Source organism: Syngnathoides biaculeatus, chromosome 11 (assembly GCF_019802595.1).
Source record: "Syngnathoides biaculeatus isolate LvHL_M chromosome 11, ASM1980259v1, whole genome shotgun sequence".
In the NCBI taxonomy this organism is placed as follows: domain Eukaryota; kingdom Metazoa; phylum Chordata; class Actinopteri; order Syngnathiformes; family Syngnathidae; genus Syngnathoides; species Syngnathoides biaculeatus.
In genome coordinates, this window is record NC_084650.1 from 10,463,903 (window position 1) to 10,534,212 (window position 70,310).

General features: G+C 47.4%; 3 protein-coding genes across 10 annotated transcripts in view; 2 read left to right on the top strand and 1 right to left on the bottom strand.

Moving 5' to 3' along the window:
- Positions 1 to 1,049: 1,049 nt before the first annotated feature.
- On the top strand, positions 1,050 to 9,482 carry dele1 (DAP3 binding cell death enhancer 1). 3 transcript variants are annotated; one of them, XM_061835665.1, is made up of 12 exons: positions 1,050 to 1,242; positions 1,981 to 2,098; positions 2,426 to 2,531; positions 2,812 to 2,932; positions 3,029 to 3,217; positions 4,929 to 5,017; positions 5,085 to 5,178; positions 5,329 to 5,471; positions 5,713 to 5,871; positions 5,963 to 6,055; positions 7,576 to 7,729; positions 7,794 to 9,482. In XM_061835665.1, exons 1-12 carry the CDS (start codon positions 1,212 to 1,214, stop codon positions 8,027 to 8,029), a joined length of 1,533 nt encoding a protein of 510 aa, XP_061691649.1. In that variant the 5' UTR covers positions 1,050 to 1,211; the 3' UTR covers positions 8,030 to 9,482. The 3 variants fall into 3 exon arrangements, with proteins under 3 accessions (XP_061691649.1, XP_061691648.1, XP_061691650.1); XM_061835664.1 differs by having other exon boundaries at positions 2,785 to 2,932; positions 7,794 to 9,481; XM_061835666.1 differs by lacking the exon at positions 5,963 to 6,055 and having other exon boundaries at positions 2,785 to 2,932; positions 7,794 to 9,481.
- Positions 9,483 to 10,174: 692 nt separating this feature from the next.
- LOC133508491 (amyloid beta precursor protein binding family B member 2) lies at positions 10,175 to 47,714 on the top strand. Of its 6 annotated transcripts, none has more exons than XM_061834624.1 (15): positions 12,994 to 13,431; positions 14,810 to 14,863; positions 15,851 to 17,082; positions 18,513 to 18,688; positions 19,370 to 19,483; positions 19,905 to 19,990; positions 20,875 to 20,935; positions 21,604 to 21,750; positions 22,351 to 22,478; positions 39,249 to 39,363; positions 42,025 to 42,100; positions 45,002 to 45,082; positions 45,165 to 45,280; positions 46,289 to 46,477; positions 47,110 to 47,714. In XM_061834624.1, the coding sequence occupies exons 1-15, from the start codon at positions 13,229 to 13,231 to the stop codon at positions 47,287 to 47,289; spliced, it is 2,958 nt and encodes a 985-aa protein (XP_061690608.1). In that variant the 5' UTR covers positions 12,994 to 13,228; the 3' UTR covers positions 47,290 to 47,714. The 6 variants fall into 6 exon arrangements, with proteins under 6 accessions (XP_061690612.1, XP_061690613.1, XP_061690608.1 ...); XM_061834625.1 differs by having other exon boundaries at positions 12,995 to 13,431; positions 46,292 to 46,477; XM_061834628.1 differs by lacking the exons at positions 12,994 to 13,431; positions 14,810 to 14,863 and adding an exon at positions 10,175 to 10,389.
- Positions 47,715 to 67,368: 19,654 nt separating this feature from the next.
- The window catches only part of LOC133508711 (neuronal acetylcholine receptor subunit alpha-9-II), a 4,836-nt gene continuing 1,894 nt past the window's right edge, over positions 67,369 to 70,310 (bottom strand). The window contains exons 4-6 of the mRNA XM_061835040.1: positions 70,027 to 70,310; positions 67,826 to 68,205; positions 67,369 to 67,597 (exon numbers count right to left, since the gene is read on the bottom strand). The exon at positions 70,027 to 70,310 is cut by the window's right edge and continues 68 nt beyond it. Coding sequence (XP_061691024.1) covers positions 67,427 to 67,597; positions 67,826 to 68,205; positions 70,027 to 70,310 — 835 coding nt within the window. The 3' untranslated portion in view covers positions 67,369 to 67,426. The remainder of the gene's footprint in view (positions 67,598 to 67,825; positions 68,206 to 70,026) is intronic.

Genomic DNA, 70,310 nt, shown 5'->3' on the forward strand with positions numbered 1-70,310 from the left:
CTTTTCCCCGCCTCTCGTTCTATCGCCGCTGGCACTCGGAAATCGCTCCGGCAACCCGTCTAATGATGGATGCGCCTTCGAGACATCACGGTGCTTACATTTGAGAAATGTCCAATTGGGGAGCGACGCCAAGAGGGCAAACGGCCACTTCGTCGATGCGGCCTTCCGTCGGTGCTCCACGCCACGCCCCGCTCAGTGCGGTGGGAAAAGGCCTTCACGTGTCACGTTATATTCTTCACGGGTGTATTTCATAGCACTGATGATTATTTTGATCAATAGAAGCAGGGAAGTTATCGACTTCTGCAACAAGTGGAGGTGGCTGGAAAGTTATCAATACTCACACACTAATTAAAGGTCACGCTACAGGTGAAGGAACTACTTTCTCTCTCATCAAAGAAGTTTGCTGTATGAGGAAACTTCGTTTGTCGCCAAACTTTTTATTGATTTATTCTTTTTGCCTCAAGAAGAGGCTGAGGCGAGAGACCCGAAGACTGCGCATCACCACGGCAACCAGTCAAGAAGCCATTCAAAGTTTGCCCTGGACTCACAACGACAGACACACAATCAGCTCAGCTCCAAATGTCTGCAAGTGCGAGTGTGACTCTGTGTGTGACATTCCCGTCACTTCTTTGACGCTTGAGCACTCAAAACAAATGGAAAGATGTCCGGAGCCGAGATCTGAGCTGACGAGAAACAGAAAGAGGCGGAGAGAGAGAGAGAGAGAGAGATGTTGCTGTTTGGCACTTGTAATAAGAATATTTTGAAAATTATTAAGAATGACCTGAGATGAAAAAACGTTTTTTTTTTTTTTTTTTTTTGGTTTTTTTGCGCGTGAAGCAATGCGCAGTTTAGCGTCATACTGTCAATTGAAGTAATGAGGAAAAAGCGCCTATTTGTCCTTCCGGTATCCTCAGACAAAAAGTGGACACGGCGAATCTCGGTTGGGCGGCACTCGCCGCATCAAGCGTCCTCGTTTGGCATCCATTTTCTTGACCACTGGGTGGCGCTGTTTAGTATCCCCCCCCCCCCCTCCACGCAGAGACCTCGATTGCGTCATGACAAGCACTTCCGGGTCACACAGTCCCAGTCACGCGACTTCGGCGTCGATTTTATTTCTGAGCTCATTTTTGTTTTCGTTGACACTTCGGCTGGGTGTCAATGTGTAAACTCGTCGTTTGGTGGGACCTCCCGTGAACAAAACTTGACGGAGAATGTGGAGGGTCAAGGGACTCGTTTTGAGAGGTAAAGCCGGCCGACGTTAACGGCACCGTCCGAGGGAAATTCCCAATTGACCTCCATGTTATTGATGCGATGTACATGTTGGCCTCTTGTTTATGTTGCTTCCCGCAAGCTCACTGAAGTCTCTTCTGACGTCTTCCGGCAAATGTTTAGCCCTCCATTAATTACATAAAATTTAGTGTTTGTGTTGTTGCTGTCGTACATGACATCCTTGATCTAAATTATGAACTTGTTCGACGTCATCTATGGCGTTTTTGTCCGAAGTGTATCGTTGATTAAAACAAAAAAAAAATGCTTGAATTTCATTGCAGCAACGTGCCTAGTTGTGCTTGTCCTTTCATTTTTATAATCTTAAGTTATGTCAGACACACTACCATGTACGGTTTTCTAAACAATACCCGTGCTGCAAATCCTTAAAGTTGATTAATTCCGGCGTTCATTTAATTCGGATCTACTCCAGTGTAAGTTCACATCATCTTGCTCAGTTCCAATTATGAATGTGATGTCAGCTGTTGGAAACCTCAGTCAAAGTCACCCCACAAACGAATATTAATTTTCCTTTTCTGGTGCTGAGATTTCGGAACATGCAATGTACCGGACGCGAGAAACGATTTTCCTATTAAATCTCTCACAACTTCCCGAATGTTTCACCGGCAAAGCGGAAACCTTTTTTCCCCGCTGTGCTCGTGATTGATTGTTGTTTGTGTTTGGGGTTTTTTTTTTTTTTTTTGGTCCTTGCAGTGCTGCACCGATGCCACAGCAGCACCCCGCTGCGTCTTCCCCAAAACCACCACGTGGAAGACGAGGTCATCACCACCTCCAGTGTCCTCTCCACCTCCAGAAACTCCTCAGACAGCAGGTAGTTACGTGGCCACGTTGGGCCCGAACGCGTTCGCTTTTGGTTCAGCGTGCAGATTAAAACCATGCTCGGTTTAATCATGATTGTGCGAAGGTTGTTTGATCCGCCGGGTAATATTATGGTCAATCGACACAGCAAAATCTTTTTCGTGAGAGATGTTTTTCATGAATATTTCCACGCTTTTGCACGTTTCACCTTAATTAACAATATCTTTGCCCTGATGACAAAAGTGATGTAGAGGCGGAAGCTGCTCCTTCTGTTTTGAGCGTTTTACGTTGCAGAGCGCACGTTTGCTTCTGTAACGTTTTGTTTTGTGACGGCTGTCAGCTCCCACAAGGACGAGGACGATGGCCAGAGCAGGAAGAAGCAGAAGGCCTTTTACTTCGCTTCCAGCGAGCGGACTCGCTACACGGGCCTCGACGCCGTGGGATGGGTACGTCGGATTTTGGATCAGAACCTCTCGGTGTAGTAGCCGTAAAATACGCCTCCTGTTCTTATTGTGTTCTCATGAAGGCCTTTGTAATTTGTGATGCAAATGGAAAAGATATTTTGATTACTCAGACATCCCAATGGAGTTTGATTCATCGCTGAAATGTAGAAACCAGCTTTGATTTGCTTCATTCGTCATTTGTAGCACGTGTAGTAATCCGTCTTCACTAATGAAAATGCCAAATGTCCGTGCAAAGGGTGCCACGGCGGTGCTGTTCATGCAGATCTGCCGCAGGATTCACTCCAGTTTCTCTTCACTCTTCGAGCCCGGTCCGACTGCGGGGGTCCGGACCCCTCAGCCGAGCGCTTTGCAGAAGTGTGCTTCCCGCCTCCTGCTGGATATCCGTGAGCACGACAACTTTTTAAACGCCCCCCCCCCCCCCTCCCCCCCCTTTCCGAACGCCTCGTGACTCATCTTCTTTTGTCGTCGTCGTTCCTCAGTGTTGAGCAATGATACGGTCCTGAGAGGACGGAGCGTGTTGTGTCTGCACAATCAGTCCTTGAGCAGCGGCGGTGGCGGCGGTGGTGGAAGTGATGTCGCCTCAAACAGCGGCGAACGCAACTTCGTGACGACCAACGCATCCGTCTCAGACTGTGAGGGGGCGCTGGGCCAGGATTCATCTTTCCGAGGTGCATCCACTACTCCATAAAGTCGCGTATTTTCCGCACTATAAGGCGCACCTTCATCGAATGGCATCAAATTTTAAAACTTTTTTCATATATCGGGCGCGCCGCATTATAAGGCTACAGTAAAGGCTGGGGTTACATTACGCATCCATTAGATGGCGCTGCGCTAAAGGGAATGTCAATCAAACTTTATTAATAGATTACAAACCAGCGTTCTGACATCTCTGTTCACTCTCAAAATGAGTAAACAGTTTTCCTGATGTAAAGTCAGTGATGTAGTAGTAGTATCAGAGTCAGAGGCCCCGTAGCTCAGTGGTTAGCGCACTGATTTGGTAAACCAGGGGTTGTGGGTTCGTATCCCGCTGGGGCCTCCGCTTCCTGAGAAAGGTTGCGTCAGGAAGGGCATCCGGCGTAAAAATTGTGCCAAACATATACGTGCGTTCATCTCAGATGACACGCTGTGGCGACCCCGAAAGGGACAAGCCGAAAGAAACACAGTAGTAGTAGTAGTATTATCTGAGTCATTTTGGGGTCTTAACACAAACATCCATTCATTTTCTTCATCGCTTATCCTCACGAGGGTCGCGGGGAGTGCTGCAGCCTATCCCAGGTGTCATCGGGCAGGAGGCGGGGCGCACCCTGAACTGATCGCAGGGCACATGGAAAACAAATAGCCGCACTCACAATCACACCTAGGGGCAATTTAGAGTGTCCAATTAATGTCGCATGTTTTTGGGATGTGGGAGGAAACCGGAGTGAAAACCCAGTCAAACTCCACACAGGCCGGTCCGGGATTGAACCCAACGCTTTACCAGCTGAGCCACCGTGCCACACTTTACACAAACACACAAATGGAAATGAAATGTCATACATCCCAGCATGCACCGCGCGCTACTTCTTCTACAGGGGAAAATGGAGTCGGCGGCTGCTTACCGAGACCAGTTGCGGCCCAGTATTGATCCATACAGAAGGCGCACTCTCGGTTTTGGGGAAAATTAAAGGCTTTTAGGTGTGCCTTACAGTGCGGAAAATACAGTACGTGAATCTGTCTTGTGTTATTTGGTCAAAAGGTTGGCACTGTCTAATTTTGAAAAAAAAAATAAAATAAAAGTAGTACCTTTTTTTTTTTTTTTTTTTTTTTGCTTCGTAATGTCAAACGTTACAAAGTATTGCATTACATTGGAATGAACGTGAATCTTTTTCAGAACCTCTTGATCCATACAGAAGGCGCACTCTCGGTTTTGGGGAAAATTAAAGGCTTTTAGGTGTGCCTTACGGTGCGGAAAATACAGTACTTGAATCTGTCTTGTGTTATTTGGTCAAAAGGTTGGCACTGTCTAATTTTGAAAAAAAAAAATAAATAAATAAAAGTAGTACCTTTTTTTTTTTTTTATTGCTTCGTATTGTCAAACGTTACAAAGTATTGCATTACATTGGAATGAACGTGAATCTTTTTCAGAACCTCTTGCTACTTTTTCCCATTTGCCTTCCGCTCCATGCACAGTACACATGAAAAATGATGGTAGACAAAGCTTTGGCCCGAGCACAAAGATAGCAAAAAGTTTTGGAAGTTAGGTTCCAAAACCAAACGGGGAAAATTCAGATGATGCAGAGAACTATCATCTCTCATCACACAAATGAGTTTAAGAGTTGTCTCTAGCTGCAAACATCCCTGAATTGTGGTCATCTGAACTTTTTTTTTTTGTTTTCTCAGCTACAGATGACTCATCATTGACTTCTTCATCCTGGTCAGAAGGGAAAGTGGACGCTGAAACGGACCACGCTCGTGACACGGTTCACAATGTACGTATTTAATTTTTTTTGCCTTTGTATGTGCGTCCCTGACTGAATGAGATTGTTTTGCTTTCAGTGTCCGTCGGTCGGGAAGGAGAAACTGGCAGAACCAACGCAGAACTTGGAAAAAGTTTCCCACAGCAGCGTCCCAGTCATTCTGAACATGATCGGTATTATAGAACTACATTTTCGAATTGTGCCTCACTGAGCCAGTTTTCTTTCAGTCGCAATGTATTTTTGTATTTTGACAGAAAATTCCCCCACGGTAGTTTTTGGCACTGCGTTTTGTTGCATTTGTCCCGTCTCACTTGCCGCCGCAGGCCTCCGACGAGCCGAGATCGGCGACAACGAGGAAGCTTTCTCGTGTTTCCTGGCCGCGGCTCAGCGGGGCTACGGCAAGGCTCTGTTTAACGTTGGCGTCTGTTACGAGAAGGGCAGAGGCGTCGCCGAGGATCGGGCGAAGGTGAGACGCCGCCTGCGCTTCCACCATTCGAGTCTTTCCCGGCTGACTTCGCGCAAAAAGGCAGATTTGATATACAAACGGTGCATCAACGTGTCGACTGGCGATGATATGCATCTATTCTTTGTCCTCTGCATAAAATGACAAATATTACTACAGTTAGGGTTAGTCGTTCGTAGTAGCTGTACTGCCAAAATGTGTCAATTCTTTAATTCTTGGTTGTCCTTCTTTTTGCTACATGAAGGCGTCCCATTACTATTGGCGGGCAGCAATGGCAGGTCACCAGCAGGCTCAGTACCGGTGCGCAAAGCTTCTCCTGACCAGCAGAGGGCACCAAAGTGAGGAAGACCTGAAGACGGCCATCAGCCTGCTAGAGAAGGCTGCAGCAGCCGGTCTGACAAAGGTGACGAACCTCACCGCATCTTTTTCTTTTTCGTGTGTCCCGTATTGTGACGCCTCCCCCCGCGCGCCCCCCTCTCCATGCTCCCGTTCAGGCTCAGTTATGCCTGGCGTCGGTGTACTCCCGAGAGCCGTCGAGAGACAGCAGCAAGTCTCTGCGCTACCTGCAGGTGGCGGCACAGAACAACGTGAGTGCCCTTCTTGATAGTTACAGTCGGAATAATAACAACGTTGGAGGGATTTTGCGTTGGTAGCAAAATGGGTGGGAATCGAGACAATCAATATTTACATATTTTGTAGGACTCGTAGCCATTTTGTGCAGAGCATCTTTTTTCAGGAGCTCTTAACAACTTTAGGGACAGAGACCAAGTGAAGAACTGCATGTGATTGTGTGCCGCCCCCCCAAAAAATGATAGTGTATATAGTCATACTTTAAATATATATGTATGATCGCTTCCTCTTATTGCAGTATCCATAAAAATCAATACTCTCTGATTTGATATCAAACAAAAATCCTCCGAATGCGCAAGGGCGGTGGGGTGTACGTTGACTTATCTGGGTCCCGTACGAATACCAAGTTGCAAGCGATCTCGAGATGTTTGTGGTTTCAGCTTTTTAAGAGTCACTGAGCGGACCGAAAACTTAATGCAAAGCAGCGAGTGGCTGTACTGTATTTGGACAAAGTGACATAGTTGTGAACATAAACTTTTTTTTTTTTTTATATATACTTGGTAAACTATTTGAAAAGTTGGGGAAAGTGTTCAGGCCATTTGTAAATGCTTGGATTTTTACTTTTGTCTGTGTTTGAGTGTGAATTGTGTTTTGTTTTATTTTTAGACCCATTTTTTTCCTCTTTAATGTTTCTTCTGGTGTTATTGAACAAATATTTTGGCACCCAAAGTACAGATACGCGAGTGCCTTGACTTCCTCGTTCAGTGTCCACATTCGTTTGTCAAAACAACATATCTCAGATTGTCTTTCCTGAATAAAAATATATCAATATTCCGTTCCAGCACAGTGTAACACGCCAACAAAAATAAGTTTGTTAAACATTAAGAATACAGCGTTTTTCATTATAAAAGCATACAGTAAAAATGAAAAGAATTAAACAGATTGTGCGTCGTGATTGATTGGGCGTTGTGCTACTCCTTCTGGGATGGCCAGTAAAATTAATGTCTACAGATGTGCTACGTGTACATTTTATGACGTAACAGAAGAAGACTGTCGGAGCTTAACTCCAATAATGTTCGTTGTCTTATTGCAGAGGATAAAGAATATATGCATGCGTCCTTGTAAGCAGTATCTGCATGTATTGCATGTTGTTGAATTCTAAATTGTTTCAAGGTTTTTAATTTCAGGTTTATAATTACTGCAATATCGATGCTTGTTCCGTTACCTCGACGACGGTCTGGCAGCATTAAGCGAGCGGACAAAGTGAATTCGATTTGATTTGTTGAAGTACACGTGTAATTCTTTTGGTTCGTGGGACTGTTCCCTACCTGTCAAATGCTTTTTGGTGCCTCGTAATCTCGAGCCAGTCACTTGTAGGCACCGCTGACTGTAGATTCGTTCTGAAAAAATAAAATATACGTTTCTTTTTTTTTTTTTTTTTTTTTTATTAATTCATTCATTTTCATATAGCGTAAATATGTAAGTAACCTCGGAAATGGACGACGACAGTGCTTTTGAATATCTTGCCTGTGTTTAGGATCCCACCGCTCTGCTGCTGTTGGCTCAGTGCTACGAGAGCGGCTTCGGGGTCCGGCAGAACCTGACGACGGCGCTCGGACTGTACACACGAGCCGCTCGGGCGGGCGACGAGCGGCCTCGGCTGTCGCTGACGCCTCCCGGCCGGACAGGCGGTGAGCCAAAGCGCATCCCGAGTGTCGCGCGAGTAAGCGACTGACTCGCGTGCATTTCTTGCAGTCTTGCGCTCCATCCGTTCTTCCCCGTGTTTCTCCGCGGCCGACCGGAACCCGCCGCGGCCGCCGCCGGCCTCTCTGCCCGACCTTGTGGGCGCTGACGTCGACCTTCCCTTCCTCCCTCGCTCCTGGAGCACCGGGAGCGTGGCCGCGACCTCGGGGATCACCTCCGCCCCTCGCGACCTTCGCCCCCTAAGCTTGGAGGGCAGATCCTGCCAGTGGATTGTTGGGGTTGGATAACTTGCGGTGCCGGAACTGCACAAACGGCCGTGTTGACTGTTGGGATGCGTTACTGTAAGGTTTGAGACATTTGGGCAATTTTTCCAAGTTGAGAATTTGATTAATCAGTCGATCGAAGCCTTTGTCCCCCCCCCCCCCCCCCCGGGCAGAAGACAATTCAATTAATTCAAGACAATCCAATTTATACATAGAAAAAGGCCGTTTTCATGAAAAGAACATCGTCCGGTTACAAATGGAAATCTCGGCTCCGTCCACACTGATGCGAGAGCACTAAAGAAATACTGATCAAATGTACAAACCGCAAGCACAGCAAGATAACAGTGAGGAAGGTCAACAAAGTCAAGATGCAGCGTGGTGCAGGATTTGGAATTTGGGAGCATGAACTCGAAAGGCTCTTATGAGGGAATTTAAATAGAAGCAATGAATGTGTGACGTCCTCACGTGGGACAAGGAAAGTTCTTTTCCATTCTTGGAGACGTCTGCTTATGACGAGAAAAAAAAAAGTTGTTTGAATATGATACTGTCCGTCCATGACCTGAGCCAGCCGCTTATCCTCACAAGGGTCGAGGGAGTGCCGGAGGGAGCCTATATCCCAGCTGGCAGGAAGCACATAAGGACAAGCAACCATTTGCACTTCACGGGCAATTCAGAATGTTCGGTTCACGCTTGTTTTGGGGATCTGAAAGGAAAGAGAAGTGCCTGGAGAAAAGCCACGCAGGCACGCGGCTGGGTTTGAATCCCGGTCCTCAGAACTGTGAGGCAAATGCTCTGACCAGTGAGCACACCCATTCCCCTCCCTGTAGAAATTTCCCGAGAATGTTCTTCCCATCTGCAACCATTTATTGCAGAAATTAGAATATCTCCTCCGTGGCGGAATGCGCGCAGCTGTTTGTTCCAAAAACAACAAATCCGGTATTTGCTATTCATATTTTCCAATTAAAGTGAAGGCCGTCTTCTGCATAGATTCCGAGTCGACTTGGTGACGCGAATCCACTCAAGTTGAAACGGGCGTTGGTGGAAGAGCTTTTCGTCTGAATCCAAAAGGTTTCTTCGGTTCTCCTTTTTGACATCTGTGGTGTGCATTTCGCGAGAGGCTTGTTGCCGATCGTGGCCGCAGGTGAACGGCCGTCCTGCGTGCCGACCGGCCGTTCGCATTTGCGCTCTGTAAAAACAAAAATTGACGATTTTTGTTTTCGCCCGGGTGGATCATCGTGTGAGTAATATTCATATTTGTGTGCTTGTTTGAAATACATTATATAGAGAGTGTATTATTCTGGAGTGGAGACAATATTTCTCCCACATTTTACAGAAATTTTCACAGCATTACATGTAATGGCATGCATCCAGAAATATATTCGTTTATGAACAAGAAGGCATTATACAATTACTGTACTAGTGTGCACATGTACAATAAAATGACCGAAATAAAACAACTGTGCTTGGTCTCAAGATTCAAATAAGTGCACTTTTTCGCTCTTCTGCATTGGTGGTTGTTAGTCATACTGCACGTGTACTTGTGGAAGAGTAAAATAGCTCATTTGCAAGAATTTTGAACTGGAGAAAAAAAGTGAATCACTTTTGAGTACTTTTAAATATTAACTTTAATTATTATTGTTATGTCTTGTATGGGCATCAAGTAAGTTGTCAGCTTCAATAAAAAAAAAAAACCTAATTAACAAGGTCAAATTTATTGCAGTAAAATAGACACAAGATGACATTTCAATTAAAAGTGACAAGTGAGCCCTAGCGGAAGGATGAAAGAGCCACTTGCAGCCCCGGAGCCCCAGTTTGCAGAGCGGTGACGGATGTGATGCGCAGGTGTTCCTAATGATGTGGCCCCAAGTCTTGACTCGCCCCTACCGGAAATTGTTGCTCAATTATCGGAGCAAATCCTGCGGAAATGGAAACGTAGGCGTCCCCAATTCTTCCGGTTGTGACGTAAGACCCGGATGACGTTAGACTTGATTACCTGCCTCTCCGGCTGTGCCGTGGCGTCTGCCCCCCCCCCCCTCCTCATCGTTCTCGGTCTGCTGTGATTGGTCGCCCCCCCCCCCTTTTTTTTTTTTTTTTTTTTGCTGGGCCAAGGAGCTCCACAGCGCCGCTCTCGCCCCCCCCCCCCCCCCCCCCCCCGCCCCCCCCCCCGGAACGTCGTGGCGCAGACGGAAAGCTCCGCAACCTCGGTCCACCCACCCATCCGAGCGGGGATCCGCGATCTGGAAGCTGGAGACTCGTGATCGGATGCGGATTGGGGCGGGCACCGGCTCTTGGAGCTCACTCGTGCCGCGTCTGTCGTGGGAGCGGAAGACGCCAAAAGTCCGCACCCCCCCCCCCCCCCCACACGGTCGAGGCTGAGCTGAGAGGTGAGGACTGAGTAAATAAGGCGGGTTGATGGATGCACCGGACGGAGGAAGAGCGACTGAGTCCGTGCGTTCGGATCCCGACATCAGTGCGTCCTCCTCGCTTTGTTTGGATCGGAACAGATGACGAGATTTCGCATTCTTGCCGGTTTTGTTTCCGTCCGCCGTTGACGATGAGAGTTTATGTCGCCGAGGATTCATTTCGGGCGGCGTGAGGCGAGGGGACAGAAAACACTCCACCCATGACATCATCCCTGACTTACTTTCCCCAAGTTGATTTTTATTTTTTTTTTGGGGGGCCCGTCATCTGTTGCATTTGCAACATGTGAAGGAAAAGCCTTCTGCGCGTTCCCCAAAAGACGTTCAAATGCGTTTTCCCACGTAAACAGGCAAGTAAGAGTGATGCTCAGATCGGAAGAAATGCTCATTTGGCTCATTCCACTTATTGGACGACATTTATTTGACATTTCTTTCCGTATATTCAAGAAAGTGGAAAACAACATAACTGATGAGCCGTCCTATAATTTGATTAGCTCAGCTCATCCGTCAGTGGTATACTTTCTATGAAACATTTCAGATATGTAACTGCGGATGGCAGAGATGCTCTGTCGCCTGAGAAACAAAAAAACATAGCTATAAAGAAATCCTTTTCATTTCAAGAAAATTACATTTTTTTTTTTTTATGGACTGAAACATACAAGACGGGAATCTCCGTCCGGCCGTTGTCGAAGCTGCTGAGTCATGTCACTCACTTTTATTATTTTTTTTTTAATCTTCTTCTAGTTGACTAAAGGGCAGCACGGTGGATCCGCTGGTAAAGCATTGGCTTCACAGTTCTGAGGTCCCGGGTTCGATCCCGGACCTGCCTTAGTGGAGTTAGCATCTTCTCCCCGTACCTGTGTGGGTTTTCTCCGGGTGGGCACTCCGGTTTCCTCCCACATCCCAAAAACACGCAACATTAACTGGACGCACTAAATTGCCCCGAGGTGTGATTGAGAGCGCGGCCGTTTGTCTCTATGCGCCCTGCGATTGGCTGGCGACCAGTTCAGGGTGTAAATCCCGCCGACAGCTGCGATAGGCTCCACCACTCCGCGCAACCCTCGTTAGGATAGGCGGCAAAGAAAATGGATGGCTGGATGGATGGTTGCCTAAAAAGGTTTTCGTGAAATGCTTGCGTATACGTCGAGAGACACAACTTTGAGCATAATTGACGTTGTTTTCACTTTGTCTGTCACCAAATTAACAAGTATAAATCAAACCAGAATCCAACTTATTTGAGGCTATATTTCATTTGCAAGCCAGCAAGTGGGTGGGGCGCGATTATCAAACGCAATTTTATTTCAAACGATCCCTTTTAGTACGGCAAAAGTTACAATCAGTCTCTTGTTGCTTCACGAAATCTGTACCGTATTATCTGAAGTTTCACTCGCTTGCTGCAAAAAGACAAAAACTTATGGAAGTAAATATGTGCCGCCGGTGTAACTTTTGAATGTTAATAATTCTTGGCTTGCAATCACGTGATCATCGCCGCCATTACCACAGACAAGCTCGGCGTTGCAGACGACACCACCGTGGCGACATCCACAGATCCATGTGCAAGCGGCGAGCGGCGGATCTTTTCTGACTATTTCAATTCACTGGATGACGTCGCCAAAGCTAGATATGTACAGAAGATCAAACTCTGCGAAGATGTCGATCCGTATCCTCTCCACGACGACGTACTTTCAAAGGATCTGAAAGACTTCCCTGACACTAGAAATGCACGTTTACACGGGAAAATCGCGTCCCAACGTCTCCGTTTCCGCGATTTCCACATCCGTAGACGCCACAAAAAATCTGGCATGATGACGACGGACGGCTGACTGGTTGTCTGCGACAGTGGCGGTCAAGTCCCCGGATGAACGAGCGTGACGTCACGCGCAAGCCGGCCATTCAAGCGGCTACAATTCGCTGTCTAAAATTCGCCGTCTGCGCCGCCAGGCAGGGTTACTTCAGGTCAGAACCGAACAGCCAGCCAATCGCAGTGACGCTTTCTTAGTATGTGACGTCACGTGACGAAGAAAGCGTCACTGCGATTGGCTGGCTGTTCGGTTCTGACCTGAAGTAACCCTGCCTGGCGGCGCAGACGTCGAATTTCAGACGGCGAATTACAGCCGGTTAAATTGTCATCATTGAAAAGTTCCACCGAAACACAACAATTGAAAATGTCATCGCTTTACATTTCAAATTCAAATCCCGGCGTCACACGTTTACTTCCGTAGAAACTGTTTTGAACGCACGTCCAATGAAATCCCTCCGAGTTGAAATTGTTTTCGGTCGAGTGAGTCATCAGCACGGTGTTGCGTTTGCGGCGCAAAGGAAAAGGAGCCGCCGAACGGCGCTTTTGTGGTGGTACTTGTTGCTTTCTTGTTGCCTGCACGCGTGACCTCCCCATCCCTCCCCCTCCCCCTCCCACTCCGGCTGTGTCTTTTTCTCTCGGGGGGGGGGGGGGCAGCAGCTGAGCTATCAACTGCCCGTCGTCCAGCAAAGTGCCTCGTCACGCTCTCGGCTTCCTCCCCGCCGTAAGCGTCCTTCCTCCCCCTTCTCCGCTGCACTTTGTTGCACTTGATGAAGGCCGCTTTGTTTCGGGGAAATGGAGAGAGAGAGGAGACCGGCGCGGCGGCGGTCAACGGAGCGTTACAAAATGGCAGCCGTTTACGAATGCGACCGGGCAAGAAATAAAACGGGACCATAGATTAGCGACGATATCTTTTATGATCATTTACATTTAATTGGGGGGGGGGGGGGATAAAAAGTAATGGAACGTGTGTGAGGTGAGAACTGCTGGTGGGCGGACTCCCGAATGATGTCGACCAGGGACCGTGTGTCGGGGGCCCAATGCGACGCCATTGTTTTGTCATTGCTACGGGCCAAGGGCAGGCGTCCGTCGGGACCCGAGGCCGCGTTGCGACCGGTTTGTTGTCACATGAACGAGGGAGGACGGATGAAAGACAAGCGGGTGCCCTCATCCCAGCAGACCCGAGGCTGCGGGTACCTGTCGTGCGTGTAAGTGCGCAGTCAGCGCAAATGGAGTGCAGCCGTCTGCTTCCATGATGATGGGGGGGGGGGGGGGGGGGGACAAAATGCAAGGGTTCGAGATTCTCAGCTACGAACGTCCGGGTTGGTCCGATTCCCACGATCTTGTCTGGCTTTCAAATCTGCTACGCGTTGTGTTTTCCGTGCTTTTTGTTTTTGTTTTTTTCACATGAGCGTCGTGTGAATATTGTCAGCTTTCCTCAGGCGTAACGTCGTCAACAGAGATTTGGTACGCAGCGGTTGCTTGATTTACAAATTTAATCGCGTAATTTAATTTCATTGCATACCAAACAAAAAGCTTCTCAATCCATTCCAGCCTCCCAAAAAAAAAAACAAATAACCCGGTTCGTGTCATTAAGCCCAAAGTTTCTCTGGCGCGTACTGAAGTGTTGCATTCGTGTTTTTGTGTGCCTTTAAGGGGCGTGGCCTAATGACTGACATCTTTAACTGCAGTGATGGGATTAGTTTGGTGCTAGCGTCTGCTCCTTGCGAGTGTTTTCATTTTGTAAATATGTGTTGTCGGTTGACGTGCTCTTTCTTTTTCGTGTTTGTTTTTTGTTTGAATGTCCGTTTTAGCTCGAGGGATGCATTTCTGAAAGCTTTGTCATCGCCCAAAATAAAAAGTCAATAGTCGCTCAAGCGATGGCTCATAACTGGAAAAACACTCGTAAGTCAAGGTACGAGCTCGTCACGCTATCAGAAACTTTACCAGAAACCGACCTATCTTCTGTTATTGCGCCATCTGGTGGCTTTTTGGAGTCAAGGAAACAATTCGAAGTGAGTTGAACAGCTTCATTTAGAGCAAAGTAGTCCTTTGGTGCCATCTACAGGCCCTTTTGTGGCTTTTCGGGGTTGTTTGGCTCTGCGGTGCGGATTCTTCTTTTGCCAAGACTCGAACACTTTGAGGGTCAGCAAGTGTGAGCTGAGCTGCAGCCTCGCGCCGGATTGACGGTCAGTGGGAGCAAATGCAAGAAATGCAAAGCCGGTCGATCGTTGGCGACGCTTTTTAAGCCCGACGACGTCACGTTCAGTCAGCACAACCGTTTCCCGGAAAGGCATCCGACGGACGCCCGCATCCTCGCACTTCGGCACCCGAAAATTCACATCGGCGTGGATTTACCTTTTAGGGTTTTTTTTTTCCTTTCTTTAGGGGGTTTTTTTCCCCCTTTTTTTTGTGGTGATTTATCAATAACTTGGGGGGGGGGGGGGGTTTAATATCTCTATGTATACGTGTGTGTGTGTGTATTTTCTCTCAGTATCTAACTAACCTCTTAATCATTCCAAAGGTACTTTTTAATGCTTAATCCAAGACATTTTGGATGATTTCAACTTTGTGATTCTGTTCCAGGATGACTTTGGCCACGGATACATTGCAATCATGTTCGCAGAGCTCAGTTGTAAGGTTGGGGGTTTGAATCCACTCTCTCGCCAGACGGCCACTATTGCAGCAAGTGATATGAATTTCATGACATTTTTCTGTTTCTTCTCAAGTTAAAAAGAAAGTAAACTAATTCATCAGTGCTCAATGAGCTTCAGCTGGTAAAGCGTCGGCCTCACGGTTCTGAGGTCCCGGGTTGGACACCATCCCCGTGCCTGCGTGGCTTTTCTCCGGGTGGGCACTCCGGTGTCCTCCCGCATCCCAAAAACACGCAACATTAATTGGACACACTCAATTAACCGTAGGTGTGATTGTGAGTGCGACTGTCTGTCTCTATGTGCCCTGCAAATCGCTGGCAACCAGTTCAGGGTGTGCCCCGCCTCCTGCCCGTCGACAGCTTGGGATAGGCTCCGGCGCTCGCCGCCGACCCTGGTGAGGATAAGCGGCAAAAGAAATGGATAGATGGATGGATGAATGAGCTTTAGCAGCCATCCTGTGCACGATGCTGCTTTTCCCGGTCCCGCCGCTCTGCCGAAGTCTGTTGCGGTTTGCTTTGCCGACTGTTCGGCGGCAGATCGTGTCGGAAGTTCTCCTGTGATTGATAAACACGGGCCGGAAAATAATTGGCCTTGCTCGCCCTCTGGCTGGTCGGCGCCGTCCGATCACGCTGCCTCCGCTGAGTTAGGAATATTGCAAAGGATGCCGCTCGCCGCGCACCAGCCGGCGTGAGTCCAACGGTGGGCAGCGCGATCTGAAATCTTGAAATTGTGTTTATGTCCATTAATTTCTTCAGTTCGTAACATTTCTCTTGGACGTCGGCACTAATCTGCGCGGAGCATTCCGAAACACTACGTCCGGCGCAAATGGTCTCGCGAAGATTTGAAATTCACTTCACCGCGTCGGCTAGCTGGCTAACATTTTCACTTGAGTCCAGCTCAAGTTTGTTGTTTTCTTTGCCGACGTTCCTTCTGTGTGATGATTCGTTGGCGTTCGCGTGTCCTCTTCCAACAGGTCACTCTGTGACGCCTTTTTCCATCCGGCCATGATGTCGGTACAAACCCCTCCCCTCTCCCGCTCTGGCTCCACCCCCTCCAACGTGGGCGCGGCCAACCGCGTCGGCCCCTCGGCCGCGCCCCCCACCTCGCTCAGCCTGCGCTCCTCTTACAACCAGCTGCTCGGGCGGGACGTCATCAAGGAGTCGGTCGGCACGGACGGCGCAGGTTCGGCCACCTTGCCCAAGAGCCGTCAGAGGTACGCGATGACCAGCGTGCGCAGCGTGATGGGCATCGGCGATAACTTGTCATCCAAGAATCAGACGGCTAGCAGGGGCAGGGGCCTTCCCACCAAGTCCTCATCCAGTTCCGCCCTCTACTCCTCTTCCTTTTCCTCCTCTTCGGCACTCTCCAACGCGACGAACCCGAAACTGGCCAAGAATGGAGCCAATATGCAGAGACGCGCCGAGAGTCAGCAGCTGGAGCTGAGCAGAGCCAACACCGAGGGCAAAACCCAGGACGACCCCGCCGATAACTCCAACTGGCCCCAGTTGGAGAAGGACAACTCCCAGCTGCCCCCCTTCCGAAGACGGACAAAGAGCTTCTTGGAGTACCACGACAAGGGCTGGGACCTGGGCTGGGGCAACAAGGAGAACGAGGAAGAGACCGAGCGGCTGTCGTTCCCGGAGAAAGAGCAGGCCAGCCCGGTCAAAGAGAGGGAGAGCCAGAAGGAAGACAAAGAAGAAGAAGAAGAAGAGAGGGAGGAGGAACGGGAAGACCAAATCCCAAGTGCAAGACAGCCTCTGTTGCCCGTCGTGGTGGAAGCCCCGCTTTGCTCGTCCTCTTCCTCGTCCTCCAACAGCCCCGAGTGGGTCCCCGAAAACCACCAGGCTGCAGCCCACACCAGAGAGCAGCACAGCACCCAAGTTCAGGGAAGTCCCAGAAGTCCCGCGAAGCCTCCTCGGAGCTCCCAGCCCAGAGTCATCAAGGTGGAACTGCACCCCAACAACGAGAACCAGTTCCTGCAGCAGTACCCGCCGTCCTCCCCGAAGCAGCCGAGGGCCGGCGAGAGGAACGCCCCGACGAGGACCCGGGAAGCGCCCGCCGTGCTCGATCCCCAACCCGGGCGGGGGCTCCCCAAAGTCACTTTAAGGATGGATCTGACTCCTGACACGCCGTCGGAGGACGAAGACTCCAGCTGGACCACTTTGTCCCAGGAGTCGCCTTCTCCGCAGAGTCCACAGGAGACAGGTTGGTCCCTCTCACAATGATTTATTTTAGCTCTTTTGAAGAAGAAAAATTGCAAAATCAGAATTTCTGGCAGTAGTTTGGGAAGTTCCCCGGCCGTGCGTTCCACTAGAATTGAAGAGCGACCTTCGATGAGATGTTCCGTGTTTCAAGCCGTTTCCTCAGCGTCATTCATGCGATATGGTCACAAGTCCTTCCTTGACACACAAAAGGAAGTCCATTTATTTTTGCTCTCGAAATGGAATTACGGCATTTTAGTTCCTGAAGCGTTCCGAAGAGAAATGTTGGATAAATTGTCGCTTTGCGTAGCTAGAAAACCGCGTTAGAAACCATTATTATTATTATTATTAGGAATAAAAGTTGTTCGTGTGCCTCCTGCGACGAGTTGGCTGGGGCCCCAGGTTTACAAAAAGACAGACTAAATTATTGCTTTTTTTTTAGTTTTGATTCACACACTTAAAATGACATGAAAAGGTTTGATCAATCATAATTGCCCCCCTTCGCATACAACGGACTGTTCCAGGGGTCGCCACCGGGGTGCCCACAGGCTGTTTATCACTTTCCTAATTAATGTCAGCGATCATTAAGATGATCAGTATCTTTGCATAAATGATTAGAATTTTGGAGGTGGGGAGGGCGATAATATAATATAATATATCAGAATAACGTATTATTAAAAGTAATGCGTATGCATGAACCAGTACCCCAAAAAAATTGCAAAACGTTGGGTCGCCTGCACAATTCCGGCTTCTTCTTGCATATCCTGAACCCAAACTTGATTCCGGAAAAGAAACTTGTGAGGATATGAAGGAGAGTCATCGCATTAGAGCAAAGAAGAAGAGAAAGCGACGATATTCTCAAATTTGTAGGTGAAGATTAAATATTCAAAATCTTTGTTGCGTCCTTTTCATGCCTTCCCCAATTTGAAGGGTTGTTTTTCAAACGTTACTTTTAGTATATGACGCGGGCCGATAATTCACGGACAGGGGGCCGCAAATGGCCCCCGGGCTGCAGTTTTGGGCACGGTTGCTCGATCGCACTCCCCCCCCCCCCGTTGGCTCTGGTTCTACTCCTCCTTCCCGCCGTCGCGCACAACACAAATGGATCTTTCTGGAAACGTACCGAAAGCCGCACCTCAGGCAACGCTGCAGGAGCCTCGAGGCCACGGCGCGCCGCTTATGTCGCGTTCGCAAAGACGAGTGTGACAAAACAAAAACGTTGAAAAAGCAGGAACGACAATGGCGCGTACGGAGGAGAGAGGTGGAAGAAAAGGAACAGAGGCCATTGCCTTGGCGCCACAGCTTTGGGGGATGAGGAAGGAGTTGCTATGGCGACAGAAGCTTTCACGGTCTCCGTCCTGGGCAGACGAGATTTGCGGATGACGCGCAACCAAATCTTTTGCCTGCGTTTGTACCTTCTCGCTCCATTGGCAGATGTTTGGGGCGAGGCGGACCTGCCCCCGGGCTGGCGGGAGATCTCGGACTCGTCCGAGGTGTATTTCTGGCACGTCCCCACCGGGACCACTCAGTACCACCGGCCCGTTGCCTCCGGCGGGGCGGAAAGCAAACCGCAACGAGAGACCCGCGACTCGCTAAAGCCGCCCGACGAGGTGAGGCTACCACGTTCGCGTTCCAAATCGTCCTTCTCCATTCAAATAAATGGAAATGCCGGCATCTGTTACAAACCCCACCAGGTGGCGGGGAAAAACAGACAATGCACAGCAAGAGTTTCACTTCAGGAATAGTTGTTTTTCACAGAAGATGAAAATGAGTATTTGAACAGCAACTTCTCCCACTTATCGTGGAGGGGTCTGAAATTTTCATTGTAGGTGCAAAATAATGTTTGACCTCTGTAATTGCAAACAAAGGCTACTGTACCAAATATTAACACTGGTTTTCTCAGGTGTCGAAATACTTATTTGCAGCAGTGTCACGCAAATAAATTGTTAAAAATCATAGATGATCTCTCTCACAGTGGACCTACGACGAAAATTTCACACCCCTCCATCATTTCTAAGTGGGAGAACCTGCTACATGGCAGGCTGTTCAAATACTTATTTTCATCTTCTGTACAGTCCACTGAATGTTAGGATATTGTCTGTCTACATGTGTTGTTGCACCACTGCTGTTCAGATGGCCTTTGCTAAAGATAAGCCAGGAAATGTCATTGGGTGACAATAAGAAATTACCCTGCTGAAAATGTAATATGATTTGTTCTTAAAATGATAGAAGTGATTTACATTTGATCCCATTTTGACGAGTTTCCTCGACCTCTGACCTGCGTGCCCCAGCGCCCCAGCAGTCTCATCTCGGACAGCTCGGTGGAGGCGGTCCCCTCCCCAAGCTCGGCCTCCCCCAGCCCCTCCGACGACGTCGCGCTCAACAGCGCCACCTGCACCCTCACCGTGAGCCTTTCCCTTCGCTTTCATCACGTTATTTGCCTCCGTCACAGAATCCTCCACCTTACGTGTGCTTCCGAGTCTAAATTAGACGAAAAGACACACTGCGTATAGTTTTGAATTTGGTATACCTGCGCATCTAATAAGATAGATGGATAGATAGAAATATGTTTTTTGACACTCAAGCCGTATTGAAAATGTGCTGCTGTCCCTGTTTTCAATGCCAAATTAGTTTTGCTTGCTTCGCTTATCTCTAATGTCATCAAATATATTTTGAGACCTGTACATTGATGAAACGGGGGCGAAAATCACTTTGCTCTGTGCACATTCAACAAATTTAAATGTCCCGTGGACCCCCCCCCAAAAAAAAAAAAAAAAAGATGGATTTATTCTCAATTGATTTCGCATTTTGTGTGTGTGTGTGAAGGATCTGAAGGACTATCCGATCTATCCTGACCCCAGCCTGAAGGCCTTCGAAGGGGCCACCCTCCGCTACGCTTCGCTCAAACTCAAGTAAAACTTTCTCAGAATTGTTTTGCGATAACAAAGCCTCATTTCACGTGTTATGATTTATGTAATTCAGTGATTGTCAGTGTGTTGGCTGAAAGAATGACCTCCCAAATTGTGTTCACTTATATTGAACTTTCAAGTTGAATTCAATCTTTAGGAATATGTACTTTGTTTTGAAATGTTATTGAACTTGGCGGCACGGCGGATCAGCTGGAAAGCGTTCGCCTCGCAGTTCTGAGGTCGCGGGTTCAATCCCGGACCCGCCTGTGTGTAGTTTGCATGTTCTCCCCGTCCCCGCCTGCGTGGATTTTCTCCGGGTGAGCTCTCCACGTTCCTCCCAAAAAATCCCCCAAAATTGCAGCATTAATTGGACACTCGAAATTGGCCCCGTCGGTGTGATTGCGAGTGCGGCTGTTTGTCTCGATGTGCCCTGCGATTGGTTGGCGACCAGTTCAGGGTGTAACCCTGCCTCCTGCCCGTTGACAGTTGGGCTAGGCTCCAGCACTCACCGTGACCTTTGTGAGGATAAGCAGAGGAGAGAGAGAAAATGAATGAATGGATGTTATTGAACTTACTGTACGGTATTCCCATTTGGAATCACGTGATCATGAATAACGAATTTATTTCCTCAATTTAAGCACAGTGGAAATGTTCGAGTTGTGCACGCAAAAATGTTCAAGATTCATTTTGGGAATAAAAGCCCCGTGTCGCGTTCAATGAACACAAAGGCCCACTTGCGGCGCTGCAGTATTTTAATGTTGGTCTCGAAGGTTGCAGTTGAAGAGCAGAAGTATTTTCTCGTATTTCTCAGTTTTTAGGTGGTAGTTTGAGTGTCAAACGTTTGTGAAGCGCCGCACTCGGTCCTGAAATGTTTCTCTCGTCCGCAGCCCTGCAGCGCCGCTGGAAACCGTCGACCTCAACAACACTTTCACAGATCCCGACGCTTTGGTAGGTTGGACCACAACAGTTTCCGAAATGAAAATGATGATCTCGATATTGTTTCACAGTTATATTTGGAGTAAGTAATAGAAGATGGAAGAAACTTTAGATAAAGTTGATTTTAGTTTATCTTGGCTCCTTCTCGGTGCTTGTGCAAGTGCTTTTTGGGAATGTTTTTGTTGCCCCCTTGTGGAAGAATATTTTTTTTGCACGATTTGCGCACCATGAATGGAAGGAGGAAGATTATTATAAAAGTGACGTGCAGAGCCAGAAGAAAATGAGAGAGAATTGATCTCTCTCAGAGTGACTTTCAAGTTGTGATTAAGGCGCCAACAGTTGAAGCACTTTTTGTTCCAAAAGAACTCGCCATCTTTTTCCAGAAATCCAAGACATATTTCCGTGTGTTTATTTAGTAAGTAACTGTTGCCCACTCAGGGAACTTCAGCTTTGGACCAAAATATTGTGAATTGAATTCCTACTGCCGACCAAAATGATACACACGGAATGTACAAAATATGTAATAGCAGTTACTCTGTGATTGTCCCCCCCAACATTGTAACACAGACCTAAATCACGCGAACGTTAAGGGAAAGGTTCTAGAATAGTGCTTTTGGAAAAAGGAAAAGTAAAATAAAAGAATCCAATGGCCCGACTCAAGCAAATTGTGGCGTTGTCAGTCGTTTCCGGTGCGGTCGCTGGGCTGGGTGGAGATGTCGGAAGAGGACGTCTGCGAGGGCAGGAGCAGCGTGGCCGTCCACCACTGCATCCGGCAGCTGTCCTACTGCAGGAAGGACATCCGAGACTCCGCTGGCGTCTGGGGAGAGGTCAGTTCCGTTCACAGGGGACTAAAATACAGCAGGGGGGAGTACAAATACCTCGATATCCGACAAAAGTAATTTTGTTTCGCTATTTGTACCTTTAATATTTATTTTTCTGATGATGAAATAGGTTCATTGCAATGTTGCTTCCCCCCAGTTCTCAATAAAGTTTCTTTCTTTCGCCTTGTCCCTTTCGGGGTCGCCACAGCGTGTCATCTCAGATGAACGCACATATATATATATATATGTTTGGCACAATTTTTACGCCGGCCGGATGCCCTTCCTGACGCAACCCTTCTCAGGGAGTGGAGGCCCCAGTGGGATACGAACCCACAAAACGGGGCCTCCTCAATATGAACACAATGAAAGTTCACAAAAGTGTATTTTTTTTTTTTTTTTCCCCATCATCATCCAAATGCCTTTCGTGTATAGTTCACTGTAAAAATTCATTCCCACGTCTGTCCTTTTCTCTCATCGATAGATGGATACAGTACTTTATTCAAAAGAGTGAAAGCGGGGGGTTGTTGGCACGCATCTGTACCATTTTGAGCGCTTTTCCACGAAGGAGCGCAGCGGACCGCTCACGTTGCGTTTGTGCTCCCCAAGGGGAAAGGGATGCTGCTGGTGCTCCGAGGACGGATGCTGACCCTGGTGGACCCCGATGATCAAAGCCTGCTCCACTCTCAGCCCATCGGCAGCATCCGCGTGTGGGGAGTCGGCCACGACCACGACAGGTACTGGAAATGTCTCTTCTTTTTTTTTTTTTGGAGCGCGAGCTCGGCTTTGTGGGAGCTGCTGGCGTGAATTGATGAGATCCGTGCAACTGCTGGAGCGCAAACGTCCCGCGGGGAAGGGAAAGCTCCTGACGTCGTTGCTTTATTTTCAGATCGCATTTTGCACGAAGCGCCTTCACTCAATCATCACCAGTGTTCCGTGTTTTGTTCCACGCGAACGTGCACCGGCTGTCCTCTGGCCGTCAATGCCGTCAGATGGATTTCTAGCAACTATGAATCGAAATTAAGTCCACGTTATTGATTATGTTGTGTATTTATTAGGTACACCTGAGCAGTGTAAGAAGATTCCGTATAAGAGCCAGCATTCGTTTAACCCTTTCCGGGCAGGGGTTGCAAATTTGCAACAGCTTTAATATCATCGAAAATTTTCAATCCAGAGTATCATTCTCTGAAAGAATCATATTTTTATCTCTGCAAAATGTGATTTTGTCCAGAGAGGGTTAACATTATGATGACGGTCTTGGTTGTCTAAGGTTTTACTCATGCCATTTATCAAATATGATCATCAAATATTTGCAGGGTGACTGACCCAAAAAGCATGCATGTAATTGGGCAAAAATGTCACAAGATGGCGGCAAAGGACTTTTTTTTTAAAGTTTGCGTGCTCTCCCGTTGCCTGGATGTGTTTTCTCCGGGTCCTCCGGTTTCCTTTCACATCCCCGAAACATGCGCGCTGGGTTGAATGAAGACTTTAAATTGCCTATAGGTGTAAGTGTGAATGTTTTAGGGGAGATTTGTTTATCGTGTAGGTGCCCTGCGATAGGCTTGTGACCAGTTAAGGGCGTAGCTCGCCTATTGACCAGCTGAGATGGGCTCCAGCTTGCCCGCGACCGGCGTGAGGAGAATCGGTTCAGAAAGTGGACGGATGAACGGACGTGCGGGACTTTTTCCAGTGCAAAAATGTTGACTCGACGGCTGTCCCTTTCCAAGCGTGGCGGCTAAAATTCACTGCGGTGACGATTCGCGTTGCGAACGCCGCTCCTGAGTAAAACTGAGCCCGACGAGACAGAGGTGGCCCCTTATCGGGCTCTTACGTTCCCCACCCCGGAAAGTTGGAAAAGGGCCTTGCAAGTTCTGTTCTAGGGGCGTGCAGTTTTGTGCGCTTTCTTCCACGTTGTTGATCCAAACTGAACATTATTCCGTTTGCAGAGGCAGATCATGTGACGCAGGGCTTTCCGAACCTAATTTTGTGGTTGTCAACGTTTGACTTCAGCCACCAGACTCGACCCCGAAAAGCTGAAAACTTTGCGAGGTTCGCGTCCAAGCGGAGTCGACGTGCGTTCCCGAAGAGGAGGAGAGAGAAGATTTCTGGTGTTGCGACGCGTGTAATCAGCCGCCAAAGGAAATGGAAGCAAATGGAGTTTAAAATAGCACGAGCCGCCATCCTCGTCTTTTCTCTTGCTCCCTCGTCTCCGCGCTTGGAACTTTCTTCTTCTCCTTCGCCACGCGTGTATGCCGACGTCTACCTGCCTCATTTCTTGCTCGTGGATTCCCAGAGCAGGAGCGGCCCTCCTTCCTTGTGCGTCTCCCACGATGGAGAAACTTTCACGGCGTCTCTCGGCAGTTGCAGCGGATGAGAAATACAAAAGTGGGAGGAACTCTCGTCGGAGGAAGAAGCGGGGGGGGCGGGGGGGTGGCTGTTCTGCTCTCCTTTTCATCCAATTTCTTTATTTGTCTCACCCAGATTTCAATCTTTAGCTTGATCAGGTTTGCATTACAGTTTGTTTTTTTTTCTCTTATGGATCTTTATCCTCACAACTTGCAGTCGATTCAAGTTCGTCCTTTAAGTATTATAAAGTTGTCACTAGAGGGCGCTAAAGTCAAAGGTTGTGTTTGCAGGAGCGGTTGCAAAGAGTGTTCAAAGAAATGCTGCTTTTGAAGAATTTGTTCTTCTTTCTACGTGCTTCTAAGCTGAAGTCCAAAGTGTGTCCTTGACTGTTTACTCTCTTCTTGCGTGACAATCCATTCGGGCTGTTCTGTCCGAGTAAGTTGACTTTGTGAGGAGCGGGAAAGGTGACTTTGGAGTCTGCCTCCGTTTTCGTGCCAAAGTGCTTTGAGGCTGAAGGGCCAAAGCATCAGCAGCCAATTTCCTTCATTTCGTAGCGCGGGCGGCAAAAGGCGAAGCGTTTTCCGACCATTAGTAAACAAACCTTTACTTGGCACCGGGCCGAGGCGGAGTGATTGAGAAAACGGGATGATGGCTCCTCGGGCGACGACGAGGATTTCTTGAGGCTTGTTCTCCAGCGCCGTACTCGGAACGTGTGACACGGCAGCTGAAAAGAAGGCCGTTCGTGAGGTCCGCTGCTTAAAACCGACCGGCCGCAATTTTAAGTCAATTAAAAAAAATGAAGATCTTAAAGGTTCGAAAGACCAATTGCTGAGCGTTTCCACGTGGAGCTGAAAAAGTGCTCAAATACGGACCGTTCGTGTCACGTGTCGCCCTCCATTTTTTTTTAAATGATTACATTATAATCCCGGACTCGCCTGTGTGGACTTTGCATGTTGTCCTCGTGCCTGCGTGGGTTTCCTGCGGGTGGGCACTCCGCTTTTCTCCCACATTCCCAAAACATGCAACATTATTTGGACACTCTAAATTGCCCCCAAAAGTGTGATTGTGAGTGCGGCTGATTGTCTCGACGTACCCTGCCATTGGCTGGCGACCGGTTCAGGGTGTGCTTCGCCTGCTGGGATAGGCTCCAGTGTTCCCCGCAACCCTCATGAGGATAAGCGGCAAAAAAAAAAAAAAAAAACGGCTGGATGGATGGATATTATTATAAGCCATTGCCGCTCTCATCCTTGATTTCACACACACACACACACTGGTAAATAAATGTGTGAAATTTGATCTGGCCCCGCCTCAGTTATTGTACTGCAACGTCGGAGCACCCGAATACAAAAGAATCAATCATCTTTTAAAATCTTCCAATTTGTAGGGGTGTATTTTGGGTGACTTTTCGAAGGGAACACAAATGCTCAAATTTGAGGGTGAAAACAGTCATTTGTATTTTCATCGCCGTCCACTGTCAAAAGAGGTGAACGTTCGTTTGTCCGCCGATTTGACTTTTCCTGAATATTGCAAAGCGTTTTTCTTACTGGTCGCCAATATTCCCGCCAATATTGTGAAGATGTCGGCGGCTCGATCCGATCCCCACCGCATCCTAAGTGGGGCGGGGCCAAGGGGGGCCGCCAGCGTTCGCTGCTCCCTCGATGAAGTCATGTGGCTATATCGGGAGCACTCAGCAAGTCTGAGTACGTGCGTGCGTGTGTATTTTGCGCGTACTTTGTGCGCCCCCAATTTCGGGCCGGGTGCCGCCACCCTTTGTCCGCAGCCCCCTTTTCTGCCTCGCTCTCGTGTCATTGGCTGCTCCCCAAGGCATCTCCCTCCTCCCGCATCTCCCGGCGTCGTGCGAGGCTTCGCGTTTTTAGCGTTTTCTGTTAGGCAGGCAAACGGGAAAGAAGGGAGGGGGGTAGGGCTGGGGCGGGGTGGGGGGGAGCAGGTGCTGAGTCTGAGCCGTGGGGTTGGGGGGATGGGGGGGACGCCTCCCTGCTCACGCTGAGCGACTCTTCAGACGGAGGTGTAGCCCGAGTCGTGGAAGAGGAGTGCCAGGAGAAGAGGACCGACGGGGGGGGAGGGCATCGGCGTCAAGGGACGCCGGAGCCGTAACGCGATGCAATTGCCGGCCGGGCAAAGGAGTTCATGAGGCGAAGAAGTCGTCCGTGAGACGGCCGGCATGTCCGCTGCCCGCGTGAGTATCGCACCTCTCCCGTCGCCGTCATTAGCACGCCTTCTCATCTGTCCGCCTGCCGCTCCGGGTTCGACTTCGCGCACGGCTGCTCGCGGGGTGCGAGGCTGCCGAGCAGGTGTTGGAGGGTGGGGTGGGGGGGGGGCGAGAGAAAAAATGCAAAGAAGAGAGGGACGGAGTAAGCAAAATAGGGATTGAGAGTGAGCGCAGAAAACGGGATTAACGAGCCTGCGCCGTGAGGGGCGGGCGGGTCTTTTCGTAGTGCGTGAGGCAGAAATATTCAACGCTCAACATCCTCCTGCCGTTGCAGATGTGCCTTCGAGATGAAGTTTGTGCAAGATGCGCCTTGTGTCGAACGTGCGTTCGAGGTGGGGGGAGGAAAAGTGAAGAAGAAAGAGAGTCCAGAGGCACTTGGGGGAGGCATTGTCTTCATTCAAGCGTGCTGCATTGTACTCGGATTTGTTTTTGGCCTCGGCACTGGCGACCCGCCTTACGACATTTTGGGCTTTGAGAAAAATTTCAGTTACGAGTGCCGCGGCGTGCAGTGGCTGTGAACTAAACTCACTTTGCAACAGGCAGCGGTTTTTACCAGATTTTCAGAATTCTCCAGGGGGAAAAAAAAAAAAAAAAAAAAAAGGCTTGGAGCCGTTTATTGCCACTCCCAGCCGAAATTTACTTTCAAACATAAAACAAAATGGATTCCACTTCCATTTTTGAAGCAAGTAGTCCCCGCTGATCTTAATGCTAACAAACGATGCTTCATGCCATAAACGGGCGTTTGTCACCGTCTACCTTGAGAAGCGGCTACAGCACTCTCTCAGCCAATCACCGTGCAGCCAATCATGTTCTACGAGCTGCACTCCAAATTTCCCGTTTGTCCGTTCCTCTTCCCACGGCTGTCGGGGGGGGGGGGAATTTGCTACCAGGTCAGCAAGGTGGGAGTTCCCCCATTTCCGCTCTGTGTGAATCATGGATTGAAACAACAGTGAAGATTTCAAGACGTGCCATCTGTAGATTGCGGAGCATTGCATTACCCACCCCGAGAAAAAAAAACCATCTTCGAAGCCTGACCCGCTCAACTGTGTTGGCTGTCTTTCAGCCTTTGAGCGACGGATTTGAGAACACAAAGAATATAAGATTACTCACGGGCATGTAATTTTTTTATCGTGTGCAAATCACAAGTAGCATTGTTGCAGATGTTGTTGGATTTCATTTGCCAGTCGTCGTGTTGCCTTCCGGTGTGCATTCAACTTCAAACATGGACTTTTCATTGGTATTCATCACAGGTTAGGGATTCTGTCTGGTTTACTTTTTTCTCCCGCCACAAAATAGAAGAAAGGAAACAAGCAGCTCTTGAGCGTCATTAATATTTGAATGCTCCACACACTCCCGCCATCACTTTGGTTTATGCCAGTGCGACGGCTTTGCAAACTTGAACTTCTTCTTCCCAGTCGGCGTCCGTCTTATTTGCCGATGTCACGGCGTCCGATTTACATGCAAGACCGATCCGCCGGCCCAGCGGGACAGAACCCCGATCGCCCAGACGCGTCGGCTAGACGCCACCGTGATTGATGGCCGACCGGCCGCCCTCTCTGGTCCCGACCCCCCACACCGCTCCTCCGTCCACTCGTCCACGCTCCGCTTTGTCGTGCGACGGGTCCACTCTGACTCCTCGAAGGGTCGTAATGGCCTGAGTCGCCCCAGCGTCATGAAACTAAGACATCCCGTCCTCCTCTTTGGGTCTGGTCCACATTAGCATGATTTAGCTCACCCGGTTGTTAGCCGCGTCTTCTTTGACTGATTATTCATTGCGCTCCCTCTATAGATCTTCTCCCCGACTCCCTCCTGCAGCCAATAAATCTCGGCTCGATTAAAATCCTCCCTCCTGGTGACGGACGGGCAGGGCGGCAACGAGCGGAGACGCCGGCCGCACAGCAAAATGGGCACACGGGAATGTTCGCCTGCTGTTTTGCTTTTGGGCAATCATCTTCTTGGCGGTCACAGCTGCCCCGTTTCGCCCGAAACAAAATGTGCTCTGCGGTTTTGGCTGTTTTTTTTTTTCCCCCTCTCTGTATTAAAGTCGGCTATCTGTGATGTCCTGTTGAGGATGGGGGGACGCGGCTTCTGCGTCTCGGAGGTCCAAAGGTGCAGTAGAATTTGATCGGCATTTTACCAGGGGTGCACTCACATTCCATCCTGACCCGTTCTGATGGGGTCCCTCACGTTTCTCACGTCTTGTCCATTTTTTTCACGGCTGTCCAGCATCTTTGTGGCCCGGCAGAGTGAAATCAGGGTCAGCGGCTCCAGAGTCGTAGGTTGGAGTTTTTGGGGTTTTTTTTTTTTTTTTTTTTTTGGTTTTTTAAATTCTTCAGCCAGCAAAGGGAACTTCCACCTCATCCAATCAAAAATCTGTAACTAATTTGATCAGTTAAAGTCTAAAGTTCTTTTGTGATGTGTCATGAAATTGCTCCCATGTACAAAAATTGATGTTTTCTGATAGACAACATAAAAAAAAAAAAAATCAAGTGTTGAGTTTAGAACTGAGATATTCGCCTATCTGTTTTCTGAGCTACTTATCCTCACAAGGGTTGTGGCAGTGGTGGAGCCCATCCCAGCGATCTTCAGGCAGGAAGCGGGATACGCGCTGGACTGGTTGACAGCCAGTCGCAGGCCACATAGAAGCAAACAAAATCGTACCTACGGGCAATTTGGAGTCGTCAATGAATGCATGATTGCATTCAGTGTCAGGAGTAGAATTGACACATTTTACTCAAATTGTATGAGTCAATCCAGGTTTCAGTCTCCCCCCCCCCAAAAAAAAAAATCATGTGAAAAATCCCTAACTTTAGAAAGCTGCATTTCAATTTTATTAACGCCGCAACAGGAGTAGTAAAAAAAAAAAAATCCCTTTCCCAAGGCATTCAAGCCCATGAAAAGTTCAATTAAGTTAAATAAAGTCAATGTTTTCCTTTTTCCACTTTTAAAGCCACCGGAGTATATATTGCAATTAAGTCGTTTTAAGCCAAAGAAAGGACTTCACATTTGAAAATCTTTTTTCACAAAAACATCACCAGAAACAGAGACATCACAAAAGCGTAGTTAAGTAAAATTTGAATAATTAAGCTTGCTGACTTCAATGTCCACAAGTGGGTGCCAAAGCACGACTTTTGTCGGAATGAAACTCCTCAACTCATTGTTTCAAGGCGCCACCAGGTGCCGCCAAAGTCAGTAAGCCGTATACTTTTTGGCACGCTTTGTGTATTTATGTAAAAAAAAAAAAAAAAACTGCATCAACTTGGCGACCGCACTCCTGCTGATGAATGAAGCCACGTTTGGTATTTTGCTCTGATTTCAGTTTTCGGCGAGGCGAGATGTCAGATATCAAGCGCACGTGAGCGTGCGCCGCTAATTAGGACACTCGCTGGGATTCAAACTGCGCCGCCAAGGATCTTTTGCAAATCTCTGATCCCTCCCACACTCTTTTTCTTTTCCATCACTCACAAACACGCACGTATGAAGGGGGGTGGGGGGGCACTTTACTCGGGCGACATTTCAATGAAGTTCTCGCGCACGTGATTTAAAACCATCAAGAGCAGAGGGAACAGCGGGACATCATCTTCCTCCCTCTTTCACGCCCACCCACAGTCCCTCTCTTGTGCCCCCCCCCCCCCTTTCCCCCGCCATCTCTCCCCCAAACCGATGCTGTAAAATATGCAACGGAATATGACGAGTGTTGACATGTGGGTGTCGTGTGCCTCCCGGCTTGTTAGCCCTCCCTTCTACCCGCCACGCTCACACACACTTTTTATTTTGCCCCCCCCCCCCCCTGCCTTGCCAAATGCCTGAAATCAGGTCATAAAGTGTGTGTGTGTGGATGTGTGCACGAAGAAAGAAAAAGAAAAGAAAACAACCCTCACAGCGATTCAGTAAGCTTTCAAAAACGGTTGAGTTCGACTATTAGTCACGCCCAAAACAGTGAAAGTGGAAATCAGTCAGTAGTAAAACGCTAATACTAAAAATATCAGGATAGGTTTGCTCCTCTGATTACTGTCAATGCATTTTTTTTTTTTTAGGCCAAAAATAATATTTCCCTCTCATGCACGCAAAAACTAATCTCTCACGTGAAAACGAAAACATCTCAAATTAAGAAAACGTCATGAGAGACAAACTATAAATGAGAGTGTGAGGTTGTTTTTTTTATGTCGACGTGAGTTGAGGAGCTTTGTGTACGCCGTTGCCGCCGTCTTGTGCTATATGGGCAATGAAAGCTGAAATTAACATTTTTGGGTGGGCTTCAGTTCATATTTAATGCTGAAATTGTTGTAACGTATTGTTTTATACAAATATTGACTTATTTTGAATAGGATACCTGCAACCTGTTCCCAAAATTTGGAGACGGAGCCTTGTCTGATTTCCTTGTAGGTGGAATTCTTTCCCATTTTTGCTTGAGTTCAACGGTCTGGTGTCTCTGCTGGTATTTTGCTCTTGACAACGCACATGCGCACATTTTCAGTGGGGAAACAAGTGCAGGCCAGTCTCGCCCTCGCCGTCTTGTACTACCAAGTCGTGCTTTTGTAACACACGTAGAAAGTGGCTTTGCATCGTCCATCTGTCCCTGGAAAAAGAAGTTGCTTGGATGGCAGCATATGTGGCTCCGAATCGTCAGTCTGAGATTCGACTAGCGGTCCGTGAATCTGAATTTTCGGACTTGAGCGAGAACTAATCTTGGCATATCCTACTACTTGCTTTGCTCTGAGAAGCGCTGGAACTCCTTTCACGTCACGTTTACTTGAACAATCCATTTTTCGTCATTTTCAGCCCGCGCTTACGGTCGATGTCGGTTTCTGTGCACTTGGCCGTCCTGTTTCTTGTTATCATTTTTGTCAGGTTATGCAAAGCGCTTTTTACTCTGAAATGTTCAAAATGAAACAATTTGCATGCGCGTCTATTCTGCCAACCACAAGCATCGGCAGTGTTGCTTCGGCAAATGAAAATAATTTGCACTTAGGCACAAGCGGGAGCAACTTTTTTTCTTTTTCTGGATGAATGAAAGCGTTCACTTTGTGCCTCATCATCGCAGTTTTATGGCCTGCATTTTATTAGAATTTTTATCACCTTGTTTTACATTCCGTTTGAGTGAACTGCGATTATCGGAGCTTTTGTGATGCGCGTTCGTCGGCACCCGGGGGGGGGGGGGGGGGGGCTGCATTTAGTAAAATACTTTTTTCACAGTTGTAGAGTCACTTTATTGGTATTATTTTTTTAATATTAGAACTGGTAAAAATGCGAGAGAAGCGTTTGTGCGTGACGGCGCCTCAGCAGAAGATACATGAATTGGCTCTTGAGAAGCACTTAACAGTTTAAAGCCGGTCTTGGGACCACAGAGGACAAATGAATGGGACGCCTGCTGCCCCCACCCCCCACTTTGCAGCTCGAGCAGCTGCCGCTCTTCAACTTTTCATTCATTTATTGATTCAGTCCCAAATGTCAACATGCGTTTCAGTCGAGACTTTTAATGTGCAATACATTGTCACATGCAGCAAATCAGATTAATATGTGATAATTATTGGGGCAAAAGCGGCACAAATACTGTGTACATGGTTAAAAAAAAATAATAATAATAAAGAAGGCTTTCCCCTGATGAAACTTGAAGTTGAACGAGGGCCAGAAAATGAAACCTGTTCTGTGCAAGAGCCAACGTCAGCGCACTCTCACCTGTTGGAAATTCATCCTCATTTTCATCTGGATCAATAAAGTGATCATATTTCATGTTGACAGATTACCGTATACGATATATGTACCTCTGAAATAAAGAATCGTGGCGCACTCGTGACAGTCCGGCTATAGCTCACTTTTTTTTTTGTTTTTTTTTGTTTTTGTTTACAGCTTTATGAAGTCATTCATCTAAATATAGAAAACAATAATTGATTAAAATGCAGTTAAAAAACGTCAATAAGTATGTAAAATAATTAACCGTGGCCACTTTGCGGGAGTATTAATATTAGATGTTCTTCCCTGAGGAAACGGCATGCTGACCACGGGTCAGCATTTGTGGATTTTTAGTTGACCTGTCCTCCATTATCTGCTGGTTTCGTGCTCTGGCCAAAACCATGTCTAATATATATATATGTGTGTGTGTGTGTGTATACTTTGGCACCATCTTGGAGCATTTTAGTGCCAAGGAACTATGTTGTTCGGTGAGGCGCTTCATGGAGCCGGAACGCAATGTTGTCAGTCACTCATATTTGGAAATATAAAGTTGTGTGTTCTCTTTGTAATTATGAGTGTACCTACCCCTTTAAGAGTGGAGGGGGCGGTGTCAGATAAACGAGGAAGTAGAAGTAGGCTGAGCAGCAGCTGTTCTTGTTAAAGGCCGTGTACTTCCATGTCAAAAAATGTATATACATTGGTCAAGACTACACAAAATAAGCGACGTTTTTCAGTATTGATGTATTTCTACTCGTAACAAATTTTACGCGCGGGATTTTTCGTGCGATGGCGCGCGGGCACGTACGCGGCCGTCAAATCCCAGTGACCGAAACGTGCTCTGCCGCCGTCTTGTGGCACCAACAGGTGATTGCAAACCTTTTCGGGTGACGTCTGTGATTTTCCGTTCTTTGCAACAATGATCGTCCCACACTTGCAATCGATTTGCAAGCTTTTTGGAGTCGCTGAGCAATAGATTTGAATCCGTGGGGCCTCTTTCACGGTTTAACTCTCCACTAACTCCGCTAACCCTTGACCTTTCAGCACAGGCTCCCGACCGTACCTGCAGTGCTTCCGTTCCTTGTCTTAACGATCCAAAACGGCAAACCTTCAGCGTGTTGCTGCTGTGGCCTCGCAAGGGCCGTCACGACCTCGCGATCTGCAAACATCCTCAGCGGTGGCTGTGCGTCATTTCCGCCGTGAAAGTGGAGATTCATATGCAGACTCACTGCCTACAACATTCGGCACACCTTGAAAATCAGGTTGCGTGACGTCGCGCTGAGAGGTTCCATTCCGGATTGTTGACAGATGCTGCACGTGGCAGTCCCACTTCTAGACCCCCCCCCCCCCCCACACACACACACACTTAATATCTTCGGTGTGGAAAGTGGAGAACCGTCATTTATCACCCCGAGCGTGTGATATAATTACCCACGCATTTAATTAACACGCAATCGATGAAGAGGAGTCGACAACTTGGGGACGCGGCATCAGTCGAGTTGGTCGCGTCGCGGGCGCCCCCCTCCCGGACGGACGACGAGCTCATTGCACCCGAATGAGAAGTGGCGAAAATTGGAAGCGAAACGTCTGCGCGAGGTGGCGCCCGGCAGCTGTTTGGAGAGCGAGCGGCAACCACTTAGTAGACGTCCTTCCGCTCCAAACGCGAGCGCAGACTCGATGAATCATAAATTAGGTCCGCTGTTCTTTATTTAGCCCAAGAAGCTTTTTTTTGGGGTTGTCCATGGTTTGGAGAATCACGTGGAAGTCGCGGAGGTTCGCCGGTCAATCCGCTTTATCGTCTCAACGAGGCCTAAAACGCCGTTCGCTCTTCCCGTCGACCATCACGAAGGATTTCCCAGTCGGCGTCCAACCGAAATAAAGATTAAAAAAAAATAGTCGTTGTCCCTTGAAAACAATCTCGTGAACGTAGGCCAGCCCAGCACCGAGTTTCCGTGATGAAAATGGATTCGCGATGGATTTGGCAAAAGGAATATCGCGCCCCCGTGAAACCGAACGAAAGTCCGTTCGGATCGGTCCGCTTTTTTTCTGGCGCGTTCCCGTTGGTTTCGAATTGGAATCGGAGGCTCCATGTAAACCCCGCTAACGTGTTTGCGCTACTTTCAGAACAGAACATTTGTCTACGCTCTCTTATTGTGTTATTGTTCTTGATCAAAACCATGTGATGAAAAACTAATGGTGCTTTTTGAGGACTTGAAGGGGATGACCGTATTTTCCGCACCTTATAAGGCGCCTTTAATTTTCTCAAAAGCCGACGGCGCGCCTTATATATGGGTCACTATTGAGCCTTTGGCCCAGCTCCATCTAATGGATGCATAACGTAACCCCGGCCTCTACTTCAGCATCTATTCTATGCGCCTTATATACGGGGAAACATGTCTTAAAATGGGCCATTCGTCGAAGGTGCGAAAAAATACGCTAAATGCATTTAATTTCAATCCAATGGGAAATTGAATTGAATATACAAGTGGATGAGGTTGCGAGCTTGGTCACGGAACAAATTCAACTCGAGGTTCTTTTTGTATCACATCATTTGCTTGCGGAAGACGGAAGCTTCTTCTCAGTTTTGTGAAGAAAATGGGACGCAGAGAAATTGAGTGACGTGACATCCAAAAGGAACGAGAAGAGAAGAGTGACACTTTTTGTGATGCGTTTGTGAAGAACGACGGATGTTTGCGCGCGTCCGCATCATCTCGATGTTGAAATGAACGTACTAACGTTGCTCCTTTCCTCTTTGTCTGCCCTCCCCTGTGCTCTTTTGTCCTCTTTTCCTTCTTTCCTGCTGGACTTCCATTCTTTCCTTTTGACTCATTGCTTGTGTTCTTTCTCCTTCCTGCCATGGCTTTTTTTTTATTTTATTTTTTTTTTAAACTTAACACACGCTCCCATCCTCTTCCTCTTCCTCCTCCTCCTCCTCCTCCTCCTCTGCTTCCTGGGAACCAGAGAACGGTAATTATCACGTTTCGTGTCGTTTTCAAGTGCGTTTGTGGTTCTCCGCGTTTGTCGACCGTCAAAGATCCGCTCGGGGTCGCCGTTTGCGTCCTGTACGCTCTCGTCCGCACAACCCGCAAAAGACTGCGAATTAGTTCAACGCGGAAAAGTTTGCTTCCGTCTGGGAAGGCAACGTCAAGGCGGAATCAGATGACATGATTGAATGTGATTGCAATGGTAGAATTAAATTCCACACAATCCACAAAATGTTAGCGACATTTGAAAAATAGTTGACGCTCGCAATTGGCCCTCTCTGCTCATGCGGCGTTCTGCCGTAGTCTCAAACGTGACATACCGTAATTTCCGGCCTACAAGCCGCGACTTTTGCAGTTTATGCACTAATTTGTGCATTTTTTTTTTTTTTTAATGTCCGCAAGGGGGCACTCGAGCGGAAAAGGTAAGAGTGAGACCGGTGGAATATATGTGTCGAGGAAGTGACTTTTGCCTGTATGTTTTATTTTTTTTAACTGGCTGTGTTAGCACCGCCCCAGCGGTTGCCGCTGTGTTACTGCTGCATCTCACTGATTTAGGTATGTATTTTTTTTTTTTTTTTAACCGGGCCTGATAGTGCTGTGCTACCGTGTTGCTACTGTGTAGTTGCCAGCTGTTTTTGTTTTTTTTTTTTTTACCGGTATGTTTTTTTTTACCAGCCCTGTTCGTACTGTGTTGTTGCTGTTGTTGTTAAACTAAGGTATTAAAACTTTGAAAACGCTTTAGGTTTATTGTCATTCTCTGTAAATATCTTGTGTTTCAATGAACATTTTCAAAAAGCAATAAAAATCACTGCGACGCGGCAGCAACACGCTAGCACAGCGCTAACAGGGTCTGTTTAAAAAAAAAAACATAGCGGTAAAAGTCTCTTCCTCAGCACATGTATTCCACTGTCTCACTCTTACCTTTCCCGCTCGAATGCCCCCTTGCGGCCCTGAGAAAAAATGCACAAATTAGCGGCGTCACCGCATGAGCCGCAGGGTTGAAAGCGTGAGGGGGGAAAAAAATCGCGGTTTGCAGTCCGGAAATGACAATAACTCCATTTCCGAAGCGAAACCCCAACGTTGCCGGAAGCCATCCAGCATGTATTGTTGTGTGCGATGTCTGATCCCTTTTCCGAGTCCACAAAGGGATGCCTGCCACCTCTTCCGTGAGCTGACGACGCGTTACGACAGCAGCAAGTGAAAGTTTGTCAGACTTTCCGGGCTCCAGTGTTTGTCCGTGAAGAAATGAATGTTTTGCGCGTCTTTGCGAGTTGTCCTCGGCCCCCCGCGAGTCCTAAATGTCCCGTTTGTAGTGGAAAAGGAAAAGCGTCTCCCGTTCCCGGTTGGCACGCCGCTCAAACGCCCTCCCCCGGGCGAGCTCGGCGGCTGCATCCGCAGCTCACGCGCCTTTCCCGTCTGGCCGCGGGCCAGAACCGTCATCGTGTGAGCGCACTTAAGCCCGGCTAATGGACTCATAAACGCAAAGAACCCGTTGTGATTGATGCTGTTGTGCGGTCGCCGTGTGGGATGCATCCGGCGACAACCGCTGGGCAAACTGCGCCTCTTACTTTCTTGTGTTTCACACTTTTCTTGTTGTTTTGTGGCTCCTCACTCGTGAGGAGAATGTGGCATGTTTCTCCCATTTTATTATTATTATTATTATTATTAATTTGGGTTTTTTGGGGGGTATTGGTTCATTGTAGCCCCGCAGCCCAAAACATAGGTGATGCGTCTTCCCCTTCCGGTGGGTACCTTCACCATTCCGCCGTCACTCTCCATCCTTTCCCCTCTTTATTTGTCTTTTTTTTTTTAACCCTCCGCCATGACCAAATATGTACGTACGTGACATCGGATCGCCAAGGAAACCCAACTGAGATTCCTGAAAATCTGCAGGCACTTTACACCAGCGGCAGAACGATGTCACAAAATGCCACCAAAGCGTTTGTTTGACACGAGCCGAGGCTTCGGCCCGACTGATGGAATCTCCTCCCTTTATATCGACACAGTTCCTTAGCACCAAGATGCCACAAAATGGTGCCAAAGCACTACTTTTTTGTTGGAGAGTGCATTTTTGAATGAGCGCAAAAAAGTAATTAGAGGGTAGGATGAAAATAGAAATCTGCAAATTGGGGAGTTGATGTTTGGAGAATCTGGGGGGGGGGGGGTACCAAATTCCACCACACCTTCAATTTGTTGGCGTTACAAAAATAGCACGTTTGCCTTTGAGGAATTCCAGCCACTCGTCTGCAGTCTATCGCCAAGTTTAAGCGCTCAAGCAGCAGCAGAAGGATCTTTTTCTTGTTCTTTTTTTCTCTTTTGCTTTCCAAAGGCGGAGCAAGAATCTCCAGTGAAAATATTTGGCGCCTTGGAGGACTTTGCAGGTGCAGACGATTGTTTTGAAACCTCAAAAAGAAAAATGCAGCGGCTTTTTTTTGTCTGAAACACATCTTTGAAGTGCCCCAATGTGGGAAATTTTCAGTTTTAACCCGGGAAATTATGAAAGGGGAAAGTGTTCCCGAGTCACAACGATGAAGCTGAAATCATTCATTCTTTAGGTGGAACTTGATAAGCGACGACAACTGCGGGAACGTCTCGCTAATGGCACAGCAGCCGTTTTACGAGCTACGTAATCAGAACAAAGTCGAAAAGTCACGACGGCAACTGCACGAAAAAAAAAAACAACTTTGCTGTATTTTAAATCGTTATATGGCAAATGGAGAGGAGGCAATAAAAGAATCAAACTTTAAGATGGGGAGTGATGAGATAAATAGATTTCAAAAGGGTGCCAGGAAAAGATCTCGCCACGGAAGATGTCGGCTGAGTAAATCCGAAGAAAATGCCGAATATAAATTGGCCATTAAGCCGCTAAATGTTCTTTTTCATCTCGAGATGCATTCGTGTCCCCAAGCAGAAATAATATCTGGCGGCCAATGCGGTCGTCGTGGTGCCGTTCCGATGAGATGGAACATATGGAAAAAAAAAAAAAAAAATTAATGTAAAGAGGTCATTTCCTTTTTTTTTTTTTTTTGTTTGTGTTTTGTTTTCCTTTGGAACAAAACAAAAAACTTCCCAAATCTCTCCTCTCACGTAATATTTCTTCGCTCCTGTTCCTTTTCTTTGTCCGAATGTTAACTTCATTCTGGTCATTAATTTCTCAGCATAAAAAAAAAAAAAAGAGAGAGAATTGACGCGTTCGCGGGCCACTAAAAGCGTGTCGGACATAAAAGGTCCTTTTACGATGCCTTTTTTTTTCCCCCCACTGACAATATTCTCTTTTGAAAAAAGGATTTCATTACCTTTGTAGGCGTTCTTCCTCCTTTTAATTTTCACTTGCGATTCTCTTTCGGTGCGACCTTTACGTGCTGCGCCGTCATTGGCCCTCTTTTTTTGCCGCTGTGGGTCGGTTCAGAACCATCTCGATCTCGCCATTCATGACGGAATCACTCAATTAAATGTTCAAACTGCCTCATGATAGTGATTTTTTTCAAGTTCATTACAGTGCCTTATATAGTTAACTGATAATTAATACAATACAATCGTTTTTTTATATGAAAGCATAGTGTTACAGTTCAATGTGTTTTTTTTTTGTGGCTTACAATAATATTAAATATACTTTTTGTTGAACATTAGGCAACGCGATTCTGCGGCTGGACAAATTAATTGTATTTGCATTCATCACCATAGCAACATCAGTTTTGGTTGGTGAACAAATTCCGTTTTTAAGGAATATTCAAATGGTGCATAATTTTTAGAAGCTTGGTCTTTTTTAAATCTTATAAAAGTCCTTTTAGTCTTCATCTGCAGTACATTAAATACAATATTTTGCATTTTTAATTGTTTTAAATTAGGTGAAAAAATGGAATGGCATTTAACAATTGTTAATGTAAATTTTCAAACTGCACAAGATTACAGCAATTTACAATCATGAATGATGATATTTTTTTTTAGGCATAAAAACGTACCTTTTTCCGTTTGTTATGATGGCGACACTTGGCCAGGCAACTGTTTCCTGAGCGGTGTAAAAGGTTTGCGAATCTCCCATCTACAACCAGTACTAGTACGAGTATTAAAAGGGTGATGATGTCACTCAATGGTCCGTGGTCGATGTGCCTCATCAAGGTCATTCATGCACAGTCCAGGAATCCTTTTTTGTTCCCCACATCTCCATCCGGAAGTGTCTCAAATGTGGCCCGCTGACTTTTTTTTTGGGGGGGGGGGATTATTATTAACTCTATTGTGATGGCGATGACTAATTTGCGTGTTTGGTGTGTCTTCAGGGACTTTGCCTACGTGGCGAGGGACAAGAACACGCGGGCGCTCAAGTGTCACGTGTTCCGATGTGATACGCCCGCCGCGGCCATCGCCACAAGTCTTCACGAAATCTGCTCCAAGGCGAGTGCTCAATCCCAAATATTGATCAATTTGCTCAACTTTCTGAAGTCCAGCCACTTTTTGCGGGGTTTGCATGGTTACTTTGTGACGAACACGGCACACGGGGTAGGACCCAAATGCGGGATTTGGAGGCAGTTGACGTGATTTCGAGGTTGCTTTTGCGCACGAAGGCAAAGGCACAAAAACACGTGGCAAGAAGGCGTCCGAAAACGAGGTTGGATAACGACGGAGCAAAAACGAGATTTAAAGGAGAATTCCGGTGGTTTGGATTAGCAATGTATCCAATGGGTCAGGTCATGTCGTATGTACGCTATCTTGAAGCATGTGACGTTAATCCTCTCTCATTTGATGGTGTTTTGAGAAGAACGACGCTCCGGGGGCCTTTGTTCACGCACTTAATGTCCCGAGTAGTCAGACTCCGAGTAGTCAGACTCCGCGTCATTCCCGTCCGAAGAACCATCCGAATATTCAACATTATTTGCAGCCAGCCGCAGGTTCAAATCTTTATTCCTCCGTCTTCCCGATCAACCGATGCTGCTATTTCTTCATCAGATGAGGAGGAATCCGAGGGAATCGGCGCTGGTCGTGAATGTGTCCCGCCATAATCGAGCCTTTGCTGCGGCACGAATTACATCACATCTGCGTGCGGGGGTCATGTGACCAGGCAAAATGGCGGCGCCCGTGACGATTCGTAATTGCCGAAAAAAATCTTTTCAAAACATCATTAAACGAGAGAGGACAAACATCACATTTTCAAGATGGCATACATATGACATGACCTATTGGATACATTTTTAATCCAAACCAGCGGAAATTCACTTTGAAGTAGACTTGGCTGTGGCCATGGCAACGAGGCACATCCACTCCGAGATGCTGGCGTACTCGCGATGACGTCACGGAAGGACCAACCTGCAAACTCAACCGCGACGCGCCAGGCTTAAAAACATACATAGGTAGACATAATTACGCCCAATGAGGCGCAGGTGAGGAGTGGCCTGGCCACGCCCCCGACAAACACATTTTTTTTTTTTTTCTCTGCTATTCGTGTTACAGTAAGCAAAATTTGTATTGATTGTTAAACTCCTAGGAGAGGATGAATAACAAAAATCATGTCACAAATTGCAGTTTATTTAGTAAGAAAGTAATTGGAAAGTTAGTAAGCGTAAAAGCCTGACGAGACAAACAGATTCATTAATGCAAAATTTTCCAAAATGCGTTGGGGGGGAAAAAAAAATATATATATATATATATATATATATATATATATATATATATATATATGTGTGTGTGTGTGTATTTTTAAAAAAATATTATTGCTGGCAGTATATTACGATGACAAATTATTTTCTAATTCCTACCCCCGCTGTCAGAATTATGTATGGAATGCGGGGGTTTTTAAAAATGTATTTCCTTATTTTGTTTGAGTAGTTTTTGTCTTTCTGCTTTCTTCGCTGCGGGAGACCAACTCCTATTTCCATTTTTATTTTGCCCCGTGAGCTCAGACGCGGACCGAGCGCGCACGACAGCCGCAATTAATTGAAAGCGTCTCGCGTGCCAAGTGATCGTCGGTGCGCTTGAAAAGAAATCGCGAGAGCGAATTGCATCTTTCCAATTCAGAGTTCGACAAATATCCAGCGAGGGAAGGAATACGACGCCTCTCGATACTATAGACGTATTATAGGCTCAATAATTAAGCAGATCTCCTTCGGACGAAATGAATACGCTGCTGAATCCGTTGGTTGCGTGATTGCATATTCAAAATAAAGACCCTGAAGTGACAAAGTCTAATTATGTACAAGGAGAAGTAATGTTTACACCAGGAAGTACGCCGGGACCTCGGTGGCCGCTTCCAGCTGTTTATTGGCAATCCCGTTGAAGTTTACTGGAAAACTAAATGGAGGGGGGAAAAAAAAAAGAAGAGAATTACACTTGTGTGCTTCAGCAATGACAAAACCTCCTCTGGGTGGAAAGTCTGCTGCTTAATATTAATGCGGAATGCAAAACGCAATCAATGGACCGAAGTCAGTTCAGCACAAACGGTGCAGCAATGCAGCTAGAAAGACAATATAATGCAAGTCACCGCCATATGTTATTTATCCTCTGCAAAACCAACAAATATTACTCCAACTTAGTGAGCATTTTGGGTTGTGTGCACGTATGAATGTAATACTGCACCCTGTTGGTCAGTGTGTGCATCGCAGAAGATGTCGGCAATGAATGCATGAAATCCCGATGCACAGAGTTTCATACTTTTCATTCAATTAGATGATGATATTACTGCGCGTTTTTACAAAGTGAAATACTCAAGTTGTTATTTTTCATTTCAAAAATGTTACCAAATATTCGTTGGTGTTTTAGGTGGGTGTGGTATTTGCATTTGTATTTGTTTGTTTTGGGAAAAGTTGACACGCAATGTGAATGTTTTGAGTTACAAGCGTGGTGACGGAACAAGTTTAACTCTTAAGGCGAGGCACCTCCGTATGATCATTTTTGTTCCCAATCTTTTTTCGAGGCGCAAACGCGCATCGACCTCCGTCCACCCCAACCGCCGCCCCCCCCCCCTTGTCTCCTCTGTGTGCCCTTCTTCTTCTTCTCTCTCCCTCCTGTTTTGTTTTGCTCCTCTCACCTATAATTCTGATTTGCCTCCCCCCCATTGTCTAGATTATGGCTGAAAGGAAAAGTGCCAAGGCTGCAGCTGGCAGCTCCTCCCAAACTGGCTCTGATGTCCCCCTACAAGGTACGTTTTGCAGCTTTCCCATGAGGGAAAATGTGATTTTCATATTTTTTTTTTTTTTTAAATTTGTCAGCCGTGTGTTATACAATATTCCGCCGTGTGGTTTCTTGTCTCGCATTTGGGATTCCTCCTCGAACCGAAGTACAACGATTTATATAGAAACACATTGATGACCTGGCTGGCGTGGGAGCTTGCCAATTCTGTGCAGGAAATATAATATTTTTATTTCTAATGGTGTTTAGCTCCACTGGCCGTTTTTGACATTTTTTGGTTATTGAAGCGCGACGGTGGTATTCCGACTAATGTTACAGGAGTAACAACGCAAGTCGAAGCGTGTTGTCTTTCAGACAACTTTTATGATGTATAAAGTTGTTATTGGACTACAGTAAACACTCGTTTTCCAAACATCGCCGTTTTCGAACGTCCCCATTTTCGAACAAATCGGTTGTTGAATGAAAATTGAGAGAATTTTTTTTTTTTTTTTGCTTCTGTTTTCGAATGAAAAGCCCCCCCCCCTCATTATTGTTTGTTTAAAGTTATTCTGCATGTTTGTTAATTTAAAAAAAAAAAAAAAGTTTACAAGGCTGGGGCCCGAGTCGCTACAGTTACGGCAATGCTCTCCCAGCCTAGCGTACTCTCCTCCTAACTAAAGCATACATTTTAAACAAAAAATAAATATATTTCTTCACTTATGTTATTATATAAAGTATTTAAACTATACATCTATTTCTACTATGCAGTTTATTATCAGGAAAAGCTTTTAAAAAGTGCTTTAAAAAGCCTAATTTTTTTAGGCTTGGAACGCATTATTTCTTTTTCCATTCACTGTAATGAGAAACATCGATTCGGTTTTTGAACAATTGACTTTTCAAACCGTTTTCTGGACCCGATTGCGGTCGAGAACTGAGGCATCACTGTATTAATGGAAATGGGCTTAATAATCTGGCGATGAAGCTTCCCTTTGTGTCGCTACCCTTGTTCCTCGATGCCATTGCGCGGTCCCACCGCCGGCGCAACTACCGATCGGACCAGCAGAAGCTCGAGATTTGCGGCCAACCCCGGTTCGTGGCCTTTGTCCCTCCAGCCGAGCACTGGCCGCTGGCGGTTTGTCCCAGCATCGGCTTTCAGCCGCGTTGTTTTGATGATCGTTTTCTCGTTACGAAACAGAAAATGCACTTGCCACCCGGAGGTTTTCAGGGACTTGGAAATTTGTACTGGCCCCGCTGAGCTGGGTCTACAGGTGGAGGGTGGCCCGTTAATGTTGAACCTGGCTGATTTTCTAAGGAACCCGTTTGATAATCACTGGTTTGCTTCTTCGTTTCGACTAACCGTGTGCGTTTGCGTTGTCGTAATGATGTCAGAAGAAAGAAAATCGCCGTCGGCTGCATGTGAGATGCGTTCTGCGGAAAAGAGAGTCCGGGAAGGATCATATCGGCTGTCCACGGGCAGGCGGTCGCGCTCACGACAAAGAAATTTGCGCTCGTTTGAGGTGAAGAGGCCTCCATCCCGACTCTGGGATCCCGACTTTCGGATGTTCTCGTTCATTTAAATCACGGGAGGGTGACTTCACACGTTCTGCTTGGAGACTCTTCCCAACATCCCTTTTGTGTGGGTTTCGAAAAGCTTCTTACTCAGGAAAGAAAGTAGATTAGGCATTGAAAAGTGTCTCCCTCTAGTGGACACCTGGAAGCAGTGACAAACTCTTTTCCCTAAAATGCGGGACGCACGTTGATGGGAAGGGAATGTTTTGCAGTTCTACGTCATCGGTGGCTTTCGCCATGCTCTTGCCGGTTCCTCGGCGTCTTTCTCAAGCACCCGCGGCTCGTTCCCCGGGCCGCTTCTGAGGAAGATCACGATTGGCGTTTTCAACCCGACCTGCTCAGTTTCTTGTAATCCTAAACGCGAGGAGAACACTGGCACTCTTTCCAGTGTCTTGCACTTAGACATGCATGAAATCAATGAAAATCCCGCCAAAATAGACTCGGCAGTGATTTCGGGGACGTTTTCTGTCGAGATATTTCATTTTCAGACGGATGTCCCCCTGTCACAGGCCGACGGCTAACGAGAAAGTCGCGATGTCATTTCCTCATTGGCCTCTCCCACGGTAGCCGAAATGGGAATGCTGCCGATTTTTAGGAATACGGCCCTGCTCCGTCCTCCGTTTGTCCTCGGTGTGCTTTCAAGTGTTTTAAAAAAAAAAAACAGCCCTCTCCATCTTTCTAAGTAATGTTTTCGTGACGGCGCAGGTAGGAGTGATGTGTGGAACTCTCTGACGAGGTGAAGCCGGGTAAAAGCCATTCCCCCGGATCGATCGGCCGTCGTTCTTCCGCAGCCGTCGCGGAAGCGAGCTTGTGATGAATTATTGCGCTGTGAAATCCCTTAATTAAGATGCCGATGGTGCGAAATGGGCCCGGCCTCGTTATGAAGAAGGACCGGGTCCGCTCCAATTAACTGTGCTCGGGGCTGTGCCGCCTGCTACAGTTTTGCACGAAAGGAATAGAAAGACCCCCCCCCCCCCCCCCCCCGGTGATGCGTTGTAATATTGCACGGGTTCAAACTACCTTCCTGTGGTCGGAGTTTCGACTTTTTTTTTTTTTTTTTTTTTTGGATGCTGATCCAGATGATCCGGCATTTTTGCGCAATCTGTTCCGCCCGCGAGCTTTCGTGTAAACAAACCCAGCAGGACTTGCAGCCAGGAAACATCCAAGCCCAAAATCGTGCCAGTAGCCCCCCTCCCTCCCCCCCCCCAAAAAAAAAATGCAAATATTCACGAGTGGAGTTTGAGCCAATTATGATCTGCCTTGAGAGCTCGGTTAGATGTGATCATTTGAGGGAAGGAAAATGTGTTTTTTTTATACTTCTGTGTGCGCCTCCCCCCCCCTCCCCTTCACCCCCACACTGCAGAATTTCCAATGCCAAAGACTGAACTGGTGCAGAAGTTCCACGTGTTCTATCTGGGCACGACGTCGGTGACTCGGCCCATAGGTACGCCACACAAAGCCGGCCCGGCCGGCCCCCTTCGGGTCCCGCTCGCTTGATCGTCCCTCGTGTGTCTCGCCTGGTGCAGGCATGGACATCATCAACGGCGCCATCGACAGCTTGGTGTCGTCCACGGGAAAAGACGACTGGACGCCCGTCGTGCTGAGCATTGCCGACACCACCCTGGCTGTTATCAAAGAAAAGGCAGGTTTTGAAAAAAAAAAACCATTATGGAGGAAAATATTCATGTAACGGAAGTTCTATTTTCTTATGATGCACTAGAGGCAAAATAGAGCCCGACCTGTGTGCGACTGTGACGTTAGCTCAATCGTGATTGGCTCAAAAATTCTCCCGGTGTAAGATGCACCCTCAGCGTGTCTCGAGTGGTCCCCCCCCCCCCCCCCCCCCGCCCCTCCAAATGATACATACAAATAAAAAAAAAAATTCAATTTTTCCAAAGGAATGTGCAGAAAGGATCCTTAGCCAATTTTCTGATAGGTGACATGAAGTACTTTGAGGACAGAAGTTGACACATTTAAAAATAAATAAGTCATTTAATCATTGAGGGGTTTTTATTTTGCGGTCGGAGGGGGGGGGGGTGATTCCAACACCTTCGGTGAGTGAGATGTTGCCGAGGAATTCAGGGGAAAAAAATTAAGAGAAATTGAAAACAACTCGTGGGCAAGAAGGAGGAATTGGGCAGCAAGGAACCAACAAAAATGAAGTTTCTTTGGGCCTGTCCCGTTCGGGGTCACAGATTAAACATTCATATTTGTTTGGCATATTTTTTTTTACACCGGATGCCCTTCCTGGTACAACTCCTTCTGGGTAGTCGAGGCCCCAGTGAGATGTAGTTTACCAAACCTCCGCGGCAAGGAAACACCAAAATGGGCACTTTAATTTCACAAATTGATGTTGATGAGGGCTCAAGCTGCCATGGACTGGCTTTCCAAACAGAATAAAATTCCCGTTTTCAAACTGGGTCCACGATTGGAAAATAAGATCTTTCCACTCATGTTTTCAGCATTTGGACGGCAAAAGAAGTCCCCCAGCGTCCGTGCTGTGGGCTGACTTTTCGCAGTCGTGTTGTTAGCGTACGCACGCCGATGAATTAATATCAAATTGAAATAACTGAAATTGGGCTGATGGCGTCGTACCAAACGGCTCACGAACGCGAAATACGTCGGCGCTCAGTCGGACTCTCGTGTGCAGCAGGAGGAGGACGAAGACGAAGCCCTGGTGGAGTGCCGCGTGCGGTTCTTGTCCTTCATGGGAGTCGGGCGGGACGTCCACACGTTCGCCTTCATCATGGACACCGGAAACCAGCACTTCCAGTGTCACGTCTTCTGGTGCGACCCCAACGCCGGCTGCGTGTCCGAAGCCGTGCAGGCGGCGTGCGTGGTAAGATCACGTCGCAAACGGATCGGATCTCCAGGACCTGCCAAAATGACTCCAATCCAATCGTTTTGGTTTCCTTCTATTAACGACGCAATTTTGTCCATTCACACTTCAGCTCAGGTCAAGCATATATTTTGATTTTAGTTGATATTGTTTGGGCCCCCGGGCCTTATATTTGACACGTGTACTTAGTAGGACAACTAATAAGACAAGTACTACATGTTACCACTCAGACAAGTCTGTACACCAGCTGAAATTGGTGCGCCACTGGTACCGCTAAGATGATCGTACTTTACAGCTACCGTGATTCCCGGCCTACAGAGCGCACCTGGTTACAAGCCTCACCGAGTACATTTGTAAAGGAAATACCATTTGGTACATACACATGCCGCAGTTGTGTAAAAGCTACAAGCGCCCACATTGAAACGAGATATTTACAAAGAAATCCGGTACACAGAAAGAGTTTAACGCTCGCTAACGCTAGTGCTAACGCCAGCGCCGCGCTAAAGCTAGTGCTAACGCTAGCGCCGCACTAACGCTGACAGGACCGGTTAAAATAAAACTTTCCGGTAAATATCACTCAGACACACCAGTAACACAGCAGATTTCTTTCGTCTTTTCTTGTTGACTTTCAGTTGCGGTACCAGAAGTGTCTGGTGGCGCGGCCGCCCTCGCAACGCGCCGGCAGCTCGTCCTCGCCCGCCGCCGCCGACTCGGTGAGCCGCCGAGTGAGCACAAGCGTCAAGCGCGGCGTTCAGTCTCTCATAGACACTCTGAAAGCCAAGAAACAGCCGTCGGAAGTCCCCCAGCAATGACCCCCCCCCCACCACCACCACCACCACCACCACCACCAACACCAACACCAACACCAACAACCCACCGGTCAGCGCAGCGCCCAAACCGCCGCCCACCGAAACCACTCTCACATCTCTGCCGCCATGGTAACCAGTCTCGTAGGTATGTGTTAGCAAACGCCACTCTGGACGACAATATCAAATAACGACGCCGGATGTTCGGAATGGAGAGGAAGGATCGCGCGTTTGGGGTCTCGTCGCCGCTCCGAACCGCGTCACGGAATCACTTTAACGTCGGCCCGGCCTCACCGTCTTCAAGTTCGGAACCGGACGGACCGAACGCCTTCCGGGCCCGCTAAATGCCATGTGAATGGCTCCATGCAGTAATGAAGGAGGGGAAAGTAGAAAAGCATTTATTTCAAATAATAATAATAATCGTAATCCACCTCGCTGATGATTGTGTGAAGTGATTGTAATAATCAAGGAAATGCAACGGAATGTGCGAACGATGACGGACGCGGGTTTTGGATTCTGCATGTTCCCTTCAAATCTTTCACGTGGGTCAAAACGCATCAAGTGCAAGTGCACACGCCCGGCACAAGAAAACGAACTCCTCGTCAGTCATCGGCAACATTTTTTTGTCTTGCTTTACATTAATTACACACGCAAAAAAAAAAAAAAATATTATGAATTGAAATTGATTTGTCATTTAGCAGTAGAAATGTCGCAAATGTCGTCCTCAGGAGATCCGATCGTTACATTCGCAGTTGGTGCCTTGAGATAAGAATGAATCGAAATACCATTGAAAAAAATAAATAAATAAAAAATAAGGCTAATAGCACTCTCTAATATTGGACTTTACAAAAAACAGATATTGCAATGTTCCCATGTTCGTAGTTTTTGGCTTGTTTTTTTGCTTCAAGTCAGTGGACATTGTGCTGCTCCTTCTTAGCTACTTGCTCAATCCAGTCATGCAGATACCAACAAAGAAGAGTTTCACAACAACTGTAAGTCACCAGGTAAACTCAGAATCAATTAGAGGAAAAAGAATATATGCCTGAGAGCGTTATTATATTTTCTGTCTCCAAATAGCATTTTAACAGCACCACATAGGCGCTAGCTGATCGCCCATCTATGCCATTTTGCAATGTTGGTTACTATTAAGCTAGGAGGACGAAAGGCAAAACCTTGTAGTTTCTTTGAATACCCAACGTGTACATTTCATTGATTAGTTTGACACTAAACTTCAGCTGGGAGTGGCATCAAATGTGCAAAACTGCTTAGACTGTGACTTGTTGAGAGGAATTCGCTGGCAATGCAGTAAAGGCAGAAGTCGGCTCGATCGTATCTCAAGGCACCACCGGGCTTGGTCGGAAGTCAAATACTCTGCTCGGTCGTCACACACTTAAAATGTTAAAAAAAAAAAAAAAAAAAAAAGGCGCAAGTACAGTAGATGCGCATTGCAATGGAAAGCCGTTCGAAGATTTATTTGATATCGTTAATAGCTTTGCCTCACTAGTAACGTCGTTTTCCAACCAGTATGCAAAAGTTCATACAGTAGCGGTAAAACAACATGACATTTATGCTAGTAGCGCACCCTTGTCATTCGACTAGTCCTCTAATTGTCTGACTAGTAACGACAAAGACTTTTTTGCTCTCCAGTTGAAGGTGCTTGTACTAGTAAGCTTTTCCTCCTCTCTTTAGCATGCACGTAGGATAACCACCTTACTAGTGCACCTCACTATTAAAGTGTCGTTGTCCCTCTAGTATGCCAAAGTTGTCCTACTTGTAGGCAGAAATGCCCCAGTAAAACCTTGCGAGTAAGAAAGAAAGTTCTACTCGTGTTGGAGTCGCTTTACTAGTGCGCTGAATCGGCTTACGGGTAAGGACAAGGAGCATACGAGTCCACAGACCTCAAGACAGATCTCCGGCAAACCAAATAAATGTTCCGACAGGTTTCCATTTATAGCAGTACAAAGTACGACGTCACGGCTCTTAAAGGGCCAGCGCGCCAGCACCTGCACGAGCTCTCGATTTACTCCAAAGTTTCACTGGAGGGTGGCGCAAAATGCTGTCAGTCGTTCACGTTCGGTCACGGCGCGCCCACAATGTCAATGTTATCTGTTGTGACAATAAAAACAAAAGAAAGGAAAGACGATGCCGCTCCTTCAATGTGTTGGTTTGAAATTTGCCACCGACATCGAACTGAGACCACAGTTGCAAAGGTCACGACAAGCGGGACACGCAAATTGAGAACGGAACAAAATAAAATTTGAAAAAAATACACAGTTATGTAAATTCAAATGAAGTTTACTCCCAATCCGGGTAAGAAATTCAACGGCCGTGGCTTTAAATCGGAATTGAACACGTTTTGAGAATATGTTGCATTCTTTTTTTTTTTTTTTTCTATTACTGTACATTTAAATTCCCTGTTATTGAAACTTAACTTTTATATAACGCCGTATGTCAGATATTGGAAAAAAGAGATTAATAATGAAAATAATCATTTGATTATCACTTCACGGAAATCTCGTGGTACACACTGAGATTGTACATGATTTACATTATTCATTGTTGAAAGGTGCCATTTAGTAAAAGTACTACATTTGTTTATTATTCCCTAATTTTACTTGATTAAGATTTGAACTCAAATCAGTTCGGCCTGCAAATCTCTTCATTCGCATAATGAACTCGTTAAAAAAATATATATTTTTAGATAGTCGCAGAAATGTACTACCACTTTTGTCCTGCATTACTACATTATATTGCAGATATTGCGGGGTTTTTTTTATAACCAGAAGAGGAAGCTTCCACTTCTTAAATTAAAGGTAAGAAAAACTGCTAAAACGGTTCGAAGAAGTACGCCAGGTTTACACAAAAATGGACTGGAGCACGGCAGTTGATTATCCAAAGTTCCCAAAAATTCATATCTATTTTTTTTTTTCCCAGTCACCGATGACTTGCTGTACATTTTTGTTGGCTTAGCTTAATATAGAATGAGACAAATAAATTCAATGCGAGTTTCAACGGGAGGGGGCCTGGAAGCGGAAGTCGAACTCTGGGAAAAGCGGGCCGACCAAGACGGCTGCGCCGGGATTGTTTTTTGGTTTTTTTTCTACTTTTGGGGGCGACTGAACAGACGTTTGCTCGCTCGCGTTGGGAGATGGAAATTGAATTTGGTGATTCTCGTAACCGAACGGGGGAAAAAAAACACAGAATCAAGATGTTCGGAATGACTCAATTAATCACGTTCATGCTTTTGTTAAATGGGAGTCGGAATTTATTGATTGACCCCAAATGAAGTTCAGATGTTCTAGTAGGCTTTCGCTTTCTTCCACAGACTCAAAAGAAAAATCTTATCTCGTGCTCGCTTCTTTCCCGATGTTTGGCGCTGCGATGAGGTCGCTTCGGGTTGTCCTCGTTGTCCTCGTACTTCTTCCCGGTGGGCCGGCCGGACCTGACGGACTCGCACGGGCCACAACGTGTCTTCAACCAGGTGCTCGGGCCGTGAAGACTGGGAGGGAAAAGGACACGTTTTGTACAAGTAAACAGGCAACGTCCATCACATGGCATCAATTTTGTGCAAAGGGACACCCCCCCCCCCCCTATTCCATCGACCCAACCCGTGCACGACTCCTCAGAACTGGCGAGAAACTGTGTGAGCAAATCGTACACGTGCAATTCCTCTTTTCTCAAAGTCACTCCTGCCAAATGTGCTCAAATGGAGGACACTTGAGAAAATTGCACACGGCTACAATACGCCAATTTATTTATTCCAAAAGTATCAATTACAAGTAGTAATGGAACCCGAGTGCCTTATTCGGTGTCAGTTTTAAGAATTTCCCTGGGGGTGGGGGGGGGACTGTCAGGATGGGTCGTTGTCTGGCTTGTCCAAAAAGTCATTGACGGTCCTCGTTCCGCCACACAAAGTAAAATTCTGGCACTTAAATGTTTCAATTCATATTTCCAGTACATGCAAATGTCACAGTCAAGGTGCGTTTTCGAAAGTGCCCCCCTCCCCCGCAAAGTGACAGCCGTGGGAAGTGTCGCCTTGTCCTTGCCGCCGGCTGAGGGGTCACCTGCAATCTGGTGGGCGGGCCCCCGGCGTTTCCTCTCAGCGCTTGAATAATTCACAACATGCGCCGCAAGAGATTGGCCGCTTTTTGTTTGGGAGCACGCGAACGCGTGATGAGGCGGCCGTGCAAGATGGCGGCTAAAGATATATATATATATATATATATATATTTTTTTTTTTTTTCTTCTTGCCTTCCTTGTGCTGCGGGCGTGCGTATTTGCATACGTGTGAAGAAACAGCCCCGGGGGTGGGGGGGGGCACAGGTGAGGCGGGTTTAGAGGCACCCCTGGTGGGCGGTGCCCCCGAACTCCTCTGATGCTAACTCATCCAGACAGGACACATTGAATTATTCAACAGACACTCTCCCTCCTCGTACTTTCTTCTCCCCCATCAATTTCTCTCCCCTCCGTCTCCACCCGGCAGCCTCGGTAAATCGCTCACCCCAAATGTAAAATGGGGAATGTTGCGCTCGAAATGCTGAACAGAACCGGCACAAAATCTCGTGCCGTAAACATTTTAGCGAGACCTTCGGGGTCCGATTTGCTCCTCGTTCCCAATCAAATCTTCCCGTCTTGCTTTCTGCTTGGAAGGCCCATAAAGAGCTTGGATGGCAGCGTCCGCGACGGCCCACGTAAGCCGGGCGGCAGTCGAACGCTTGGATAATTGCTCTTTTTATGGCACTTTTCAGAGAGCCACAATAACTTTTGATTAGCTGAGTTTATTGCAGGTTGTGAAGGTGGGGGGGGGGGGGGTTGAATCTCTGTTTGAGGCAGCGCTACAGCGATTTGATTATATTTTCATTCCTGTCTGCGGAGGAATAAAACATGATGGACGGCACAGAAGAAGATTGCACAACAGCCGGCGCGAAGCGACGACGTACTGACGAGCCACCGGAATCGGAAGAGCGACTGGTCGACAGAAAATTGCGGCGGTTAAAAGTACCGCATGACCAAAGTTGTGTTCATATATATCTATCGTGTTATCCTAAGAGAATCTGACTGTGAATCTGTAATCCTGCAGCATTTTCAAAACATAAAGTCGCACCTTTCAGTTGGCGCCCGAGGCGCTCGGCGATAATCGACAGAAGTCGGGCTCGGAGGGAGGCGGAGGCCTCAGCGGGCCGACGGCGGAGCAAACAAATTCCGACGCGGGGGAGACGGCGACCGGTGCGGAAAGCGCGCTCGCGACCCCGGACTGACCTCAGCTGTGTTTTCGCTAGCGGCCGTTCCTGCTGCAAAATTGCTTCGGCCTGCTCGATGACGCCGGTCGCCGCCTCCTCGTTCTCCTTGGGGTGCGACGAGCAGGTGGAATCAACCGCCGCTGAAACTTTGGGGATGACACAAAAACACAAACAAAAGGTTCAGAATGTGCGCGCCGGCCTCATCGACGGCGGCGACGTTGAGGACATTCATCGGATCGCGGTTATGTCACGCAACCAACGTAGCCACCTGTTTGTTGGCACTGTCCATCTTAGCTTAGCATTGCTAGCGCTGCTATTTGTGAACGCTATCGTGCGGTCACCGTTCACACTTGTCAGTGCTAAGGTGAAGCCGCATCAACATTCTGGGCAAGCATTCGTCACGACGTCCTTCAGCGCCCGCCATTACGAGCGGCCATTTTTGAGAGCACTGGCGCGGACTTTCTGACACAAGCGGATCGCCAAATGCGCCGACTCGGCCGGGACGTTTTGGCGTTCCTCTTGGCGAGACAATCGGGCGGGACCGAAGACGAAATCTGAGCGGGTGATTAGAAAGTATAAAGACCAGCAGAAATGGGGGGGGGGGGTGGCAATCGATGGCGGCGGCACGAGCGCAGCTGCTTTCGTGGCCGCGGACCAAAACGACGCCACCTGCTTTATTACTGACGCAACCAAAACAAAAACGTTTGAATGCAGCAACCGAACGGCACCGAAGCAAATGGGATACAAAAGCTTCCCTCACTCCGCAAGAACTTGAGCATCTTCCTTCGCAAGAGCGCTTCAAACGGGACTTCCCTTCGGACACTCGGCTGCTTCAGAGCGCCTCGTTGTCAGCCTCAAGCGCACACGTGTCAAAGAAAGGAACGCGAAAGAGGGGGAAAAAAAAGACAACCTGATGTGTGGACGGGGGACGTGGCCTCCTCAGAGTGCCTCGTTGTCACGTCGTCAGTAAGCCCGCCTGCTCAAATACTTTTCAACAACCAGCGGAGGTTTTCAAGGGATACAGTTTCCCGCATGAAATATGTAGCAACATCCATTACTCAGCTTGTAGTAGTATTTGCAGGGCATGTTTTCCGTGCATTTAGCTTCAATTTTTCAAAACTTTGAGCCCCGTTTCGAATGTTTGCCGATATATTTTCAAGCACCAAAAGTCTGCAGGGTTGTTTTGAATCCGGCTACGTGGCTCCTGGGATTCGCTTCGCCGTGCGGAAGACGAACGAACGCAACATGTCGGTAAATCGATACATTTCTTACAGTATCACACAGAGATGCTTTTTTCTTTTTTTTTAGATTGCGCAACGTGGATTATATTTAGAACACGCACGCTTTGTAATCAAGGGCCAGGCAAGCTCCCGAGGAGAGCATACGCTCGCTCCATTAGTAAGAGATGAGCTAATTAGAAGCGGCGAGTGCAGGCGCGAGCTCGCTTTTGTGTCAGCGCGATAACAACCGCTTTACGACACGTGCACTTGAATGCGTGATCAATAATCTTCCCCTCTGCTGTGCTATCAGGGCCCCCGGCTTGCTCTGGGCCACCGAGCCCGGCGGGACAAATCCTGCGGCAAGCCGACGCCTGCACATAACAAAAACACTAATTGGGTTTTTTTTTTTCCCCCGGTTGATGGTCATTATATGGGAGGCACCTGCACGATGCGAAGTACTTCCTGTTCTTTCGTAGCATGGATGAAGACAAGGAGCATTAGTAGGATAAGACGCACTTTTGCGAGACGCTGGGACCGCCGTTGCGACGGTCTGGGCGCTCCCCCGTGCTGAAAAGTCTCCTTGTGACCAATGCGCCTGCGTTACTAACAGGGGAGCTCTGGGTACGCAGCAGACGCTTACAGTACCGGGAAATCCCCCGGTCTCATAGTTCCCCTTCTTCTACATAGAGGGTGCTAACACACGTTATATCCTAACCTTAAAACAAAAGTTGATGAAAAGATATACACAAATATGTACGTTCGCTGCGAACGTGAACACTCGGCGACGAGTTGAAGCACGGATGGGGATGATTCAGACTGGCCGGAAGTGTACAAAATATACGGGCATAATCACAAGGAGATTTTTCAGCACGGGGGAGCGCTCAGACTGTCACACCGGAACACCTCACGGGTCAAGTTCACGTGTCAATGGCGCCGCTAAAAGCTCCGCGGCGAAGGAATGCCGCGAATATTCTAAATTTCACCTTTCACGTCCTTGATTTCAATTATTGCCTGTTTTGAATATAACCTTAAATCCATAACGAGGGTAAATCATAGTCCGAGAACAGACTTCATATCACGATAATGATGCCAAACGAGTCAGGTAATGCCCAGAAGGATAAATAAGCCAACAGCTCGGTCAGGAAAAATGAATAAATAATCGCTAGCGTGATAGCGTTAGTTACATTTAATACGCCAGTTGGTCATCAAGAGGGCGGAGAAGAGAAAAGGCGGTATGATATTTTAAATACTATTCATGCATCACTTTTGACAACAGATGCACTTGCATTTTTTTCCCCCTCAGGACAACAGTAAATAACAAATTAAATTATATATTTCTCTTCGAATTTATGTTTGGATTATGTGGATTTTCATGGGGTGGGGAAATAAAAAAAAAAAAATGAAAATTTCTCCAACTTTGGGATGACAAAAGTTCGAATGCAGATCACATTATTTAATAGAAAAATAGACACCCCGCCTCCAACACACACACACATATTTATATATATACTGTACATACGGGCATTTCAAAAGAAGTCAGAGTACAGAAAGTTATTATCATAAAAACGAAGCTGTGATAAATCGTCTCGTGCGATTGGGTCACCGATAAAAGTCGGCCGTGAAACGATCGCATCGTACTGATGCGCGCGCGTGTGGCAGGGGGGATTTTTTATTTTTTTTTTTTTTAATGTCTCAAACGAAAAAGCGTGATATGATGTGAGGAAGCCGTGTGAAATATTACGGTAGTTTCCGGCCAAAAGTCATCCGGGTGGGCATGAGCGATCGCGTGCCGCCTTGTAGCCACTTTCAGACGCAGGCCATAAATATCGGAGGACGCTCCAGTGTGCGTGCGGGTGTTGAACCCGGACGACGGCTTTGCGGCTCGCTGGAGTCCAGCTCGGCTTTGATCGGAGGGGGGAAAACCGGCGGGCATCCCGGCGGGTCCGGCGGCCCTCCGACTGCCGGACTGAATCCACCACGTTGGTACGCTTTGGACCTCGTCCGGACTGGAAGCAAATTTTCGGTGGGTGAGTGAGGGACACGTACAATAAAACAGTCGCACTCACAATCACACCGACAGGCAATTTCGAGTCTCCGATTAATGTCGCACGTTTTTGGGATGTGGGAGGAAACCGGAGTGCCCACCCGGAGAAAAGCCACCCAGGCACGGGGAAAACGTGCAAACTCCACACAGGCGGGGCCGGGATTTGAACCCCAGTCCTCAGACCAGTGAGGCCGACGCTCTAACCAGTTGCTCTCCCTTGGTTGAAAGTGCAATTAAAATGCAAATGCTTTTCCTCATGAGGAAAATCATTTTAGCCATAATTTCAGACATAACTGGATATGTTCTCTCTTGAAAGATGAACACTTATTTTAAAAATGTCTTCAAATCTGGCCTGACATAAATAGGATCATAAAATAAGCAATGTGGCCTTTCAAAAGGACTTTAAATGTGTCTTACGCGCAGTCAAAAATATTATGACGCATAAACACACTCAGACACACACAGAGAGATGTTGGCCCGAGTCCCAGGTGTGACCTTTGCCATCTCGGAGCCCGGCTGAGGGTAGTTGCTGACTGAATCTGTCCTCGCTGGCACGATTTACGGCCACAAGACACCTTTGCACGTTGGAACACAACACACACTCGCAATTTAATTGGGTGTCAGCTGGGCGGCGGCGCCATTAAAAATAAGGAGACGCCGCCGCCAAACTCAAAGTCCGCACGCAGTGGCGAAAGGAGACTGGAGTGAGTGCACAAGTCGTCACGTTCCTCAGTGTGTGAACGCCGAGCTGTTCGTTTGGACCGGTCCCCCCCTTCACCTTCACACTCTCGACCAGGATCCAGTCAACGGACGTGTTTGATCCCGCATCGGGCCACGGAAGCTTCCAGCTTTGTTTTCGACCTGAAAATAAGCGCACGCAAGTCCGTCGCCTTTGATAGACGGCGTGGAAAAACGGAAGGTCCCGATTGTGGTGCCAGCGCAATTTGGCAGAATCGTCCGCGCCAACCAAGTCAGCTGTGTCGGCGTGGAGACGGTGTCCCCCCGGCGATGCGCTTGGCGGCGTGAGACTTCGGCGTCAGAAAGTGTGTTCAAACTCTCACGTACTGAGAGCACGTCTACATTTTTGACACAGGTGGTCTAACGTGACTTGAGCGAATCTGATCGCGGCAAATTCGAGGCCGGCACGCGAGATCCTCGGACTTGTGCGGTGCACGACATCATTGTACAAATCAGCCAATTCGTGAGGTCGGCAGACATTCCGGCTTATTGCGAGACTATTAGCCGCTTTTAAAGGAAAGGGGAGAAGCCGCTTTGATTGGACGCCCGCACCAGTACAAACGTCACACGTCATTACCAAAATCGGGTCCCCTCACAAAGCACTACGCTGGGCTTGAGCTAATCCCAAAAACAAACCCCATAGAATTATTTTTTCTTCTTCTTCTATTGTTCACTTTCACCTCCAAGCAAGCACAAAAGGGCGGCTACGATCTTACAATCCTGCTCCAACTTTTAAGGAGGAATTTAGGTCATCCGTTCCCACCTTCTTCTTTCCTTACCTAATGACTTGCTACTTCTCCACATCTTGGACTTCCTGTATGATTTCATCGCTGGTGTGGTCCTGCGGGGAGAACTTCCTGTCCTGCAAGTCACAAAGCATGACGGCAAAAAGGCTCATCTGATTGTCTGCATATAATATATACACCGTTATTTGGTGTGTCTCACAAAATCTGCTTATATGCTGGAAAATGAAATCGCCCAAACTGGGCACCAGAAGAGCAAATTCTGTGGATTGCATTTCCCCGAAAATGCTTGGAATGAAAATGAATTATTACAGCTCCAAGAGCAAAAAAGTCACAGCCATTCATACAGAATTGCAGATCGTCCTGAATATTAAGCTCACTCTTCAGCGACAACATTTTTCAAGCTTGAACTCGAAATTCATCACATCTGGTACATTTTCCGCAATTATTGACAGTATCACGGTGCAATTTTAATTTCCTGCTTCAAGATACTGCTTGAATTTGTTTTGAGTCTATACTCTTAACATACGGCACGCATGAAAACATATAAATGAATAATTGCAGCTCCTTCTGGCATGCACAGGTTGGTCACCAGAGGGTGCTATTATACAATCGTGCAAAAATAAACAAAGAAGAGTTTCACAACTATTGGGACTCAGTAAGCTGCAGTAATATTAATCATTTTTTGCAAACGACAACGAACATATGCCTGTGAGAATCGTCCATCTACATGTCATGCTTCACCTTTTCCCCTGATAGTCATTGCTCAAAGGAGTCGAAACACTGCCACATACTGTAGATTACTTTTGACTAGCCTATCAATGATGTTTCCAATTATGTTTTAGCGTTAAGCTAGCAGACGTAGCAAACTTACGTGATTTTTTTTCTTCAAACAATGCGAAATTCTCTTTGTTTGATGTTTAGTTTGACAGTAAACGTCATGTTGCAGTTGCACAAAGGCTCTTCTGACAAATTGTTCACTCTCTAGCATAAGTCTGCTTGTTGCGCGTGCACAATATTTATGCAAACTTCACGTTAGCCTTGCTTGATGTGCGAAGTCATCCCTGCTGGATCCACGAAGTACCGAGCCATAAAGTTAACGAGGCAACTTTCATTTCCAGCCGCGTGTGTAGCCGCAATTTATCACAAGCGATAGCAAGGTCGATCAATATTTTGTCCGCAGCCTAGTGAAAATGTGTCCCAAAAAAAGCGACAATTTTAACCTGTGAGGTCTGGACGAGTAGCGGATGGAATTCTAGTGCAGCCTTGTTGCCGAGCTAACGGGGCCGGACGTCATAACGAATTCATTCCATATATGTATCAACCGAGAGGCTCGATGTTAATTAGAGGATCGGTCGTTGGGACAGAAGGGAGGAAAAGACGTTTGCCCAAAGCCAGGAGCAATAAAACACCAGTAAAATACTTTTTGTAGCCCAAATAGCGCTTGGCCTTCACCAAGTGGGAATCTTCCACTCTGGGAAAATTCCAAATTGTTTCGTTGCTGGAAAGCGAACGCGGCCACTAAACGTCTGTCGGCTGCGCTTCGTCACCGCAGCGATGGGACAAAAAACGACAAAGAGCCTTTCAAGCGGGTCGGTAAGAAGAACAGTGGGCCCGGCCCCCCCCCTGCATTGGGGGGGGGGGAAAATGAAATCATATAAAATTCCTCAAATTCTTTCTTTTCCCCTCACAAAAAGCGGGTGGCAGAAAAATTGTTACACCAATCTTTCTGAGCTGCTTATCCTCACAATGTTTGCGGGAGTGCTGGAGCCAATCCCAGGTCTCAGCGGGCGGGAGGCGGGCCACACCCTGAACTGGTCGCCAGCCAATCACCGAGCACAGTACAGACAGACAACAGTCCCACTTCGAATCCCACCTAGGGGCAATTTAGACTCTCCAATTAACGCGTGTTTTCTGGGGATGTGGAAAGAAACCGGAGTGCCCACCCGGAGAAAACCCACGCGGGCATTTGGAGAACATGCAAACTCCACGCAGGCGGGGCCGGGATTTGAACCCCCGTCCTCAGAACTGCGAGGCCAACACAATCAGCCGAAACTGCACGCCCAAAAATAAATATTGCAATATCCGAGTTGAGGGGGTGAGATGAAATGTTTGACGATGTGGCCCCTCCCCCCCTGCTTGGTCCCGTCATTCGCCTTCCTCGTTGTCCTTCAGGCTCTTTCAACTGCGCTCAGGATTTAGGGTTCATTTTGTCCCTCCAATGAGACCGAGACTGACACCCCCCGACCCCGACTGGATATTTTATCGCCCTTGTTCTTCTCCTGTAACCCCTTGCAACCGCAAAGACTCCGGCATCAATATCACGTGCAATGTGCTGTAAATTTTACGTCTACAAAAATAAAATTAAAAAAAAAAAAAAGGGGCAGAGGCAATAAAAGCCACTGGAGACAAATTATTGAATCGTTTCTAATTTAATTAGAAAAGACAATTCAATTAGATTTGGGCTCACTTCCTCTAATGAAACGCTTAATTGGCACTTAATTAGACTTTATCCGATTCTTCATCTGCTTCATTTGTTTTCATTTATTTTATTTCTTTGCGGTGGGTGGGGGGCTGTGAAAAATAGCAGCACACACACCGATGTGACGGTCGACTGAGCAAAAACTCCTCTTGAGCCATCTTCGGATCAAAATGTCTTGAGGGTGGAATTATGAAACACGCACGCGACATCAATACGATACACCTGCCGCCTGAGTACGCGTAACACGTTTTGAGAATCACTGGAGTACAATTTACCGTTGGAAGAAATACTGCGGCTAGCTGAAATAAGTATTCAACACATCACCGTTTTTCTCACTAAACCTGAAATTCGGATGTTGGCTGCTTACAAGATTTCTGACAGAGGAGTGCAAAGAATAATCAGAAAAGCTCTCCAAGAGTCGAGGAGCACCTGTGAAGAACAGTGAGAAATGCGCTCGGGCCCCACGGCCCGGACGCAAGCTACCACGCAAGACCCAATCGATGAGAAACGAAGCATGTCGAAGTTTGCCCAACAATATTAAAATAAGCCATCGTCTGGGCTGATGAGACTAGTTTCTCCTTAGAGGAGGAGTCTTCGAGGTGCCGTTGCAAACAAAGCGTTCCGTACAAAGCAGTCCGTAAATACCACTTGGTGTCTTCAGTACCTTTTTGCTTGTGTCATTGCACATTTTACATTACAACTTACGGTAGTAAGCAGTGCAAAGGGAAGCCCAGAGGACATCGCCATAAACGTACAGTTGACAACGATGGGGGGGTGGGAGGGGGGGGGGGGGTTCGTCCCCATCGGGGGCGCCCAAGACAAATAAATCATATGTATTCATCACTTCAGATGGCTCATCAACCCGTCAACTGCTGACTGAAGAAGTTCCCGGGCGTGACGCGGGCAAGCAAAACCTGCAAGTGTGACCGCTTGCCGCGTCGTTTCACCTGACTGCACATCAATCAAATAGAGGGGGGGGCAAAAAAAAAAAGGTGGGGGGGGGACATAAATAGACATAAATTTGCCACGATTAGCAGCACTTTGGAGGCGGAATGTTTGTTGAAACATACTAGCGCACGCGGCGCTAGTCGCTCTGGTTGTGCTCAAGGACACAAAGACGAAAGAAAAAAAAAAAAAAGATGATTTTGTCTTTGTGGTCTTAATCCAGCGCCACACAAAGGGGCGGGAAGCGTCTCCAGTCGCGGTCACGTGACACTTTGGGGCAGGAGGAATTAACAGGCCAAAAAAAGTGCGCGTGCCGGGACGCGGCCAAACGCAAGGTCAACAACATTTTTCCACGATATTCATAATCAACGTTAAGGACAAAGGCAATTTTTTTTTTGGGGGGGGGGGGGTTCCTCAGAACTGAGGCCAACGCTGTACGGCTGCGCCACGGTGATACCGAACAAAACGAGCAGCCGCTCCAACAGCTTCTTCCTAGCGGTACACTTGCAATTCCAATTTTTGTCTTGATCATAAACATACTTGCATAACTATTGTCGACCAATAGCGGCCACTCACGTGCTTGACAAGTATCCGAACTATCTGCACAATCGACATCGTACCAGATTATCGCGCTACTCGTCACTTTATGCGCGTCAACTTCTTGAAGTCGCTGCGGCCTTTGAGCAACGCCGGTGGCAGCGGACCATGGCAGGACTTCATTATTTGATTTGAAAGTGCTCTAAAGTGCTGGAGGACGCCGCACAATTTGCACAATTGTCAAAAAAAAAAAAAAATGGATTGGCATTACCGCATTACTGGTATCCTTTTATTGTTCAGTGACTTTTTATATCTCAAAAGTATTCTCTATTTTATTTCAATTTATTTTTATTCATGTAAATCATATTTATTTATTTATTTTAAGTATTCCCTAACTGTCTGGTGCGCCTCCGACTACCTGAGACAAATTCCTCGTGTGTTTTTGACATATGTGGCAAAAACAAATGATTCTGATTCCAATTCCCGTAATTGCCGGCCCGCAGAGCGCACAAGCCTCACCGAGTACATTTGTAAAGGAAATACCATTTGGTACATACATTCGCCGAAGCCGTGTAAAAGCCGCAAGTGCCCACATTGAAACAAGAGATATTTACAAAGACGGTACACAGAAAGAGTTTAATGTTAGCGCTAACGCTAACAGGGCTAAAATAAAACTCACCGGTAAATTTAACTGAGAAACGCCAGTAACACAGCAGCAAAACGCTAGCGCAGCGCCAACAGGGCCGGTAAAAGTCACTTCCTCCGTATGTACATTCCACCAGTCTAATTCTAAAAATGCACAAATTAGCCGCATCACCACATAAAGCGCAGGGTTGAGAGCGTGTGAAACGTGGAATGTGCATTTATTCTCGAAAGCGCCGAACGGCGGGCGGCACCTCGTTTCTAGGGTGCATCTCATCCGTGGTTTGGTAGAAGCTTGAACAAACGCGCTTCTTTCCATTCCCATGAATGTTACATGAGCAGAACCAGAAGAGTGCACTACCGACGTGCACAAATATGTACCTTACAAATAAAATGTGCGGATGAGAAAACACGTTGAGAAGTCTAAAGTATTTTTCAAGCGTTCAACGATGCCGTCGCAGTCACGTCGCGACCTGGCCGATTCGGTCCATCGTCCGCGTGCTGTGAGCTGCTGCGTTCCACGAACGTGCGTCGGCGACACGTCGGGCCGGGCCCCGCCGTGATGACGGATGTTCAGCTGAGCGGCGGGACCGGAAGCCCCCCCCCCCCCCACCCAGACACATCACGGTTCGGTGGATGGAGAGCATAATGGGGCCAAATCATTCATGACTTCCAGGGCGTTGCGGCAACCGCGTGACCCCCTCCATCTACGACCCACGCGTTCATCGGATCCCTCCCCCCCCCCCCACCTCCAAAATCACTGCCTCACTTCCCCGTTTTTATCGCCGTGGCGATTACACACCCGTGCGACTTGGCCCCACCCTCACTGCAGACAGGACACCAGGAGACAAATCGATCCCCCCCGCTAACGAGAATATTTTGCACCCCCCCCCCCCCCTTGCCCTCCATCCGCCCAACTGCATCCGGCGCCGCTTGTCAAATTAATGTCCTCGCGTTCATGGAAACAAAATGTAATCACTCGTTCACGCAAACGTTGTGCACGTGTGCCCTCAATCATACGGTGAAACTGTTCGTAAGCGCAAACTAATTGACCGCCCCTCCCGAAACCTCCACATGGTGGACTATCGAGGCCACAAGATGGTGGCAAAACCCAACTTGATCAAGCTCCTCAAGTCACTCCAACTTAGTTGCTCCTTGGCACTGGAAATCAGAATCGCAAATGTCTTTAAAACACGGAAAAAAATTGGGAGGCTCCCAGAGACAAATTCCAAAGATGACACAAGACAGCAGCAAAGCACTACATTTGTCTAAATCATGTTTCCAAACTTACTTCAATGTAGTTGCTAGCTACCAAGATTCCCCAAGGCGGCAGAAAAGCGCTACTTTTACTCAAATGAAGCTCCTCAACTCAACATAGTTCCTTGGCATCAAGATGCCACAAACTTTTATTGAAGTGATGCTCATCAACTCACTTCAACGTAGTTTAGTGGCACCAAGATGGAAGCAAAGCGCTACATTTCCTGAACACAGGCACTCTTGTTGACCCTCGTACTACTCGATGTACTTGTACAACAGTGGAACCGAACGGACTAACGGCTGCGGGGGGTTGGGGTTGGGGGGGGGGGGGGTTCCGTTGCATCTGATTCAAGACCAAAACAGTACAAAATTACGGTTCAGGAACATTTTTTTTTTTTTTGATTGTTTTGAAATTCATCAAGATTTACTTCCTCCAGCCAGGATTTGAACCCGCAACTGCCTTTTTTTTTTTTAAGAGCAGAGCCAGCCGGCACGCAGGCAAACAGCTAACTGACACAAACGGCGCCAATCCGTACCTTCCGATTTCCGTTAATCCGGCGTGCCTTGAATTAAAGCCCTTCGTTTGCCTTCCAAGCATCCCTGGATGTTACGCCCCCCCCCCCAGCCCCTCCCCCAGCCCCCCAGTGTCGCCCGAAATAAACTCCAGCCCACCCGTGACCCCAACGAAAAAATATGCAGTACAGTACAGTAACTACATGGAAGCCTCCATTTCCCCAAAGACGTAATTACCTTTGTCATGGCGCTGCAGGTGCAGAGTAGACGTGGCATCTGTAAAGCTGAAGGCCTCGTTTACCGTAGCGGTCGTTCTATTGAGTGAGGAACATTCCATGAGTGGAAGTGGTTCGGTTTGGCTTTGGATTTTTTTCCTTGCATTACATACATTTAAATGTCTTTTTATGGATCCTAAATATAGTTTTGTAGTCGTGTATGAGTGATTGCAACAATTGGAGAAAAGCTCGTCCATTGTCAAACCACTTGTCCTCACAGAATTTAATAATTTCATAATTACATACTCGGTTTAAACAGAATATTCCCATGGTAAAGCGGCGCTACCTTTGTGGCGCATTTTGCAGTTTTCGCAAGGTTGCCGCTGTACATCTTCATGGCACGACAGCGCCCTCTGCTGATAAACAAGATAAGCACCCGTACTTTTTACTGCAGTATTACTATTAATATTGAGTTTTAATCGCAGCAGATAGGGAGCTCGAGTAGATTTGCCTTTTATCATTTTATCACGAGTGGCGCAAGTGGAAGCATCCTGGGCCCGTAACCAAGAGGTCGACGGATCGAAACCATCCTCTCCTATGAGCCAATTTTAGAGGCGTCGTTTAGATTCTCACCTGCAAAGAAAGTCTCCAGTCTTGCAGGCCTTCTGCTAATTGGGAAGGGAAAGGAGAAAACTTGTGACTCTTTGTTGAAGACGGAGCTTTATTTTCCTGAGCCATCACGATTCTCGCGGCTGCTCACATGAAAAATAATCCAGGAATATTTACACGGGCGAATTCAGGAGTAACAACATTGGCCTTATAGGGTCGAGCAGCAGACAAAAATAACAAACGTGTTTCGAATTTTAAATAGGGTGTAAATATTGTTAGTCTAGCAGATGTGCCCAAGTCATTTGGAACTTTCTTTCATAATATGAAGGTCGAATATTTTGCTTGCTTGGTCAAATTCCTTCTTTGTTGAATGTGAATTTGTCGCAAATGCTCAGGTACGACTCGGGCGACTACGCTGATCGATACAACCAATTACCGTAATTCCCGGCATACATACAGAGCGCACCTCGTTACAAGCCTCACCGAGTACATTTGTAAAGGAAATACCATTTGGTACATACGCCGCAGCTGTGTAAAAGCCGCAAGTGCCCACACTCAAACACGAGATATTCACAAAGAAAGACGGTACGCAGAGTTTAACATTAGCCCGGCGCTAATGTTAGCACCGCACCGCACTAACGTTAGCGTTAGCATGCTAAACCTAGCACTAACCCTCACAGGGCCGGTTAAAAGAAAACTTACCAGTCACACAGCAGCAACACGCCAGCACAGCGCTAACGCTAGCGCAGCACTAACAGGGCCTGTAAAAGTCACTTCCTTGGCACACACATCATCCACCGGTCTAATTCTTACCTTTTCAACCTCGAGTGCCCCCTTGCGGCCGTAAGGAAAAAAAATGCACAAATTACCCGCATAACCGCAGGGTTGAAAGCGTGTGAGAAAAGTCGCGGCTACGGTATTTATCTTGTTTTTTTTTTTGTGTTTTTATGTCAGATAATCATGATTCATTTTGTGTATTTCAGAATTTAAAAAAAAAAAAATTCATAAATGGACAATGCAGCCAACACCCAAGAAATCGCCAAAAGTGTGTGGGGGGGGGGGGGGGGGGAGATGCCGCTGAGTCTGTTAGCGAAAAGAGCGGCTGAATCCATCAAATGCATGAAACTCCTTCCAGCCCGCTCACACTTTGTGTACTGAATTGTATTCACGCTCGCACTTACTTGGGATGCCGGACTGTTCCATAATTGATGCTGCGGATTAGCTTCCATTCTCCGGTGCTCCGAACAAAGCCGGCTCATTAACAATTCACGAGGTGATTTTGAAGAGAAGAAAAAAAGGATTCCACTAATCTTGAGTGTGTACTAACGTTTTTTTTTTTTTGTTATTTAGGAGCGGGCATCCGATTTCACTCCGGTCAATGGAGGAGAACAGCACATCCTCTTACGTGTATCCGGTGGTTACACGTGGAAGTTGCGTCGCTAAGAGGAGCCGCAAACGCGAGTCGGCCTCGGGAAGGACGTCGGAACTTTCCGGGGAAAGTGTGCTAAACAAGCCTGCGGCACCTTCACAAAGACCATACAACATTTAGTCTTCAGCTGTCAATAAAAGACTTCAAGTACACCATTAAGATGACAACAAAAGCCCAGGTTATTTATTCATTTTTCAACAGGTGACAAAAGTGAGCGGAAAAGTCATCATATTGTGAAATATTGTTTGAGCAAAATTAGAGTGACGGTACACTGAACCGCTTCCGTATCCGCCGGTCAGCGTTCGCAAATTTGCGTATTCGTATTTTTGGGTAGGAGGGGTACGGAATAGAAGCTATTACAGTGATGCCTCGGTTCTCGACCACAATCCGTTCCAGACAACGGTTCGAGAAGTGAATTGTTCAAAAACTGAATCGACGTTTCCCATTACAATGAATGGAAAAAGAAATAATGCGTTCCAAGCCTAAAGAATTGGGCTTTTTAAAGCATTTTTTAACCATTTCCTGATAATAAACTGCATAGTTGAGATACCTGTATCGTTTAAATACTTTATATAATAAAATAATTTTAGAAATATATATTTTTTGGGGTCAAAATGTATGCTTTGGTAGTAGAGTACTCTAGGCTGGGAATGCATTGCCGTATCTATAGCCTTGGAAACGTTTTTTTTTTATTTACAAAAGTGCAGAATAACTAAACAAACAATAATATTGGGGGTTGGGGGAGCATTTCTTTGGAGCCATGACTGGGGGTTAATACGAGATGATGAGAATGAGATGAGAAGAAAAACAACAGTCACTACCGGGACACGTCTGTGTACAGAGGCTGCGTTATACGCAAGAAAAAAGTGTGCTGATTGCGCCGCGCGCATCATGTCATTTCTGTCGGGGTTTTTCGGGGGGGTGTTCGAATAGACAATAACAAAACGCATCGTGGGCGATGTTATTTCCGGGTTTTTTCGGCGGCGTAGGGATTCACAAGAGCGGCATGGGTCAGCTGGTCTGGCTGCTTTCCTGGTTTGGTTGGGGGCGTTCGAGAACCGATTTTCGTTCAAAAGCAGAAACAAAACCTTTGTTCACAAACTGATTTGTTCGAAAACGGGGGACGTTGGAAAACCGGGGCTTGACCGTATGTGCAAAAATACCGGACAGACCGCACCTGGTTACAAGCCTTGGTACACAGAAAGACTCTAACGCTAGCGCCACGCTAACACTAGCGTCGCATCATCGCGTAAACAGCAGAGTTGAAAGCGTGTGAAAAAAGTCGCGGCTTGTCGGCCGGAAATCACGGAAAGTCTTTACTAAACCAAAAAGCATTTAAAAAAATTGATCCTTTTGTGCCTTTTTGTGGCATCTTCGTCCCAAAGAACTCTGTTGAAGTAAGTTGAGGAGCGTCATGTCACGCTTTTCTCGTGTTTTAAAAAAATGTTTGAGATGTTTAAGAGGTGTGCAGTAAAAAAAAAAAAAAAAAAGCGACGTGGCGGGGGAAGGAACACGGTACCGCACTTCAGTCACGGGGCCTTGCCGATGACCAGGATGCTCATGAGGAAGACCATGGCGAAGAAGATCCACATGAAGAAGCGGTCCATGACTTTGGCGATCTTCTTCCACTCGGCCCCCTTGGCGCACGTGGCCCGCTGCTCTCGGAAGCAGTTGGCGATGTACTCCACGTTTCGCAGCAACTTCGGGTCCCCGCCGGGGAGGCCGTTGCCGTGACGACACAACACGCAGGAACCAAACGTCACCGCGGGGCCTCGGGCTGGGGTTTTTTTGTCTTCCGGGCAGCAGGGTGGGTTTTTGTCTCCGGGGTGACACGGAACCTGGCAGTTCCCCGCCGGAACCTTCCCGTCCGGTTCTTTGTATTTCCCGAGCGGAAAGCTGGAGAAGAGGCTCCTCTCGGCTCTGGTGACGCGGTGCTCGGTTTTCACGTCGGGATGTTGTTGCGGCGTCACGGTCTGCGGCCCGCCGGTGTTCTGCCCCCGTTTGTCATCTCGCCCCCTGTGACTTCCCGCTCGGGCGGCGGCGCCGATCCGGGGGGCGAAGTGTCGGCGCTCGACGTCACCCTGAGCCGGCGGGCGAGGGGACGGACGGGTCGAGGATGAGGATGAGGAGGCGCAGTTCTCGCCCACCTCGTACACGCAGAAGATCTTGGACATGTAGTCGATGATGAGCACTTTTGCCCAGCGCGGAACCGGTTTGGCCTCGGGACCGCAAAAGTGGATGTTCATGATGAAGATGGTGAGAGCAGTGGACGCCGTCACCATGGTCATGGTGGCGATGTAGTACTTGCCTGAGGGACACGCACAAGCACACACACAAACTCGATTTTATGTGGATACCAAATTGGTAAAACTCTTGAGTCTCTGGACCGATTAGCCATCCGTCCGTCATTCCAATTCGTGCATCTACTGTTGAAATCCACGTCGGTGTCAAACTCAAGGCCCGGGGGCCAGATCTGGCCCGCCGCATGATTCAACGCGGCCCGCAAAGCCGCATCTACAGTGTCAATTTCCATGATTCTAGTAAAAAAAAAGGTGTACCAAAATTTCAAATTGTCATCTATCATTAATGATAAAGTTGAGATATTACGAGCATTTTTGCGTTATCAAACGTGAATAGTTGAAAAACATATGACCCTGGATTTCTGACTCCAAACCTAGTTCATAAATTGATGATGTAAATATGGTGAGATGATGAAATATTTTTGTTCCACGTATACGTGACTCACGTATATTACGAGAGGAAGAGCTCAGGAATTTGAGGACATACGCGGAGTCCCTCGGAAGAGGTTTTGGAAAAAATGTGAATTGTGATTTGTGTGCTGTTTTTTTTTTTTTTTTTAACACTATTAGGTCTGCGCATACTGTTTTTTTTTTCTTTTTTTTTACTGTTATTGTGTTGTTTTTATAAAATTATATATGAAAAATCTAAAAAAAAATATATTGTTTGAAAAATATATTTTTGTTCCACAGTCCTCTGAGGGAAACCGGAACAACAACGTGGCCTGCGAGAAAAATGAGTTTGTATCTATCATTCCATTGCATGGACGATTTAGGTAAACGAGCTTATCGTTATATCGGCCTCTAGCTAGCTAGCTATGTTGTCTATTGATCTGGAGTAGATATAAAGACATTTATATAGAGTCGCTAGTACGTCGATTTGAATGATGGATGCAAAAAGTGAGTAATGCATTTTTTTGGTTTGGATTTTTTATTCATGTTTGTCTAGATATTGATCGTGTTTGATGATGACTTGTCATAAAGGAGATTTTTAACTGCAACAAGGGCTTTCCTGGTTAACCATCCATCCATCCATCCATTTTCTGAGCCGCTTATCCTCACTGGGGTTGTGGGCATGCTGGAGGCAGGATACACCCTGAACTGGTTGCCGTCCAATCGCAGGGCACACGGAGACAGACAACAGTCGCACTCACAATAACACCGACGGAGAAATTTAGTCTCCAATGAATTTTGGGGGATGTGCTTAAAAAAAAAAAAAAGGCACAGGGAGAAGATGCAAATTCCACTCAGGCGGGGCCGGGATTTGAACAACGGTCCCCAGAACTGTGAGGCCAACGCAACAGCGCCAATTTCAATTAGGTTACATTGCTTTCAATTGGGGCGCCACCGTGACTCAGCTGGAAACCGTTGGCCTCACAATTCTGAGGTCCCGGGTTCGATCCCGGACCCGCCTGTGTGGAGTTTGCATGTTCTCCCCGTCCCTGCGTGGGTTTTCCCGGGGTGGGCACTCCGGTTTCCTCCCACAGTCGAAAAATACGCAACTTTAATTGGACACCCTAGGTGTGATTGTGTCTCCATGTGCCCTGCGATTGGCTGGCGACCAGTTCAGGGTGTGCCCCGCCTCCTGCCCGACGACGGCTGGGATAGGCTCCAGCACTCCCGTGACCCTCGTGGGGATAAGCGGCTAAGAATATACCTTTTAGGGCTCAAAAGTGATTGCGAGTATTTACCCATCTGCCATTACAGCACTGCCTGCTTCTGACCGAGGTTGTTCAACGGTGAATCCTTCGGCGTGAATGAATAAACGCATCGATCAGGATTCGTCTCCCGACTCGACGTCGGAAAGCGTGCAAAAGCGAGGCCCGTCTTACCTATAAGAGGCACGCTCTCCGAGGGAGGCATACTCTCGGCCACCATAAGCTGGAAGACGGTGAGAGCCAGCAGCACCGTCACCCCGAGGGAAACCTTCTCCCCGGAGTCGGCGGGCAGGTAGAACCCGAGGGGGGCCAGGAAGGAGATGAGGAAGCACGGGAGGAGGAGGTTGAAGACGTAGAAGGAGGAGCGGCGCTGCAGCAGCACCGTGTAGGTGATGTCGGGGTACGGGTCCGAGCAACAGCCGTACATGATGACGTTCTTGGTGGCCGGCATGCCGTGG

Bases quoted from the DNA above. Each gene is read 5' to 3' on its own strand.
- LOC133508491 (XM_061834624.1), top strand. From the start codon at position 13,229: ATGATGTCGACCAGGGACCGTGTGTCGGGGGCCCAATGCGACGCCATT. The intron at 19,484-19,904 runs GTGAGCCTTTCC...GTGTGTGTGAAG, and splicing joins GCGCCACCTGCACCCTCACC to GATCTGAAGGACTATCCGAT. The intron at 45,083-45,164 runs GTACGCCACACA...CGCCTGGTGCAG, and splicing joins GTCGGTGACTCGGCCCATAG to GCATGGACATCATCAACGGC.
- dele1 (XM_061835664.1), top strand. From the start codon at position 1,212: ATGTGGAGGGTCAAGGGACTCGTTTTGAGAG. The intron at 2,933-3,028 runs GTGAGCACGACA...GTCGTTCCTCAG, and splicing joins CCGCCTCCTGCTGGATATCC to TGTTGAGCAATGATACGGTC. The intron at 7,730-7,793 runs GTGAGCCAAAGC...CATTTCTTGCAG, and splicing joins GCCTCCCGGCCGGACAGGCG to TCTTGCGCTCCATCCGTTCT.